This window comes from Canis lupus, chromosome 5, assembly GCF_011100685.1.
Source record: "Canis lupus familiaris isolate Mischka breed German Shepherd chromosome 5, alternate assembly UU_Cfam_GSD_1.0, whole genome shotgun sequence".
NCBI classification, from domain to species: Eukaryota; Metazoa; Chordata; class Mammalia; order Carnivora; family Canidae; genus Canis; species Canis lupus.
Window position 1 is genome coordinate 41021046 of NC_049226.1, and position 60948 is coordinate 41081993.

General features: G+C 52.5%; 3 protein-coding genes and 1 long non-coding RNA gene across 7 annotated transcripts; 3 read left to right on the forward strand and 1 right to left on the reverse strand.

Moving 5' to 3' along the window:
- Window positions 1-22341: 22341 nt before the first annotated feature.
- On the forward strand, window positions 22342-25525 carry MFAP4 (microfibril associated protein 4). Its single transcript, XM_038537058.1, has 6 exons — window positions 22342-22427; window positions 22730-22805; window positions 23074-23228; window positions 23700-23796; window positions 23900-24082; window positions 24444-25525. The coding sequence occupies exons 1-6, from the start codon at window positions 22422-22424 to the stop codon at window positions 24689-24691; spliced, it is 765 nt and encodes a 254-aa protein (XP_038392986.1). The 5' UTR covers window positions 22342-22421; the 3' UTR covers window positions 24692-25525.
- A 191-nt stretch (window positions 25526-25716) lies between these two features.
- Window positions 25717-30757, reverse strand: MAPK7 (mitogen-activated protein kinase 7). Of its 3 annotated transcripts, XM_038537055.1 has the most exons (7): window positions 30567-30757; window positions 30036-30272; window positions 29246-29411; window positions 27562-28640; window positions 26800-27455; window positions 26272-26405; window positions 25717-26124 (listed from the first exon to the last, which is right to left on the reverse strand). In XM_038537055.1, exons 2-7 carry the CDS (start codon window positions 30265-30267, stop codon window positions 25971-25973), a joined length of 2421 nt encoding a protein of 806 aa, XP_038392983.1. In that variant the 5' UTR covers window positions 30268-30272; window positions 30567-30757; the 3' UTR covers window positions 25717-25970. The 3 variants fall into 3 exon arrangements, with proteins under 3 accessions (XP_038392983.1, XP_038392984.1, XP_038392985.1); XM_038537056.1 differs by lacking the exons at window positions 29246-29411; window positions 30036-30272; XM_038537057.1 differs by lacking the exons at window positions 29246-29411; window positions 30567-30757 and having other exon boundaries at window positions 30036-30168.
- Window positions 30758-31017: 260 nt separating this feature from the next.
- On the forward strand, window positions 31018-39188 carry LOC111095906. 2 transcript variants are annotated; one of them, XR_005359587.1, is made up of 3 exons: window positions 31018-31701; window positions 33956-34030; window positions 37824-39188. It is a non-coding gene; the product is annotated as an uncharacterized LOC111095906 (long non-coding RNA). The 2 variants fall into 2 exon arrangements; XR_005359588.1 differs by lacking the exon at window positions 33956-34030 and having other exon boundaries at window positions 37824-37939; window positions 38547-39188.
- Window positions 39189-47878: 8690 nt separating this feature from the next.
- B9D1 (B9 domain containing 1) lies at window positions 47879-60598 on the forward strand. Its single transcript, XM_038537060.1, has 7 exons — window positions 47879-48073; window positions 49745-49813; window positions 51890-52001; window positions 56276-56372; window positions 57494-57556; window positions 59928-59995; window positions 60285-60598. Exons 1-7 carry the CDS (start codon window positions 48011-48013, stop codon window positions 60425-60427), a joined length of 615 nt encoding a protein of 204 aa, XP_038392988.1. The 5' UTR covers window positions 47879-48010; the 3' UTR covers window positions 60428-60598.
- Window positions 60599-60948: the final 350 nt, after the last annotated feature.

Here is a 60948-nt window from a genome sequence, read left to right on the forward strand (position 1 = left end):
ACATATTAACTAATGAAGTGATGTCAAAACAGGAAGTTGATGCATATTTTTAAAATTTAGAGTGGATGCTTTGAGCAACAAAAAATTTATTCGGTCTAAATGTGAGGCTCTCAGGAACTGGCCTGTGATAGGTCCTGTATGACTCTCTTGGGGCAGCCATAAAGCACCACAGAAAAGTGGTGGAGAGTAAGACACAGAAATTAATTTTCTGACAACTCTGCAGGCTGGAAGGCCAAGATCAAGTTATCAGCAGGGTTGGTTTTTTCTGAGGCCTCTCTCCTTGACCTGTAGACGGCCGCCTTCTCCTTGGGTCCTCATATGGCTTCTCCTTGTGAGTGTCTGTGTCTCAATTTCCTTTTCTTGTAAGGACACCAGTCATTGGATGATGGGTTACCCCAGTGACTTCATTTTACCTTAATTATCTATTTAAAGGCTCCATCTCTGGGGCACCTGGGTGGCTCAGTCAGAAAAGCATGCAACTCTTAGTCTCAGGGTGGTGAGTTCAAACCCCATGTTGGGTGTAGAGATAATTTAAATAAATAAACTTTAAAAAAATAAATAAAAAGGTCTATCGCCATTCAAAAAAGATAGAAAATTACATATATTTTTTAAACCCAGAAAAAATGAAAAAAAACCTCCACCTCCAAATGTCACATTCTGAGACACTGGAGATTAATACCCAACTATAAATTTTGAGGGAACACAGTTCAGCTCATAACAGGCCTCCAAGTGGATAACTAGCATGTGAAGGTGGAGAGGGTGAGGAAAGAAGCCTGGAGGGGCTGGCAAGAGCCAGAAAGGCCCTGGCTGCTATCAGGCTAAGGAAACTAGACTCTGTCCCCTAAAAATAAAACTGGGAACCAGAAGAGCGGAGTTTTCAGTAGAGCATTTGGAGCCTCATTCTGGCAGCTGGTGTGGAAAATCAGGAGAGAGAAGCAGGGAGCCAGTCTGTGGGGGTTGGCAGGAGGGGCAGGAGGCACCTAGAGACTAGAGCCACCTCTTGTTACTCCTCACAACCCCCTGACCATGAGGATTAACCCTTCCCCCATTTTACAGATGAAGAAACTGAGGCTTGGAGGGGTTAAATAACTTCCTCAACATTCATGTCAGTTCCTTCACTGAAGTTTCAGCAGCTGAAACAGACAGGACTGGGGTGGCCCAACAGACATTTACTGAGTGTAATGAAAAAGTAGAGAAGCCAAAATTAAAATATTAAGAAATAGAAAGGTGTGCTGCAAAGGCGGGGTCAAGCGGGATATAGTTGGGGAGCACTAATTGATGTGGGGGACAGCGGGAGAGGAAGAGGGAGGTGACAGTGGTGATGCCAGGAGCCCCACAAGCGCCTTTCTGGAGGTTTGCACTGGCTGGCAGGAGTCCTTGGTTGCTGGCAGCCAACCCACCCTCCTGCATCATCCCCCCAAAATCAGATTCTAGACTTGGCTCCAGACCCCTCCGCTCCCCTGCACCACCCCCTTTCCGACTCCCATGCCGCCTACCCAGGTCTGGAGCATCCAGGCGGTCAGCCAAGAAGCCGAGAGTTGTAGCCAGCTGGCCCCTGAGAAGCAAACTTCCCATCACAGACTCTGCCCAGCTGGCCCCAGATCCCCCAGCGCCTTGCAGCTGGACTTAGGCAGACAGCCAGGCTGGATAGAGCCGGGGGCCAGCTGTGGTCCAGACCTCTGTGTATAGACCTCACTGGCCAGCTGGCCTAAACCTTTCTTCAGCTGGACCAGACCAGCAGAGTTGTGGGGGACTCTGGGTAGCACCCAGGTTTTGGCATCAAACAGGCCTCAGTTCAGATCACGGTTCCACCCAGCATCCTGGGCCAAATCACTCCCCTCACTCAAGCTCAGTTTCCCAGCAGTAAAACTGAAGATAATAACTGCTCCTGTGCAGGGTTATTGCAGAGAGTGCAACATGCAGTTGGTGCTCAGTAAATGCTAGCTATTAATTAGCCTTGGAAGCAAGCCTGTTAGCTGACCTCACTGTGCCCACATCTCCCCCCACTAACTTGCTTTCTGACAATGAGTCTGGGGGCAAACGAGCAGGAGTTCCGCCTCTGCCTGCCTTCAAACCCTGATCAGACAACCTGGGCTTCTCCACCCGACCCGAGGTCCCAGTGCTAGAGAGGAGAAATGCTATCAGTTGAGAGGCCTGAACAGACTTGGGAGTGATCCACAGAGCCCAGGCCACAGGCCACCCCCCAACCCATCCACTCACAGTGGCCACGGGGAGCAGAGGACTGTCCTGAGAAGCCCACTCCCTCCCTGCCTCTCACCAATCCACCCTCCGCCCCAGTCAGCCCAGGGTTTTTAAGGAATGTAAGTAAAAATGAGCCCTTCCAGAGACCAGGGAGCCTGCGGAGCTGCTAGAAATGTTTCATCTAGGTGGTGGTGAGCGGGTGTACATGTCTGTGAAGATAGGTCTGCTGCACTGCATGGAAGTCACACCTCATTGTAATTTGTTTAAGGGACTTCTACTTGCAGGAAGATGGGTTAGATACCCGTCTTCTTATTCCTGTGCAAAATACAAGAAACTGTGGACATTAGCTACTGTTCAAGAACAAAAATTCAACTATGTAGATTGAAATATCTAAATGGCTCTATTCAACAATTTGCCCATAACCAATAGAAGGGTACTCCAAGTTGTTGCACAAAATGGAAGGCGGTAATGGGTGGGACAGGCTGTTACTAGCAAAGGAAAAGATTGTTTCAGGCAAAGTCACCTTCTCTTAAGGGAAGGCAGGGGGTCTTCTCAGGCAGATTACCTCCCTAGTGCTGACCAGAAAGTTCCAAACTGATTGGTTTAAAATTCTACTCCTGGGAGAGGCTGCAACTGCAATTAGGTTAGGTATTCTTGGTGGGGCTTAACATAGTGACTCCATTTTGGCTCTGTGGTTTCTTTTTAACAATACACAAAAGAGACTCTGAAAGGTAGAGAAAAGAAAGTAGACAGGCTGGGCACCTGAAAACCCAAGGAACAACACAAAGGTGCATGCCCTGGGTTTTCTTTTTGTCTTACTGTCACAGACTGGGAGTTGAGGAACAAGCAATCTGGAAATGGCAGTGGGTGCAAACAAACAAAAAAAGCCTCCCCAAACCCTGTCTCTCTAGCCAAAGCCCCAGGAAAGGGACAACTTGGCGAGACAGGGAACTTTTAGACAATAAATACTCCAGCCAGACAACACAGAAAAGATGGAGCCCCACCCCCACTCACACCAGCAACAGTTGGGTGGAGGGCCCAGACATCCTACCTCACCTGGTTAGTGTCAGAGAAGGCCAAGTAGGGAGGCTTGACTTTCCTCTCAGCCAGTAACAAGTGCGCTCCCCCACCACCACGAAGTGTTAGTAGAGACCACATGGGGAGCCGAAGCTCTGAACCACCCAGCAGTCACAGGGAGCCCCTGCTGGGGTATCAACGAGGCAGAAAGAGAAACCTGGACTTCTCCCTTTATGTGGCATACTGAGGCAGTGCCCCTCTTTCCCTGCCAGAGGGGTGTCTGAGAAAGCCAGCTGAGATAGGTTTAAATAGGACCCAGTGTTTCATAGCATAATCAGAAAATTTCCAGCTTTCATTTGAAAATCACTCCTCATACTGATGCAGGCTGGCTGGGTCCAAGGACCCAGAGGGGGTCTGCAGGACCAGCCAAGAGGGTCCTTGGCTTTGCACAGGCTAGAAATCAAACATGAACCAAGAGAAAATGAGAACAGAGTCTATTAAAGTTGTAAAGAGAGTGCAGATACAGACATAGCGTCTGGGAGACTCAGAAAGGAAAAAAGAGTGAGTCTTTTTATTGAGGATGGTGGTCTGGGGCACATGTCCTCTCAGTAATCCAGGAACAAAGATAAATGTTTAGGTGTTCTCCATAAGTCACTTCTAGATGAGTCAGTTGTCTTGGAAAACCATCATGACAACTTTGCCCGTCACTCCGTTGATGTTGTTTATTGTGTTGGAAGACTCCAAAGAAATCACTAACTCCTTGACCTTTACAAGGAGGATATACATTTTCTATTCTGTAAGGCCTGTATAAGGCAGGGGTGCAGATCCTAGTAAGAATAGGAGCTGGAAAAGGAGCAAAATAAAAATAAGCTTTTTTTTTTTTTTTTTTTTTTAATGAGGTCCTTTCAATTTCTCTGTCTCAATACCAAACACCAGGAAAACCTCACAGTGAATGAAAAGACCAATCAATCGAGGCCAGAGGCCAACAGCAAGTTGATAGAGATGTTAGAACAACCCAACAAAGATTTTAAAGCAGGCATGACAAAATGCTTCAACAAGCAATTACAAACACACTTGAAACAATGAAAACATAGAAAACCTCACCAGAGTAAATAAATAAGTAAGTAAGTAAATAAATGCTATAAAGAAGAATCAGGGGGACCTGGGTGGCTCAGTCAGTTAAGTGGTTGCCTTTGGCTCAAGTCATGATATCAGGGGATTCAGTTCTGCATCTGGCTTCATACTCAGTGGGGAGCCTGCTTCTGCCTCTCCCTCTGCCCCTCCTCCACCCACCACTTACATTCCCTGTCAAATAAATAAATAAAAATCTTAAGAAAAAAAAAGAATCAGATGGAAATCTTAGAACTGAAAAGTGCAGGATGCCTGGGTGGCTCAGCAATTGAGCATCTGCCTTCAGCTCAGGACGTGATCCCGGGATCCAGAATCTGGGATGGAGTCCCAAATCAGGTTCCCGGCAGGGAGCCTGCTTCTCCCTCTGCCTGTGTCTCTGCCTCTCTCTCTCTCTCTCTCTGTGTTTGTGTGTGTCTCTCTCATGAATAAATAAATAACTCTTTTTTAAAAACTGAAAAATACAACTGAAATATAAAGCTCAGTAGATGGTCTCCACAGCAGAATGGAGTGGACAGAGAGGAGAGAACCAGTGAACTGGAAGATAAAACAACAGAAATTACCCAAACTGACAACTTAAAGAAAAGAAGATGGGAAAAAAATGAACAGAGTCAGGGATCTGTGTAACTATAACCAAAGATCTAACATTTGTGTCACAAGAGTCCTAGGAGAGGAGAAGGAAGGAGTGGCAGCAGATACTCAAAGAAATAATGGCTAAAATCTTCCCAAATTGGGAAGACATAAGACAAGAGACATAAACCTACAGATTAAAGAAGAGGAGTGGGATCCCTGGGTGGTGCAGCGGTTTAGCACCTGCCTTTGGCCCAGGGCGCGGTCCTGGAGATCTGGGATCGAATCCCACGTCAGGCTCCCGGTGCATGGAGCCTGCTTCTCCCTCTGCCTATGTCTCTGCCTCTCTCTCTCTCTCTCTCTCTCTCTCTCTCTCTCTCTGTGTGTGTGACTATCATAAGTAAGTAAAAATTAAAAAAAAAAAAAAAAGAAGAAGAGGAGCAAACCCCAAACAAGGTAAACCCCCAAAATTCAGGGCAAGACACTTCATCATTAAACCTCTGAAAACTGAAGACAGAAAAATATTTAAAGCAGAGAAAAGCAACACACATACCTATAAGGGAAAAGAATTAATAGGACAGCAAATTTCTCTTCAAAACCCATGCAGACAGAAGGAAGTGGTACAATATTTTTTTCAGGAAGGAAAAGATCTCTAGGACCATGTGGTCTTACTAGAGAATTCTACCAAACTTTTAAAGGAGGATTAACATGAATTTTATACATCTCTCAGAAAAGTGGAAGGAGGAGGAACCATTTCTCAGTTTGTTTATAAAGCTAGTATTGCCCCATACCAAAACCAAAGACAGTTCTAAGAAAACAAATATCCAGGCCCATATACCTCATGAACAGATGCAAAGTTGTTAACAAAATATTAGCAAATAGAATTCAACAATATATAAAAAGAATTATTGACCATAACAAAGTAGAATTTATTCTAGGGATGAAAGATCAGTTCAATATTTGAAAATCAATCAGTACAATCCATCATACAAACAGACTAAAAATCATATTAATTGGTGCAGAAAAAGCATCTGACAAAATTCAACACCTGGTGAAACTCTGAGTTAAAAAGAAAAAAAAGCTCATGGTCCCTGGGTGGCAACCAAAGTAGTTGCTTTTGGTTCAGGTCGTGACCCTGGGGTCCTGGCATCAAGTCGCCCAGCTGGCTCCCAGCAGAGAGCCTGCTTCTCCCTCTGCCTATGTTTCTGCCTCTCTCTGTGTGTCTCTTGAATAAATAAATAAAATATTTAAAAAAGAAGAAAAAAGGTCTCAGAAAAATAGGCATGCAGGGAAAAAAATCCCTCCACTTCATAAAGAGTATCTATGAAAACCATACAGATAAAATTAAACATAATGGTGAAAGACTGAATGATTCCTTCCTAAGATCAAGAACTAGGCAAGAATGTCTGCTCTTACTACTCTCACTCAACATAGTGCTGGAAGTTCTAGCCAGTGCAATAAGGCAAGAAAAGGAAATTTAAAGGTGTATAGGTAGGAAAGGACAAAATGACAAAATAAACCTGTCCCTATTTGCAGATAATAGATGATATGACTGTATATGTAGAAAATCCCAAGGGGTCTATCAAAAAGAAAAAAAAAAAAAAAGCCAAAAACCTAGAAGGAATAAATGAGTTCAGCAAGGTCAAAGGATATAAGAAAAACATACAAAAATCAATTATATTTCTGTATATTAGCAATGAACATGTGGAAATTAAAAGTACAATATTTTTTAGAATATTAGAGTACTTACAATCACTTTAAAAAGTACTTAAGCGTGACTTCAACAAACCCCTGCAGGATTTGTATGCTGAAACCTATATAACTCCAGTAAAAGAAATCAAAGGTCTAAACAAATGGAGAGACACATCATGTTTGCTGATTGGAAGACTCACCATAGTAAAGCTGTTGATCAGTTCTCCCCAGATTAACATCTAATTTTAGTGCAATTGCTATAAAAATCCCAGCAAGACATTTTTGTACACACAAATAAGGTTATTTGAAAACGTATATGGAAAGGCAGAGGGATTAGAATAGTGAAAAGAATTTTTGAAAATATAAAAATAAAGTTAGTTTATCCAATTTCAAGACTTACTGTATGGCCCCAGTAATCAAGACTGTGTGGCAGAGGAACAGACATATAGATAAATAGGACACAAGAGATAGGACACTAGAAAGTCCAGAAAAAGACTCATACAAATATACCCAACTGATTTTTCATAAAGGTATAAAAACAATACAATGGAGGAAAGATAGACTTTTCAATAAATGATGCTGGTGTGACTGGATATCTATAGACAAAAAAGAAAAAAAAAAGGGCAACAAAACCCCTTTAACTTAAACATCACATCTTATACAAAAAGTAGCTCAAAATGTATCATCAACCTAAATGTAAAATTATAAAACTTCTAGGAAAAAAATAGGAAAAATCTTCAGGACCCAGAAGTAGGCAAAAGGTTACGAAACATGAAGACACCAAAAGCATTATCCATAAAAGGAAAATTTGATAAATTCAATTTAAGCACAATGTAAAGTGTTCGTTCTATGAAAGACTGACTCTGTTAAGAGGATGAAAAGACCAATGACTGAGTGGGAGAAGATATTTGCAAGTCATTTATCTGACAAAGGAATATTATCTAGAATAGATGAGGATTTCTCCAAACTTGGCAGTGAAAAGGAGAACCACCCAATTATAACAAGGGCAAAAGGCATGAACAGACATTTCACTGGAAAGGACAGACAGGTGGCAAATAAGCACATGAAAAGATAAACATTACTAACCATCAGGGAAATTCAAATTCAAATCCCAATGAGATATCGTTACAGGGACACCGGGGTGGCTCAGTGGTTGAGCACTCTGGCTCGGGTTGTGATCCCGGGGTCCTGGGATCAAGTCCCACATCGGGCTCTCTACAGGGAGCCTGCTTCTCCCTCTGCCTGTGTCTCTGCCTCTCTCTGTGTCTCTCATGAATAAATAAATAAAATCTTTTTTTTTTTTTTAAGATTTATTTATTTATTTATTCAGAGAGAGTGAGAGAGAGGCAGAGACACAGGCAGAGGGACAAGCAGGCTCCACGCAGGAAGCCTGAAGTGGGACTTGATCCTGGATCTCCAGGATCACACCCTGGGCTTCAGGCGGCACTAAACCACTGCGCCACCAGGGCTGTCCAATGAAATCTTTTTTAAAAGAGAGAGAGATCGTTACATATCTATCAGAATGGTTAAAATAAAAGATAATAGCGATACAAAATGCCGGCAAGGATGTGGAGAAACTGGATCACTCACATGTTGCTGTGCTATAGGAATGTAAACTGATACAGCCCTTCTGGAAACCAGTTTGGGTTTCTTAAAAAACTAAACATGTAACTCCCATATGACCCCAGCAACTGTGCTCCTGAGCATTTCTCCCAAAGAGATAAAGAATTATGTTCTGGGTGCTTGGCTGGCTCAGTCAGTTAGGCCTCCGACTCTTGATTTTGGTTCAAGTCATGATCTTGGGGTCGTGAGATTGAGCCCCGTGGTGGGCTCCACGCTCCTTGGGTGGGGAGGGGGGTCTTCTGGAGATTCTCTCTCTCCCTCTTCTCTCACTCTCCTCCTGCTTGTGCTGTCATTCTCTCTCTCTCAAATAAATAAATCTTAAAAAATAAAAAAGAATTATCTTCACACAAATACCTGTACACATATAGCAACTCTATTCATAATAGTCCCAAACTGGAAACAATTAAAATGGCCTTCAACAGGTAAATGATGACACAAAGTGGTGGACCCATGTCACAGAATACTACTAATCACTAAAAAAGAATGAAATATGGATACGGGGACGCCTGGGTGGCTTAGCAGTTGAGCGTCTGCCTTTGGCTCAGAGCTTGATCCTGGAGTCCCGGGATCAAGTCCCTCATCGGGCTTCCTACATGGAACCTGCTTCTCCCTCTGCCTGTGTCTCTGCCTCTCTCTGTGTCTCTCATGAATAAATAAATAAAATCTTAAAAAAAAAAAAAGAAATATTGTTACATGAAATGACCTGGATGAGTCTCTGAAGAATTACGTTGGATGAAAAAAGTCAATTCCAACAGGTGATATGATTCCATTTGATTGGAATTATTCCTTTTATATGACATCCTTGAAGTGACAAAATTACAGAAACAGAACAATTGGTGGTTGCCCTGGGGGGTTAAGGAGGTAGTGGGGTTCCGAGGAAGGAAGTCAGTGTCATTTTCAGAAGGCAGTGGGAGAGATCCTGCAGTGGTGGATATGCTGTACATCTTGACTGCATCGCTCTCAATATCCTGGTTGTGATATTGAACTATAATTTTACAAGACATTACCATGGTGGGGTGGGGGGAACTGGGTTCAAGATGCACAGGATTTCTCTGTAGTATTTCATATAACTGCATGTGAATCTACAATTATCTCAAAATAAAAAATCTAACTTAAAAATAAAAGTAAAAAGTAAGTAAAGATTTTTAAAAATATTATATTTATTTATTCATGATAGACATAGAAAGAGAGAGAGAGAGAGAGAGACACAGGCAGAGGGAGAAGCAGGCTCCATGTGGGGAGCCAGACAGGGGACTCCATCCCGGGTCTCCAGGATCGGGCCCTGGGCCAAAGGCAGGCGCCAAACCGCTGAGCCACCCAGGGATCCCAGTAAAAAAATTTTTTTTTAAAGATGTGCCTTCCTGCTTAAAATTCTCCAACAGCTTTATGCTGCCCTGGATGGTCTGAACTTCTTGCTGTCTGTGGCCGCTGCAGCCCTGCGGGGCCTGCCACCACCTCCTCCTCTCGCTCACTCTGTCCCAGGCCCCCAGGTGTCCTCCGCGCTTCTCACCCGAGAGGCTCCCTGGCCTGGAACAGGCTCCCCTCCTCGGTCTTGGCCACCTTTACTCATTCTTCAAGTCTCTGCACAGATTTCCCTTTACCCTCCCCAACTCTCCAGAAGGAGCAGGTCCCCCGTTTCTGTCCCAGCATGCAGTCCCTCTGAGGCCACAGGCCGGACTTCACCCCCTCCCCTCATGTCACTTGTGATGACTTGGAGCCCGCGTGTAAGGCCGGCCATGGCACGCGTGTTGGGGGGACACCAGGACAACGGCTCGGAGACAACCACTGCGAGTTGCGGTGCCATCATTCCGGCCAGAACACCTGCCGAGTTAGCAGCAGCGCTCAAGACTGCCCGGCTGCCTCTCCTGCGTCACCACGGGGGGTGTGAGCTGTGCGACCATCGTGTGGCAGCCCCTCCCAAAGCTAAACACCCACCCCCCCGTGGTCTAGCTTCCATACCTGGGCAAATACCCGAGGAGCAGGAGGGCTTATGTCCACGGAAGGCAGAAGCACAAAAATTCACAGCAGCATTATTCGTGGTAACCCTAACTGCAAACAACCCAAATGCCCACCGACGGGTAAATGGGTGAATCATGACATATTCATGCAGTGAAATACCGTAAAGCAGCAGATTCTCAAACATGTTGACCCCATGGCACTCAGTAATTATGGAGGACCACACAGAGCTTTCATATCTGTGGGCTATAGCCACTGACATTCACCAGGTTAGGAATTAACTCTAAAGTTTAAGAAATAGATGTTTCCACTGGTTGAAAATAACAATTACATATACATTATGTATTTATGTCAATAACCTATTTTTATAAAAATAACCGTATTTACCAACACACACATACATATACACACACTAATTAGTGACAAGAATGGCATTGGTTTTACATTTTTGCAAATCTGTTTGTTATCTGGCATAATCAAGAGCAGCTCGTTCTCTTGTCCACTTCTTCATTCAGTCCACTGAGATATATTGAGCAGCCTCTGGAAAACTCTAGCGTACACTCGTGAGAAAACCAGAGTGGAAAGGCAAATGGCATTTTAAGACTTATTTATTTGAGAGAGAGAGAGAAACAGAGAGAGAGAGAGAAAGACAGGCAGGAGGGGCAGGAGGAGGGAGGGGGCGATCCACACTGAGTGTGGAGACTGACGCAGGGCCCCATCTCAAGACCCTGAGGTCACCACCTGAGCTGAAACCAAGAGTTGCACACTTAACCAATTGAGCCACCCAGGTGCCCCACAAATGACATTTTAGTATTATTGTGAAAATCCTTTTGATCTCTCAGACACCCTTAAAGGGTGTTGGAGTCCCTCAGGGGCCCCCAGATGACACTTTGAGAACCACTACACAGAGCTGCAACAACAAATAGCTCCTGTGTTGGGGGCACTTGGGGGGGCTCAGTTGGCGAAGCTTCTGCCCTCGGCTCGGGTCATCGTGGGGTCCTGGGATAGAGCTCCGAGTCGGGCTCCCTGCCCAGCGGGGAGCCTGCTTTCCCCTCTCCCTGTCCCCCGTCCATCTGCCGCTTGTGCTCTCTCTCTTTCAAATAAATAAGTGAATAAAATCTTTTTTAAAAAAGCTTCTGTATTTAGCAAAAGAACCTAGACATCAAAAAATATATGCTGAATAATTCCCTCCAGAGGAAGTTGAAGAATGAGCAAATTAGTGTAAGATGAGAGCAGGTAGGACAGTGGCTACCTAGGTGGGCGCGTAGACTTGGAGGCGAGTGGGAACTTCCGGGGGGCCGGGAATATTCTCTCTCCGGACCTTGGGGTGCTGATCCAGCTGTTTTCCCGTGTAAGGCTTCCTCAAGCTGCACGCTTAAATTGGCACGTGCTGCCCCCTTTCCTGTACGATTGTTACACGTCAATAAGAAAGAAAAATGATGATCAGACTCTTACTCCCTGAACTTGGCTTCAGCTGTATTAGAAATGTCAGCGTGTGATGCCCTTGAGCGTGTAAGAGCCCAGATCACCCTCATCCAGCCAGGGCAAACCTGGGAGGTCTCAAGACCCCCACCTGGCAATGACACCACTGGATCAAGGAGACCCAGTCCCTGGGGGACGCACAGGTGGCCTGGATGACACACACCCCTTTGCCCAATGCCTGGCCCCAGGCAGGGGTGCCTGCGTGTCTGGAGGGCCGGAGAGGGCATTTGGTTTTATTCACCCTCGTGAGTCTCTTGGGGCCTAGGCCATGACCAAGTCTCTGCTGGAAAGAGAAGAACGTCTTCTTAGTCCTAACTCAGGCAGGAACTAGACATTTAGTCTTGGTGTATTCAGATGAAGACAGTTATGCACCGGCCCTGGAATCCTCTACAGCCCCTCCTTCCCACAGTTTATAATTACATGGGCCAAAGTTCCTTCGTGGACGAGGCCCTGGAGAATCTGCCCATCCTCTCTTGAATCTTTCTACTACGTTCCCACTTTTGTCCTCCCTGCTCCAGCCAGTCCAGCAGACTCAGTGTCCCTCAAACATGCTGGTGCACTCCCACCTCAGGGCCTTTGCACATGCTGCTGCCTTTGCTCTGACCTTTACTCAAATATCCTCATGGCTCCCTCCCTCGCCTCCTTTCTGTCATTATTCCAGGGCTTGGCACACTTTGGCCCAAATCAGCCCAATGCCATTGTTTGTCAATGAAGCTCTACTGGAACATGGTCTTACTCCTGAGTTTGTGGATTGTCTTTGGCTGCTTTTGTGCCACAATGGCAAAATTAAAGAGTTGTGACAGAGGCTGTATGGCTCACAAAGCTCAAAATATTTAGTATCTGACGCTTTACAAAAAAAGTTTGCTGAGCCTGGCTTTAATCCCATCTTACCTTCTCAATGAGCCCTCCCCAGTCCCACTTAAATCTAAAATTTTAGTCCCTTCGATCAATTCCACATTGATCAAAAACTGTTTGTTTCCTCTCTTTTATACTCCCCAGCACCTGTATATATAAGCCACCTATGTGTCATATTTGTTGTCTGTTCCCCCACTGGAGGTCAGGTGAGTCATCTGTTTTGTTCCTTGGTGTACCCCCATTGCTACAAGAGTGGCATTTTGGTCAGGGCTCCATCGAGTGAATGAAGGAAATTGTTGATGTGCAGAACCGTTTATTTCATTTCTGTCTCCCTAAACTTTCAGCATTGTAAGCACCAGGGTGGGGCCCACATCTTTCACTGCTATAAGGGCTGTCCAGCATGGTGACTGCCACTCAACCCATGCTCCATAAAGACCCAAGCATGGAAGGATCGAAGGGATGATCGTGCAAGAGGTTGTGTGTGTATGACAGGATGCTAACGAGAAAACTTGTTAGAAATAGAATTCAGTGGGGTACTTTTTAGATTTTATGTATTTATTCATGAGAGACACAGAAAGAGAGGCAGAGACACAGGCAGACGGAGAAGCAGGCTCCCGTGGGCAACCCTGTGTGGGACTCGATCCCAGGACCTCAGGATCATGACCTGAGCCAAAGGCAGACGCTCAACCGCTGAGCCACCCAGGTGTCCCATAGAATTCAGTGTTTGTCAGTCCTTTACATCAGTAGGAATGACACTTGGGACTTGAGTCCAGGATTCTCAAACCCATGCTCTTCCATTCTATTGTTTTTACAAAGAGATTTCCAGGAAGAGGCTCTCCAATGTGTAGGGCACTTCGGTTTACAAAGCAACATCACTTTGTCCCAGCCTTACAGCCTTCCTGTGCTATGAGCTGACCCCCAGCATCGACTCTCCTTCTTTCACCCTCCCTCTGCCAGGCCCCTAGACTCCCCATCCCCTCCCTGTTACCCCCTCCATGGCTCTGCTCCTTCCTTCTCCTGGGGAATCCCGGAACCTAGGCTTCTTTCCTTCATCAGATGCTGGCATCTGGACAGAGAGCAGCTTGCACCCCAGCCATCAGCACCTCAAGGTAGCTCACTGGTGTTTGCCAGGTACCAAGTGTCAGGGGATAGGCTTGGGCCAGCTCCTGTCTTTGAGGAGCTGACGGGCAGGCAGGTACAGGAAGCAAGGCAATAGAAGCCAGGTATCAGGGAGGGGCACCATAGGGCAGGACCTCAGAAAAATGATGTGTCGTGCCAGCCACTTGTACCCTAAAAAGCCTCCCTGATCCTCCATGGGCTGAGACCTTGTCCTCTCCCTACCTGGATCTCCCTCTGACCATGTCGCATGTGGCCTGCCCTGCTCCCACATGTGCCCCAAGAACCTGATGTTCTCCTGTCCTGTGGGGCCACAAGTCCCTTGGAGCTCCCAGGAACATGGGAAAATAATGAGCTTCAGGTTCTAACCCTGGTCCTGCCATCTCTCTGAGCCTCAATTTCTTCATTTATAAAAGGTAGAAAATTGGGCCTACAATAAGAAATTAAAATAAGATGAAGTGTGTAAGTAATCCAGGATGAAGTGTGTAAGTAATCCAGGAGGTTAAATCTTGTGGATTTATGTCTCACATTTGTGGAGGCCGAGAAAAATTAAGGCCATCCCACCTAAAGTTTAGCATTAGCACAAGTACAGCCATCTTAGGCCCCTGTGAATAAGAGCTGAACTTTACGGGAAAAACTGCAGAATGTCCCCAATGTCCTTGGCAGAGAATCCCATATCAGAAAGACAACAGAGCCCAGCCCATAGTAGAAAGTCCCATATTAGAATGAGAACAGAGCTCAATGCCCTTAAGCCCCATATCAGAATGTAAACAGAACTTGAGAAATTCCTCCACCCCTTCTGAAAATCTCCTAGACCAGCCTATAAAAAACCCAGCTGTAACCCACTTCGGGGCCCAAGTCCCTGCTCCGCTGTTTCGGGTACACTTGGACCCAAGCTCGAGCTTGCTAATAAACCCTCGTGCGCTTGCCTCGGTGTCAGCTCCTTGGTGGTTTCTTGGATTCACAATCTTGGGCACAACAACATTTATTTTCTCTTCCTTCAAAACCTGCTGAAAATACAGTAAGGAAATGAAAAAATTTACAATACTCAAGTAGCCCTGCTCTGCCCATTTTTGTATCTTGTTTGTTTGTTGTGTTAAAACAAACACAAATTATCTCCAACAAGTTGTGCCACTATAGTCGGGTTTTCTGTTCTGTGGAGCAGAGCACACTTCTGACCCATTGGCCACAGGCCCACCTGGTCCACAAAGCTCCGAAACAAGTTTCAGAGCCTTCTTCCAAATTGGAATAAATTAGTAGCAGGTGTTTGAAGAAAGCCTCAAACTCATGAGACAGTAACAAAAACAAATAAACAAACAAATGGAGAAAATAGAGATAATGCAGGAAACAGAAGAAAACATCACAATTCTAATCTGAGGCCTCAAAGAACTAAGAGAAGATATGCATTCACAAAGCAAAACAAAATGAAAACAGAAATACTGCGTGCTAGGGCGCCTGGGTCACTCAGTTGGTTAAGCATCTGCCTTTAGCTCAGGTCATGATCCCAGGGTCTTGGGATCAAGTCCTGTATTGGGCTCCCTGATCAGTGGGAAGTCTGCTTCTCCCTCTGCTTCTCCCTCTCCTTCTGTCCCCCAAACCACAGCTCATGTTCTCTCTCTCGCTCAAATAAATAAATAAATCTTAAAAAAATACTGCATGCTATTAAAAAGGAACAATTGACTCAACAATAAGAAAACAATAAGAAATAAACAATAAGAAAACAACCTGATTTAAAAATGGGCAAAAGATCTGAACAGACACTTCACCAAAGAAGGCGTGCAGACAGCAAATAAGCATATGAATATTCTTATTGAATATGCTCCTTGTCATATGTCATTTGGGAATTGCAAAAAATTTTTTGGGGGGGATTGTAAATTAAAACAACAAAAGCTACACACCTATTAAAGAGCAAAAATCCAAAACAGTGACACTACCAAATGCTGGCAAGGATGTGAAGCAACAGGAATTCTCATTCATTGCTGGTGGGAGTGCAAGATGATACAACTACTTGGGAGGACAGCTCAGCAATTTCTTACATAACTAAACATACTCTTATCACGTGACCCAGCAATCACACTCCTTGGTATTTGCCCAAATATAGCAGCTTCATTCACAATTGCCCAAACCTGGAAGCCGCCAAGATGTCCTTCCAGAAGTGAATGGATAAACTGTGGTATATCCAGACAATGGGATCTTACCAATGCTAAAAAGCAATGAGCGACCAAGCCATGAAAGACACGGAGGAACACTTAAATGCATATCGCTTAGTGGAAGAAGTTCCTCTGAGAAGATTACATCCTATATGATATCATGGAGAGGAAAAATTATGGAGACAATAGAAAGATCTGAGGTTGCCGGGGGTGGGGGGATGAATCAGTGGAGTGCAGAGGATTCTTAGGGCAGTAAACTATTCTATATGATATTTTAATGGTGGGATGCCATTATACATCCATCCAAACCCACAGAATGCACAACACCAATAGGGTGCCTGGGTGGCTCAGGAGGTTGGGCGGCCAACTCTTGGTTTCAGCTGATCTCAGGGTCCTGTGATCAAGCCTGGTGTTGGGCTCCATGCTCAGCGGGCAGTCTGCTTGACGGTTCTCTCTCCCTCTGCCCCTCCCTCCACTTCTCTAATTTTTCTATCGCTCTGTTGAGTGCTCTTTCTCAAATAAATAAAGTTTATTTATTTTATTTTTTAAAATACTTTTATGTATTTATTCATGAGAGATACAGCGAGAGAGAGAGGCAGAGACCTAGGCTGAGGGAGAAGCAGGCTCCCCACAAGAAGCCTGATGTGGACTCCATCCCAGATCCCGGGATCATGCCTTGGGCCAAAGGTAGATCCAGGCGTCCCACAAATAAACAAATTTTAAACGAAAAAAATGTGCAACACCGAGAATGAACCCTAATATAAACTATGGACTTTTGGTGATGATGATAAGTCAATGTAGGCCCATCCATTGTCATAAATGTCCCACTCTGCTAGGGGATGATTGTGAGGGCAGGGGGTATAGGGGAAACCTCTGTACCTTCCTCTCAGTTTTGCTGTGAACTTAAAAGTCCTCTAAAAAATACGGACTATTTTTTTTAAAGGAGCAATTTTTGAACTGTACACTTATGATGGGTAGATTTTACTATATGTAAATTATGCTTCCCAATAAACCCTTAAAACAAGAAGGAACTGGAAAATAAAAATAACGTGAAAGCTAATTCTTTAGTCAATAAGAATGGTGGACCGGAAGGGTGTGTTCCAGAAATCAGAATTAAAAACACAGAGATAGAAAATGTCAGGCAAAAGATAAGAACAAACAAGGATCAATCTGGGAGGTCCAGGGATACCTGGGTGGGTCAGCGGTTGAGTATCTGCCTTCAGCTCAGGGTGTGATCCCACGGTCCTGGGATTGAGTACCACATCAGGCTCCCTGCAAGGAGCCTGCTTCTCCCTCTGCCTGTGTCTCTGCCTGCCTCTCTCCCTGTGTCTCTCATGAATAAATAAATAAAATCCTAAAAAAAAAATTGGGGAGGTCCAGCATCCAACTAATAAAATTCTCAAAAAGAGAACAGAGGGTCACCTGGCTAGCTCAGTTGGTGGAGCATGAGACTCTTGATCTTGAGGCCGTAAGTTTGCGTCCCATGTTGGATGCAGAGATTACTTAAAAATAAGTAACCAGGCGCCCTAGCGCGCAGTATTTCTGTTTTTTAAAGATTAAAAAAGGGAGAGCAAGAACAAAGAACATGGAGAAGAAGAAAGCAGTTAAAGAAGAGGTAATAGAGCAACACATTCTCAGAATGAGGACACAGCCTCCAGTGTGGAAGGGCCCCCAAGTGGCCACATAATGAAATGGAAAAGACCCACCCCCAGGACTCAAACACCAGGGTGGGGACTGCTGTTTTGCAATAAAGGGCTTTTCAGCCTTTTTTCCCCCCAACTATGTGCATGCATTCATTTATTTAAAAAAACAAAACCAACCTTTTATCTGTGTGCTTCTTGCCTGGGATCCTGCATGCACGTCTCTCACACATCAAAATAAAATCAAGCACCCAAAGTTACACAAATCCCAGGCGGTAAACAAAAAATGGAAGAGAAGATTGTATCTGAACATATCCTGACTCCAAAGACCTCAGGGTCTCAAGGTCAGCTTCAAATGTCTTAGCCTGGCATTCAATACCCTCCTTTCATCTCCAACCTGCTGTTTCTCTTGGCCATGCTCTGAGCTCCATCCACTGAACTTGCCCTAAACTACCAAAAAAAGTGGGGACAGGCACAAATCCCTCTTAATTTTGCCCTTTACAAGGAAGGAAAATATGGGGAGTGAGGGAAGTGAGAGCTCATGATGGACCGTGGACCCCAAGCCAGCCATCACCCCTTCTCACTATGGCCTCCTTGCCCACCCCAGCCCCTGCCCCCACCCTTGCTTTCTTTCTTACTACTTGTCATCATTTCACTTATTGTCTTCCCTCTCTAGCTCCAAGAGGGCTGCGTCTGCTCCCTGCTGCCCATATAGGGATTAAACGGTGCCCGACGTATCCTACTAGGTGCTCAAGGGACACATCGTCCCTGGGCCAATGGCCCCACACACCCTGCCCTCTTCCCAACAGCCTCTCCCCCAGCACCTGCAGAGACTGTATGGGGGCCTTGTCTTTAGCTGTTGCCTCAGATACCCCACTGGCTGCTGGGCTTATAGAGCAAAACCAGATGAGTCCTTGGAGAAACCAGGGTCCTGGCAAGAAACAAAGGCAGACTCGGCTGTTTTGTCTCATTTTTAAGGGAATTTAATGAAGGGACTACTTACGTGGGTGTGGGCATTTAGGAAGCCAGCATGGGGTGCTGGAGCACCCTGGGACTAGTGATGGGTGGGTGGGGGGCTTACCATCCCAGGCTGCAGGGGTAAGGGGAGGAAACGGAGGTATTGGGCCAGTGAAGTGGGTTATGGCAGGAGCTGTCATTGTTGGTGGGGACAGCCTTTGCTGAAACTGTGGTCCTGGGAATGACAGGAGCGAGGGAGAAACACCCCAACCTCTCTCTTCTTCCACCTCCTCTTGATTCCGCCTGTTGGCCAAATCCAGCCAGAGGCCAGGGGCCATGGGAACACAGTGATGCCCGGGGCATCACCACTAGAGCAGGACAGAGAAAGGTGGGGTAGCAAGGCAAATGCCAAGTGGGTAGGCAAGTGACCCAAGCAAGGCCAGGGGGTCGGATGCTCCCCCTCCTGGAATCTGGCTCTCAAGCAAAGACACGGCCTGTCCAGTGAGTAACATCATCCTGACACACTGTCGCCATGACGAGACCACCACTGAGGACCACCTGCCTCCCAGAGCCTTGGCGCAGCCTCAGCTCCCACCCGCCCCCAGTCAAGCTAGTTCTCCTCAACTCACAGGCCCTGAAAGTCTCGACAAAGTTGGTCAGTTGGTGTCTGCTGGGGGGTCTTTTTCAAAGAGATCATGGGCAGAAAAAGGCCAAGAGTGAAGAACCAAGCTGAGGGCTTTGCAGCCCAAGCCAGAGCCACTATGACTCAGCACTGTGCTTGCTAAGTCACCACCAACCAGTCAGAGAACCTAGAAGCCAGAGGCCTCCGGGGTCACTACCATCCCAGGAGTGAATTCTTCATCCTCCTGCCTCTTAAATCAGTATCTCCCCAAATGAAGCCCAAGGTAATGCATTTGATTGGCTACTCCAAGGTCACGTGCCTACAACAGACCTGTAAGCAGGCCTGGAAGAGCGAGCACCTGCATTCCAGTTAGGGGGGACGCCCAAACATGGGAAGATTCCCACCACGGGCAGCCAACAAACATGCCTGCTAACTAAATATATGTTTGTTTGCTTTTTACTATATCAGAGTATCTCCTTCAGACAGCATCTTCACAGAGGTGTTGCTGACTCTTAGGCTGTGGCACCAAACCTTTTTCTCTGAAGAGTTAAACTAAGAGAAAACATTCAGCAAACAGAGTGCCTACTTTGCCACACCTACATACCTGCTTGTGGGGTCGGGAAAGAAGAAGAGGAAAAAAAAGTGCAACTAAGAGGCAAAATATGATTGAAACCTCATTGCTTATTTTTTTGTCCCTGCATTTGCTTATTAGTTGTATTTTACACATTTTATTATTTGTTTTGATGACTGATTTTTCATCATTTTCTTATTTGTAGCCAGTGCTAAAATTAGCTGGCATTTGCTGAAAGGAGAGATGTATTAGGATTAGATTCAGCTGTGCATAGCCGGGAACAAACAACAGAGGCTTAAGCTAGATGAAAGTTTCTCTTCTACGTAAGTGGGGCCTAGGGAAGGGCTGTTCAGAGCTTGGCCTTGGACCTGCTCCACGAAGTCCCGAGGCACCCAGCTCCTCCCTGATTACCCTCCACCACCTTTGTCTTTTTCTGAGTGACCTCTACTCCCAACATGGAGCTCGAACTCACAACCCTGAGCTTAAGACTCAGATGCTCTACCAACCGAGCCAGCCAGGGGCGTTCACCTTCTACTGTCTCTTGGTGGGGCCCTAACCCTCACTTTTCATGATGGCAGCTGGAACTCCAGCCATCGTGCCCGGCGACAGGACAAACAGCAGGAAGATGGAATAGCTCCCTGCCTTTACAAAACTTCTGTTTGCAGCTTCATGGCCAAAAATCGGACCTGTGGTCCCACCAATGGAGGCTGGACAATCAGCCTTATTACCACTTAGGACTGAGAGAGATTGGATATTGAGAGGCAGGCAACTAACTCTTCCACAGACAAGGATAAGAATCACATCGAAGACAATCCATTCATGTAAGGACGATCACGAGGCTCCTGACGATGAGATAGCTCCTATTTATTAGTTACTGATTGTAGGCATAGCTGTGTGTTGTTGCTTATGTAGGCACTCGTTAGGCAGTCCTGCATCCTCATCACAGCCTTTTGGAGGAGATGCTATTACCATCCTCATTTTACAGAGGAGGAAACTGAGGCACAGAGTGATAACTTGTCCGAGGCCCCTAGCTAACAGGTGGCACCGCCTGGACAGGGATGCTGGCAACCCAGCTCCAGCATCCTCAGGACGTGATGCGACGATGGAGGCAAACTCTTACCAGCGATTATAGAATCAAGCCAAGGAAGCTGCCTGGACTCATCCAAGGGGCTTGCTGACTTAGGACTGAGGAGAGGGAACCTAAGCCAGGGCCACTATTTGCTGGGCTCTGCAGTGGTGCATCCATTCCACAGAGGAGCTTGCACAATACACGTCACGTTTGCAATCCAGTAACACCTGCGTCTGCCGCTCCTTAGGGGCTGTATCCCCAGCAGCCAGCACAGAGTTGGTGCTCAGAAGACATCTGATCTGGGTATCAGTGCCCGTGACGGGCTCTGGGATGTGTGCGAAGCGTGCAGAAATGACACTGACCCTGCCCATCTGCACTCATGGCCAAGCAGAGTAGACCCGCAGGTGGGCCCTCAAGGAACAATTGAGCCAAGGGCAGTGGGGTGGGTGGGGGTGGGGGTAGTGGGGGCTCCATGGCAAGGAATTTGGTGTTTAGATTGTACTTCAAGTCACAAGCAGTCTGGGATCAGGTCCTTAAGGTAGGCCTAAGCCAGACCTAAAATTCCTCTCACATCCCAGGGTGAGAACCGGAGCCTCAGCCCTGAGGCCGAAGGGAGCCACCAGAGGCTGCGAGCAGGTGGTGACAGACGGCCTTCTAGAAAGACTGTCCTGGCAGCCTGTGCAGAGGATGGGGGGTAGAGGGGAGAGAACAGAAGCAAAGACATCCATGAAGGGGCTGGGGGCAGCGAGCACCCCGAGAAGGCTCGGAGGAGGCCTGGAACCCAGGTGGAGATAGGGACAGTGGGGCCTCAGGGCAGGCTGGGAGGCACCCCTGGCTCAATGGGGGCAGGAGGCAAGGGAGAGCTTTCTGGGCTAAGACAGGACACTACTTATGTGGATCTAGAAGGGAGTCTGAGGTGGGATGGAGGCCAAAGTGCAGAGGTTGAGGGAAGGAAGGGGGAGGGGAAGGTGGAGAGAAAGGAGAGGCCCCAAGCTCCGTGTGTGAGGCAGACACATCACCGGGGAACTCTGTGGGAGGGGGAAGGGGGCCTCGGCGGCCAGAGCCAGGGGGGCTGGAAGGGGGCTGGAGAAGGCCCTGGCTCGAGCTGGGGCAGACAGCACTTGGACGCCTGCAGGCTGCGCTCATGGCTCAGAAATGTCCCAGTCTTGCCAGGAGACTGCCTGGCCCCCGCTGCCCCTAACCCCCTCCAGCCCCAGACAGGCTCCCACATCAGGAGCTCTGAAGCTGCCTCCCCAGCCTTCTGAGCCCCCAGAACAGGCCTCCCCTCCCAAGAACCCTCCCCACCACTCCTTAGCCTTCCCCCAAAGACTGATGAAACACAGGCCAGGGAAGGAGAAAATAAACAGACATCTGTAGGGCGGGGGGTTGGGGGGTGGATCAGGAAGCAGGGGCTGGGTTGGGGGTGCCAGGGGTTCCACAGGTCCAGGTGGTGGGTGTAGAGGCACCCCAGGGAGCAGTGTGACTCAGCGGGGAGTGAGATCCCCACTGCCCTGCCCCCGACAAACCTAATGAGACGCAGGTGGCCCCCGGGCCCGGCCCCACCTCCCCCACCTCCCCGGGCCCCCTTGGCTCTCCTGACCCTGGAAGCAGATGCTGGTGCGGTGCCGGGAAGGGGAGAGGGGGGCTCTGCAGCTCCAGGGGGTGGGGCCGGGGCGCCTGGCCAGGGCCCAGCACATAACTGTGGGCGGGTGCAGTCTGGGGCGCAGTCTGGGGCAGCAGACACCCAGCCGCTCCGAGCTGAACTGGCAGCATGAAGGTACTGGGGCCGGGGACTCTGGGCACCGTGGGCCTGAGCCGCTGGGGGAAGAGGACCCGCACCAGATACGGCGCTGGGAAGCGATCCACTTGAAACTCTGAAGCCAGGAGGGCTCCAGCCTGTCCCAGAGACCGGTTTCTCAGGCGTGGGAAGAGGGGGGGAAAGAGGGGCCAAAGGACAGGCAAGGGGTTCCCGGCAGGGGGCGGTTCACATGAGGGCCAAGTGCAGAGTACGCCAGGGGCTCTGGGGCTGGAGGAGGCACGAGGAGGGCTGCAGTAGGTGACCCTGACGTCCTGTCCCAGGTTCTCCTGGCCCTGCCGCTGCTGTTTCTCTGCACGCCCCCCTGCGCCCCCCAGATCTCCGGGATCCGGGGAGACGGTAAGCGGCCCAGCCAGCAGGTTGGGGGAGGAGAGGTTCCTGGGAACCATCATTTCTGGGAGTCCGGCCTCAGGGCTGAGCCCTGCAGGAGGCCATCTCCTCTCCTCCACCCTGGGGCAGGTGGAGATGATCTAAGAGCATCCTCCCCCACACCCCAAAGGAGATCTTGATTTCTGGTGACCCTAGAGATGGAGGCAAACTGCAGGGTGCTGAGGGGCCGGCTGCACCTTGGTCCCCCTCCCCTCACCCTCCCTGCCCCTGCCCCCAGCTCTGGAGAAGCCTTGCCTTCCGCAGCCCCTGGACTGTGATGACGTCTACGCGCAGGGGTACCAGGTGGACGGTGTGTACCTCATCTACCCCTCGGGCCCCAGCGTGCCCGTGCCGGTCTTCTGTGACATGACCACTGCGGGCGGAAAGTGGACGGTGAGTGGGTCGGGGGAACAGAGGCCTGGTTCTGGTCCTCGCCGTGCACCTAGGCTTAACCTCCGTGCACTTCAGTTTTTCCATCTCTAAAATGGAGCTCATAATAGCCACAGCATAGCGTGTGAGCTGCTGCCAACACTGAATTCTAGGTGCCTGAGGCAGGTTAGTGCCTATATCCTTGCAATGGTTCTGGGAGACGGGGACCCTGTACAGAGGAACTGAAACCCAGAGAGGTGAATAACTTGCCCAAGGTCACACAGCCCCCGCCAGGACTGACTACCAGGAGCCTGACTCTAGAACAACTCCTCCCTTCACCTTTGCGCCTGGCGCCCAGGAGCTGCTCACTGAGGGGCGTGTGCCTTGTTTCGGGGCCCAGCTCAGTCTTTTACCAAAACGCCCTCAGCATCACCAGCCTGGGTGAGGCTCCCGCCCCTGGGACTCTTGATGGTCCAGGCCTGTCCTCTGCTCCAGGTTTTCCAGAAGAGATTCAATGGCTCAGTGAGTTTCTTCCGGGGCTGGAACGACTACAAGCTGGGCTTCGGCCGTGCCGACGGGGAGTACTGGCTGGGTAAGGAGGGGGCAGGGGACACCCATGGGCCGGGAGCTGCCCCGAGCCAGGAGCCAAGGCTCTGCTAACCAGGAGCCCCCTACCCACCCCCTTACCCCCCCAGGGCTGCAGAACCTGCACCTCCTGACGCTGAAGCAGAAGTACGAGCTGCGAGTGGACCTGGAGGACTTTGAGAACAACACGGCCTCCGCCAAGTATGCCGAATTCTCTATCTCGCCCAACGCGGTCAGTGCCGAGGAGGATGGCTACACCCTTTACGTGGCAGGCTTCGAGGACGGCGGGGCAGGTATCCCCTGCTGCCTGCCTCACCAGCGGCCATCGGGAGAGAAGGCAGGGCTGGCACTGCCCGCTGGGCCCCCGACCCCTTCCTTCCCTGTCGAGTCCCCGAAGGATCGTGCTGGCTCCCACCCAGGTTGGACCTGGGCCCTGGGAGAAGCCGTGTCCACTTACTCCAGGGAGCCCTATGAGGAGCAGCTGCTTCTCTTCATGCAAAAGCCAGCTTGGGGAGGGCGCCCCATCCTGCCAGGCTGCCACGTGATGCCTCTCACAGCATCACTCTTGTCACACTCCACCCGCCCCCCCCACCTGACGCCAGCTTGGGGCTGGCTCCCTGACTCAGCAGCCCCATCCCTCCACCCCTCTGCCAGGCGACTCCCTGTCCTACCACAGCGGCCAGAAGTTCTCCACCTTCGACCGGGACCAGGACCTCTTTGTGCAGAACTGCGCGGCCCTCTCCTCAGGAGCCTTCTGGTTCCGCAGCTGCCACTTTGCCAACCTCAACGGCTTCTACCTGGGTGGCTCCCACCTCTCCTATGCTAATGGCATCAACTGGGCCCAGTGGAAGGGCTTCTACTACTCCCTCAAGCGCACCGAGATGAAAATCCGCCGGGCCTGAGGGGCTGGCCCCCATCAGGCCCTGAGCCTCCCCTGGCTGCTCCTGGTCTCCACAAGGGCCCCCTCTGCACCCCACCCCACCCCTGCCCGCTGCTCTCTTAGCACCTGCTTCCCATGGTGGGGGCCTTGTGGTTCTAGCCCCAGCGGGTCCTGTCACACCCAGGGTGTCCATCTCAAAGCCAGGCCTTCCGCACCTCACCTATAGCTATGGGGCCAGCAGCTCTCCTGGGGCCCCTCGGAAAGGTACGGCCATTCCCCCCTGGACCTGACCGGGCTCCACGAGACTCTAGCTTGCCTCTGCCCTCCCCCAAAGGTGGAAAGCCGGGAGCTACACTCCAAGGCTGTGGCTTTTGTGTACCACCTTGGTGAGCTTCCTTGCTGTGGACTCCTCCAACTGGGGACCCCCCAGTATGCTAGACTGAGCTGGCGTCGTGGATGCCAGGCCACCCGTGCGTGGCCATCGCTGCCACACCCCAGCATGCCCCCCCACTGTCCTCAGAGCATCTCCCCATCCTTGGCCTCCCTCCCACAACTCATTCCCTAGTGGGGAGCACCATGGACCCCCACCCCCACCTCATGGCCCTACTCTGCTGCTCCCACCCGCCTGTCCCAGCCCCCCAAAGCTCAATGCTAAATCCGTATGTCACCACAGCTACTGCACGCCACTCTAAAAACAGCTACAGTCAAGGTAGGCATAGATACCAGGTCCCCCCACCGGCCCTAGAGTTGAGGTCTGAACATGGTGGGGGGGTAGGGGGTGGGCAGAGGACAACCTCTGAGGGGCTGTAAGCAGGTGGGGAGTGAAGATCTCAATAAAGCTCAGGATCTGAATGAACTGGCTTTGGCTGTCTGTCGTGCATGCAATCGTGTTTGCTTGGGTCTCAAATACAAGAACCTGGCTCCTCCTTGCTCCCCTACTGACAACACCCTGACCTCAACTCTAAAAAGACACCTAGAGTTAGGCCCTAAAGGGAATCTTATATTTCACAGGGCTCATTTTGATGGCAAAGAAATGGCGTCACAATATTAATATAATAATAATAATTATAATAAAAATACAATACTGAAAAGGATCGCTCAGGGAGTAGAGGTTTCCTGATCCTGCCGTGGCTTGGCGGTGGCTCAGGTGGCTGCTTAAGGCTGCAGTGTGTCTGAGATGAACCTGCAGAATAATCGAAGCTGAGTTTCCACTGCTGGGCCCAAGGCTCCAGCTCTTGGAAATGTTCCTGTGAGTCTTGTAGCTGGGTCCGCCCCGGGCAGCAAGGCACAGGCTGTGGACCTCAGGGCTCCTGGAGGTCCGGCAGGTCAGCCAGCAGCATCGGGGAATCCATCTGGATCTCACGCTGCAGGGACTCAATGTCGGCAGGGTTCATGCCGTGGCCCTCCAGCCAGTCAGCAAGCAGGGAAGCTGAGAGTGAGGCTGAGTCTGCCTGGCTGCAGGAAAAAGGGAAGCAGGGAGAGCGGAGGGGAGAGGCCCTGTTAGCCTAGGCTGGCTCCTTGCCCATCCCACAGGCAAGCTCCTCCTGCACCAGGAAACCCTACCCACAGGCCCATTCCAGAAGCTTGGTCCAGCCATCTTACCCATCCTGTGGCCCGTCAGCCACTCCCATGTCAAAAGACTGGTTTAGGAATTCCTCCAGGTCAAAGCCAACACCATAGCCGGCCCCACTGCCCTTTGGAGTGCCCGAGAAGACTGGGGGCAAGGGGTCCTCCACCTGCAACAGGCGACAGCAGGTTACAACACAGGCAGTATCAAGAGCAGACAGAGGTTATCCCGCAACTCTGTCCCGACCCTGTCAGTGACTCTGCCTGGACAGCCGTTGGGGACAGCACCAGCCTGGACAATTGCTGAGTGCCAGTCAAGGGCCTGTCTGCAGACCAGGCATAACTTAGGAAGCATCTTAGTCATCTCCCAACCGGTTCGTTGGCATTGAGCTCCTTCTAAGAGCAAGATGACAAGTTCAGAGATAAAACCCCATTTGCCACTCAGTTTTCATGGAATAAAGGTACACTGAAGCCTCTCCTGTCCCCCCGCCCCCACCAAACAGCAAGGACTTCTCAAACCCATTTTCCCTGGGCCCAGATCCAGGTTTCTCCACAGCCTCTCACCTGTGACTTGGACAGCTGCTGAGTGACCAGGTTGACGTCGGGGGATTCTGAGGTGGAGGGCTGAGGGGCCCCTCCGGGCTCTGGAGGGGGCGGGCCAGATGGGAAGTAAGGCAGCACAGCTACGGCACCGGGGCCAGGCAGCCCAGAGGGTGGCACAAGTGCAGGGGGAGCCAGGAGGCTAGGGGTGGCAGTCTGGAGTGGAGCTGGGCCAGGGACAGGCCCCGGAGGGCTGGCGGGGTGAGGAGCAGGCCCAGGGGCTGGGCAAGCAGGCTGCGGTACAGGACCAGTGGGGGAGCCTGCTGGTTTTGGTGGGGGGGCAGCAGGAGGACTGCTGGGCTGAGCTGGGGCGGGTGCTGGGACTGGGGCATGGGCTGGGGCTGGGGCTGCTGTGGGGGCTGCGGGCCGGGCCATGCGAGTCCAGCGCTCCAGCAGGCTGCGGTCATTGTCACTGAGCACCAGCCCAGCCAGGGGATCGGTGGACGGACCCCCAGAGGTCCCGGCCCCCCGCTCCTTGCGTTCCCGCTCCTGCCGCCGCTTCTCCCGCTCCTTGGCTCGCTCTTGCCGCCTCCGCCGCTTCTCCTCCCGCTCCCGCTGACGCTCCTGGGCAGTCACCGGCTTTCGAGGCTCAGGAGCTTCCAGAGGAGCACTGGGGCCATCTGCAGAGAAGTTGGCAGGGAGAAGATAAGAGTCTGCGGCCTGTCCAAACTGGGAGTACCCCTCTGCAACCCCGCTCCCTGGCCAGCTGCTGCCTCCGCAAGGCACCTCGGAGCCGGCTCCGCAAGGACTTGAGCAGGGCGGCTTTGAGGGCTGCCTTGGTGTTGTCTGAGATGGCACCCTCCTTCTTCGGAGGGGCTGGTTCACTAGCTGGCAGGGGTGGTTGCAGGGTCAGATCAATGGTGTCAGGTGCAGGGCCAGGACACGGCGGTGGAGCTGGTGGAGGTGACTCCATGGCACAGTCCCCGCTGGGAGCCCAGGGACTGGGCATCTCAACATCAGGGCAGCCAGGTTCACTGGCCACAGGCTGCAGGGAAGGCTGGAAGCGGATCTGTTGGCGGATGCCCTCACGTCGTGCATGGAAGTCCTCGATCTCCGCCACTATAGCCTCTTTAATGCGCTCCCGAGTGAGGGCTTCACGGTCAAAAGCAAAATCAAAAGGTGGGGCACAGTCAGGCTCATCATCAGGGTCATGGTACTTGGCCAGGAAGGGGTGGCGAAGGGCAGCAGCTGCAGAGATGCGGGCGCTAGGCTCGAAACGCAACATGCGTCCCAGCAGTGACAGGGCCTGGCGGTCGGCGCCTGGATACACTGTCTCCCAGGGCACAGCCTGACGTGGTGGCAGGCTCTGGATGTAGGCCCGCACTCTCTCAGCCCCCACAGCCTGGATTACAGCTGGCGACGGGGTACCCAGCACCATCATGATCAGCTGCAGCTGGTGTACATAATTTTTGCCTGGGAAGAGCTGGCGCCGGGCTAGCATCTCACCAAAGATGCAGCCCACAGACCACAGGTCGATAGCCTGTGTGTACTCGTGCAGTGAGAGCATGAGCTCAGGAGCACGGTACCAGCGTGTGGCCACATACTCAGTCATGAAGTACTGGTGTTCAGCAGGCGAGGTGCACAGGCCACGGGCCATGCCAAAGTCGCCAATCTTGAGCTCACAATTCTCATTCACCAACAGGTTGGAGGGCTTGAGGTCGCGGTGGATGACCTGAGCCGAGTGCATGTACTTGAGGCCCCGAAGCAGCTGATACAGGAAGTAGCGCACGTGCTCCAGAGTGAGTGGCTGGGAGGAGTGGATGATCTGGTGCAGGTCACTCTCCATCAGGTCCAGGACCACATAGCTAGAGGGGACAAGAAAGATAAGCATGGCTACCTCGCCCACACTCCAGCCTCACTCCAGCCTCCCGGCTCGACAGGTAATAGCCTCATCTTCACGTGCCGCAGGGGCCAATGGGATGGTATGAAGATTCTAGATTTTCTCTAATGTTTCCATGAAGTTAGGTCACTCTTCTCTCTAGATCTAGTTTCCCCATCAAAGAAAAGATGGGGTTGGACTAAACCAGGGCTGGCCAATAAGTTTAGTTTGGAGGCCATCTCCATTGTTTGGTATAGCTGCCTGAAAGACTCTGAAAACTGTGAAGGCTTACCCATTTTTTTGAAGAAAATGCTCTATGATTGACTAGCAATATCTGCTATGAGAGTAGAAGAGTGCAGTTACTATATGAACATCTTATATTGGTTCTACCTACCAAGATTCTATAAAACAGTAACCACCGGTAACCACCTGCACTCTTCTTGAGCAACTGCAGCTGTCCCCAGCAAAGCCCTAAGGGACACTGGTCCTGGAATAATGGGAACTTTCCCAGCCTGCCTTACATTAGGTTCAGTTGCCCTTTGAAAACTTCAGATCCCACCTCTGCCTTCCTCTTCCGTCCCTGCTCCTTACACAGATTTGAACTCCCCATAGGGCACAGTGGGCCTCAAGATGTCCTTGATGGCGATGATGTTGTCGTGCTTGAAGTGTTTGAGAATCTTCAGCTCCCTGAGGGTCCGCTTGGCATTGGTGACCACGTCAAAAGCATTAGGGATCTTCTTAATGGCCACCTGCTGGCCTGGGGAGCAGGGAAAAGGCAGATACCATGAGGTACCTTAGAGTAGCTGCAGATTGGCAAAAGGCCCCTTTCAACATCTTCCTTCTAGAAGGCTGTTACCATATACTGAATAGCAAGAACCTACTACATGCCAAGGCCTGCACTAAGCACCTTACGGATGTTATCAGATTTTCCCTTCACATCTATCCTGAGATGGATACCAACGGCTCAAAGCTGAAAATGATGAAAACCTGGCTCAGCAACTTGTTGGAGTTAGTGGTAGGCTCGATTCTAATGCCTGTGCTCAACTACCTCCCTACACTCTGTCCATCTCAGACCTTACCCATCCCACCACCAATTCCTTACACCAGTCTCTGGCTCCAAAGACTTTTAGAAACCAAAGACAGGATCTGCATTCTGGTCTGAGATTGCCACTCTTCTAAAGAAATAGGCAAAACCACCATAGCAGTTTCAGAGAACCGAGCCCAACACAGACCCCGGCATCCAGGAGGCACCTAACCGGTATCTGCTGACTTGATCCAGAATTTGGATCCCAGCTTTCCTTCCGGGCTGAGACGGGGCAGGTTTCTCACTCTCTGGGGCCCGCTTCCACATCTGTAAGCGGTGCACAACGGGGAAGCTCACCGGTGAGACGGCGGCGCGCGGAGGACACCACCCCATAGGCCCCGTTGCCTATGGTCTCGATGATCTCGTACTCGTCCCCCACGTCGAAGGTCACATCGAAGGAGCGGGCTTTGAGCAGGGCCAGGTTCTTGGCCGCTACACAGGCAGCGTTGTTGGTGGGTTCCGCCTTCACCGGCCCGGGGGGCTCCCCAGAACCGTCGTCGCCCTCTTCCTCCTTCAGGGGTTCAGCCATGGCGTCTGTGTGGAGACGCTGGTGAGGAGGGGCCCGCCGCCCGCTCCCTGGCCTCAGTTTCCCATCTGGGAGGCTGGGGAGCAGGACCAGGGAATTTCCAAGTTCCCTCAGCCAGCGGGGGCCAGGTAGGGAGCGAAAGAGAGCGGCTGGCACGTAGTAGTCGTCCCACACCCGGACTTGGAACCCAGAGCTCAGGTCCAGGGTGGAATGCAGGGTGGGAGGTGGGGGAGGCGCCGCCAGGCGCGGTCCAGGAAGAAAGGGAGGGGCGGGGCACTTCGCTTTTCTCGGTCAACACTCACCGAATGGCACCTCACTCCGACGCGTCCTCCCGGCCTTCGGAGGTCGCCGGCGCTCCCTGCGTCCCCGGGCTCCCGTTCCCCGTGGAGGGATACTCCGAGAGTCGCTCGCTCACTTGTTCAAGGCCGCCGCCACCACCTCAGCGCCGCGCTCTGCCCCGCCGGTCCCCCCGCCCCGCCTCCCAAGATCACGCTCCCTCCAGCCCCTGGCCAATCGCTGGGCGCTCTCTGCGGAGGTTCCCACCCCTCCGACTTGCTGCGTCCAATCCGAGGCCACCTGCAGAGGAAACCACGCCCCCGCGCGCGCCCGCCCGCGCGCGCGCCCGCCGCTGTCCAGCTTGCCCGCAGGAGCCGCCCAAAGGGCGCTCGGCGCTTCGCAGGCTCCCCGCCCGGCTCAGTCTTCTGACGCATGCGCGCTAGCAGCCCCGGGCGCCGCGCTAATGGAAGGCAACGCCCCCGTGCGTGCGTGCGCACCGCCATCCGCGGGGTTGACTGCGGCAGGTCCCGGGGCTGCGGCGGCGCTCCGGCGCGTGGGTCTGTTACCTCGTCGGCCGGCTCAAGAAATCCCCCTCGTTGAGGCCCCTGCTCCCCTGTCAGTCCTCATCGCCCGAGGAATTATGCACCACCTCCTCATTTTCCCCATCGGTCCCGGGAGCTCCGGGAAGGCGCCACCCAGAGTAGAGAGTGATCGGACGCATCCAACCACAGAGACCCTGGGCCTCCGGGATTCTAGAGCGCCCGGCCTGAAGCCGCCACTGACTTCCGGCGGCTGAGCTTCCGGCGGCCGGGGCCTCTGCTCGGGTTTTCCCGGCCTCCGCCGTGGTCCCTCCGCTGGGTGGCTCCGTCGCAGGGCTCCCGCGCCGCGGGCTGCTGCCGAGCTCAGGGGGACAGCGGGCGGGGCGTCCGGCCTCTACCCCTGCGCGGGGTCCAGGTGCCCGCCCCGCTCCACGGCCCGGTGGCTGATTGGTAGAGCCTTCCCTGAGAAGGCAGCGGCGACTTCGGGGCGGGGCCGTCCGAACCTTTGCGCGGAGGCAAGGTTTGCAGCGGGGAGCTCCAGGTGGTGCAGTGAGGAGCAGCCTTTTGGAGCAAAGGGGGTGGTGCCGCCACGTGAGAAGAAAGCTGGGGAGTCGAGGCGAAGGTACGGAGACTGCGAAGCAGAGGAACGGGGGCTCGGGGCTCTTCCTTGGCCCCGAGTAGTGCTCGGTGGGTAGAGACTCTGAGTGCCAGGTCCAGGGTCTGTTCCTTAACATCACGGACTAGAGGCTGAAAAGTGGGTCCAGACCAGAAATGAATTTTGGCAAGCCTAGAGACTTTTAAAAAATCTTTGTTTTGGGGACGCCTGGATGGCTCAGTGGTTGAGCGTCTGCCTTCCGCTCAGGTCGTGACCCCGAGGTCCTGGGATCGAGTCCCGCATCGTGCTCCCTGCATGGAGCCTGCTTCACCCTCTGCCTGTGTCTCTGCCTCTCTCTTCTCTATGTCTCTCACGAATAAATAAATAAAATCCTTAAAAAAACAAACAAGAAACAAATGTTCCATCGGCTCTGGTCGTGATCCCGGGTCTTAGGATCGAGCCCCGCATGGGGCTCTCTGCTTGGAGGGAAGCCTGCTTTCCCCTCTCCTCTGCTGGTCCCGCTGCTTTTGCTTTCTGTCAAATAAATAAAATCTTTAAAAAAAAATTTTTTTTATTATTCCGCACTGTTGTGTTTTCCTTTTCACATGCTAAGTTTATAGTTCAATCAGTTTCCCAAATTTAACACCAGTTGTATTGAATTGAGATAAGTTAACTGCTCAGAAGTTCCTCCTCTTCTAATGGTGACAGTTTCTTTTTGGTAACCCTTTGCTGTACATTTTGGGGGTGGGATACTGAATTTTCAGAAGTTTATTGGGATTATACATTAAAATACATTAAGTATTAGGTCAGCCTCTGGAAAACCAGCTAATATTTAGACTTTAAAGGATCATCTGGGTCTCCTCAGTTAAGGCCGAATTATGAATTTGTGTCTGATTTTTCTCGCAACAGAGCAAAAAGCCAAAGTATCTTGTTATGTGGTTTGCATTGGATATTAATCAAGAAAGCATACTTGGGGAAAGAACATTTTCTGTCACTGAGGTCTGAAAATATTTCTTTGATGGCCTTTGTTTAGGGGACACAGTAGACAGACTTCCCTAACTCTGAAATCCGTGCAGTTTAAGGCCTGCGGTGACCCTCAGTGTAAGTAGAGGGCCTACAGAAGCAAGACACACAAACACATCTTTTCAGGGGACCGAGTGGGCAGCTGCGTGATGATCCCGTCCCATCCGGGAATAAAACAAAATCTCACAAGAGACTAAAAAACTATGTTTAATTACTTCTCTATGAATATTTCAGCGAGGCTGAGTATACAAGCTATAGGCCATTCAACATTTTCTGGCAAAAACTGATTCTCATCTACTTTTCTCTTTTTTTTTTTTTTTTTTTTTTCTCATCTACTTTTCAATCCACTGTGAGCTGCCTTGTCTCTACTGCCACTTGGCCTTGACTCTGTCCCGGAAAAGTCCTTAATCGACTATAGTCAAATCCAACAGACGTTCCTCAGTCCTTGCCTTACAGAGCTCTGCTGCAGCTAACACAACTGACCATTTCTTTAAGAAAAAAATCATTTTTGCATGGCTCAAAATTTATAAGGTGTAAGTGGAGTGCCTGGGTGGCTGCCTTCAGCTGTAGTCGTGGTCCCAGGGTCCTGGGATTGAGCCCTGCATTAGGCTCCCTGCTCAGGGAGGAATCTGCTTCTCCCTCTCCCTCTGCCTCTTCCCCTTCTTGTGTTCATTTCTCTCTCTCTCTCAAATAAGTACATCTTGAAAAAAAAAAAAAAGCTTAAGTGAAAAATCTTGGTCCTAACTCCAGGTGGTTGCTTTTATTGTCTCTACAAAGTCAACACAAGCAAACACAAATACACATTCTTATCCAATGCCTCCTTAATATATACAAGGTAGCAAACTAAATAATTTTCTTAAAGATCATTAAGTATCAGTAAGCAGAGAGGTGCCTCTTTTCTTATAACAGCCTTTTTGAGGTAAAATTCATGTGCTAAAGGGGCGCCTGGGTGGCTCAGATGGTTAAGCGTCTGCCTTCAGCTCAGGTCATGATCCTGGGATGAGCCCCACATCGGGCTTCCAGCTCAACAGGGAGTCTGCTTCTCCCTCTGCCTCTCCCCTTGTTTGTTCTCTCTCTCTCAAATGAATAAATAAAAAATCTTTTAAAAAATACATGTGTTATAAAACTTCAAAGTGTACAATTTAGTGGTTTTTAGTATGCCCGTAAAAGTTGTGCAAGCACAGCCTAGTTTTGTAATGTTTTCCTCACCCCCCAGAAAAGGCCACATTAGTAGTCACTCCTCATTTCCCCTCCCCAGCCCCTGGCAACTGCTAATCAACTTTCTGACTCTGGACTTGCCATTCTGGACCTTCCTTACAAATGGAATCTTACGGTATGTGACCTTTTGTGGCTGATTTTTTTCACGTAGCACGTTTTCTAGGTTCATCCTTTTGCATGTATCAGAACTTCATTCCTTTCTAACACTGAAAATATTCCGTTTTATGGATAGACTGCATCTGGTTCATTCATCAGTTGATGGACATTTGGTTTGTTTCCACTTTTTGGTAGTTGTCAACAATGATGCTGTGAAATTCATCTACAAGTTTTTTTGTGGATATGTTTTCATTTCTCTTGGGTATAGAGCTAGTCTGACCAGCAATATTTGAGGGTTCCAATTTTCCACATCCTCACCCTCACCACCACTTGTTACTTTCCTTTTCTTTTCTTTTTTTTTTTTTTAGAGTCATCCTAGGGGTCCTGAAGTAATATGTCACTATGGTTGTGATTTGCATTTCCCTAATGATAAATGATGTTGAGCATTTTTCATATGCTTATTGGCCATTTGTCTTTTAGGAGAGAAATATCTATTCAAATCCTTCATTTTTATTTTATTTTTAAAGATTAAAAAAATTTTTTTTATTTATTCATGAGAGACAGAGAGAGAGGCAGAAACGTGGACAGAGGGAGAAGCAGGCTCCCTGCAGGGAGCGTGATGCAGGACTTGATCCCAGGACCCCAGGATCATGACCTGAGCCAAAGGCAGATGCTCAACCACTGAACCACCCAGGCGTCCCATGTTATTTCCCCTTTTATTGTTGAGTTACAGGAGTTCTTTATATATTCTGGATATAAGTCCTTTATCAGAGATATAATTTACAAATATTCTCATTCTGTGGGTTGCCTTTTCACTTTCTTTCTTTTTTTTTTTTTTTTTTTTTTTTTTTTTTTTTTGCCTTTTCACTTTCTTGATGGTATCATATGAAGCACAAAAGTTTTCAAAATTTGGAAATTTTTAAAGGCAATGAATTCCAATTTACCTATTTTGGTCTTTTGTCACTTGTGCTTTTGAAGTCTCTCTCTCTCTCTCTCTCTCTCTCTCTTTAAGATTTCATGTTTTGGGATCCCTGGGATGGTTCAGTGGTTTAGCGCCTGCCTTCAGCCCAGGACTCCCCTGGAGTCCCGGGATCGAGTCCCACATCGGGCTCCCTGCATGGAGCCTGCTTCTCCCTCTGCCTGTGTCTCTGCCTCTTTCTCTCTCTCTTTCTCTCTCTTTCTCTGTCTCTCATGAATAAATAAAATCTTTAAAAATTTTTTTTCATTTATTTCAGAGAGAGAGTGCGTGCATAAGCATGAGCAGAGTGAGGGGTGGGGGGAGAAGCAGACTCCTCGTTGATCAGGAAGCCCGATGTGGAGCTCAATCCCAGGACCCTGTGATCATAACCCAAGCCAAAGGCAGACACTTAACGACTGAGCCTCCTAGGTGCCCTCATTTGACTCCTTTTGTCATGATGTTTGCTCTATGGTAGTGGTCTGGAGTGGAACCCACAATCTCTCTGAGGTGTGCCTGCATGCTGTTTGGCCAGACTGTTGTCTCCTCTTCCCCCTCTGGAAGGGGAGGGGACTGCAGCCCCAGCCAAAAGCCTCAGACTGTGAGCGGCAGAGGCCCATTTTCCCAAAGTAAACCTGTGACTTCAGGAAGATGGGATGGACACTGGGCCAGCAGAAATCGCAGATGTTCCCATGCACACCCCTCTGCCACCAGAAGTATAGGGAGCCAGTTTAATGGATGAGCCTGCAAAGGACACTGCCTGGTCTCAACAGGGGGGGATTTCAGGCACCCAGGAGACAGGTGGGTGGGGGGCAGTCGGGGACAATCAATCCCTCTGTGAGCCCATGGAACTCATCAGAAGTAAGGACCGAGTTGTGATGCCCTCAGCTGGTGACTTTAGGCCAACCCCAGCCCTCTCTGAAGCTGTCTCCCCTTCTTTGTAATGAGGGTAGCAGTCTATTTTCCCATCATGCAGGGAGGAGTCTCTCCAAAACCAAAAATGTGGAGTTGGTCTAAATTATAACTGATCCCAGGCCTGATTTGAGCATGGGCCCTGGTGTTAGTGGCAGCAGCTGGAGGTGGGAAGGATTCTGAGCTAGGGCGTGGGGAGGACAGGCGGGCCCATTCTCCCAGAGCTGGAACCGTCAGTTAAGATTGCACCAGGCTGCAGGTAACAGAAAAGCACCAACCATGGCATAAACATGTGAAGATGTATTTCTCTTTCATCATGAGAAACTCAAAGTACTTTGCATCTTTTTATAAAAAGATTTATTTATTTGAGAGTGTGAGAGAGTGTGTGCACCCACACACATGCCCCCACAGGAGTAGGGGGAGGGACAGAGGGAGTGAGTCTTCAAGCAGACTCCTCACTGAACACGGAGCCTGACGTAGGGCTCAATCCCATGACCATGAGATCATGACCTGAGCCAAAAGCAAAAGTTGGACCCTGAACCAACTGAGCCACCAGGGGCCCTGAAATCCAAAGAATGTTGTTGACCTTGGTTTAGCTTGTCAGGGACGAAGGCTCTATCCACTTTGCCATCGTCCTTATGATGTTTTCCCTCTTAACTCATGACTACAAGACAGCTGCTGCAATCCAGCCATCACATTTATGTTCCGGACAGAATGAAGGAGGGAGAAGGACGTGGTGCTACACCTGTCCCCCATCATCAGAGAGCAAACACCTTCCTGGTAGCCCGCAGCAGATGTGCACCACTTATGTCTTAGAACCACGTCATAGGCCATCCCCAGGTGCAAGGGAGGCTCAGAAATCCAGTGCTTCCATAGGCACATTGCTGCCCCACAGATGGGGGTTTGTCAGAAAGGAAGAAGTGGAGAGCAGATACTGAGTGGGTAGCTCGTAGGTAAAAGGGGAAAAGCCAGATCTACTGGTCATGAGGGCAGGTGGGAGGTGCCCTCGTGCCCAAGACCAAGATGGGCCTCTGCTAGGGACCCCTGAAGGCTGGCAGCCCTGGCAGGGAACTAGATCCCCCTACTTGGGGTCCACAGTCTCCCCAGTGCAACTGCCCTCCTCATCCCTCCCAGCCTTTGGGACCCCCAGGCTCTTTCCCAGAGGCAGCAGGTGCCAAGGCGGCACAAGGCCCAGAGCCTGTGTCTCCCGGGTGACGAGCAGGGCCGGGTGTGAGGCAGGTGCTGGCTGGCAGCTTCGGCCTGAGCCTCGGATCTCCACTCAGCATCGCCAAGCCCCACGGCCAGGCTCAGTCACACCGTGACACATGCCTGTCTACTTAGGCTCACGGAAACACAGACATGCTCGTACCCACACAGGGAGGGACACGCCCTGGCAGGCACACTGCCAGTCACATGCACAGGGGTTGCAGAGACACACGCAGAGACACAGGAGCAATACGCACGCAGGGATATGCAAGCTGTTGGGACAGACGCTCTGGGAACACACGTGGGGGCTTGCACACACATGCAGACAGACAGACACACACACACACCCCTTCCTTCTGCCAGTGCTTGTATTGGTCTATTTTTTGCCTCAGCACATGGTGGCCAGGACACACTGTCTCCACTCCATAGGTCAGGAGGAAAATAGGAAGGGATGATTTCTTCTTTTTTAAAATTTAATTTAATCTTATTTAAATTCAATTAATTAAGATGTAGTATATTATTAGTTTTGGAGGTAGAGTGCAGTGATGCATCAGTTGTGTGTAACACCAAGGGCTGATTAGAAGAGGTGCCCTCCTTCATACCCGTCACTCAGTTACCCCATACCCCCCATCCCGCCCGCCGCCCTCAGTGACCCTCAGTTCATTTCCTATAGTTAAGAGTCTCTTATGGTTTGTCTCTCTCTCTCTCTGATTTCATCTTGATTTATTTTTCCTTCCAGAAGGGATGATCTCTGCCTGGAAGTGCCTTACACACAGGAGACCGGAGTGGCCAATGTTTAATCCATGCAGCGCAGGCTTGTCAACTCCCAGACTTGGGGATGGGGGATCAGGAGGGGTATGAGGGGGCTGCTGCCAGGGGCCCAGCACCAGGCCACAGGATGTGACAGAGCTGAGCTCAGTGTGGCCGTGGGCACTCCCACAGGGGAGGGACGACCCCCATGCCGGCCTGCACGCCAACTGTGGTTTTGGTGGAGGGGAGAGCGGGAGGCCTGCGGGAAGAGGCTGTCCCTGGCCTCAAAGGCCTGGGTGGGTGGGCTGACCTCACAGCCAGAGGGCTCCATTGTGGTTTCTTGGCACCCCTCCTCACCCCTGCTTTCACCACTCAACCCACCCAGGCTGCCCGGGGACCTAGGTGGGGACAGTGGGGTGAGGGGAGATGTCATCAGCACTGTCACAGGCTCTGGGGTCCAACCGTGGGGGCTGCGATCCTCTGTGGCCTCCGGGGAACCCAGCAGCTGGGCAAACACACTGGGGCTGACCTTGCCTATTCTGGAACATTCCCAAGGCCTGCCTGTGATCACCCTGGGTGTGGGATAGAGAATTGTACCCGCCCTGTCCTCAGAAAGATCCCAGACCTGGGAGGGAGACTGACCCAGGGACCAACCTCATGGGAACTCGCCCCTCCTGACTCCCCCTCCCGCTGCTCTTCTGTTCTTCTCCAGAATGTTGGCATCTCAGGGTTCGGCACCTGTCCCCTCCTCACTCTGCTCCTCCCGATCTCTGCGCTGACCGCTTTCAACCCTGCTCCAGCCGGGGTCTGTCTCCAAGCTCCAGATCTAACAGCCAGTGCTCTGCAGATGTCCCCCTGCCGATGCCCCGCAAACCCTCCAATTCCTGGGACTCATACCATGCTCACCAGCTCCCTATCCTGATGCTCCTCAGCTCACAGCCACCTCCATCCAGGGCAGGCACCTGGGTGTCATGTGACCCCCGCCCTCTCCCTCACACTTCTCCCCTCTCACCTATTCCCCCACCAATCTACCTCATCCAACAGGTTACCCAAATCCAAACTTTACTCATTGACGCCATGACACGGAGCACCTACTGTGTGCCAGATACCATTCCCAGTTCTGGGGCTTTGGCCATGAGACAGACATAAATCTCTTCCTTTGAGGAGAGAGGAACTCTGAGGAACTCAGATTTTAGCAGGATAAATTGACTCAATTATACAGTGTCTTAGAAGGTCATAAGCAGGGCAGCCCGGGTGACTCAGGGGTTTAGCGCCACCTTCCGCTCAGGGCCTGATCCTGGAGACCTGGGACAGAGTCCCATGTCAGGCTCCCTGCATGGAGCCTGCTTCTCCCTCTGCCTGTCTCTGTCTCTGTCTCTCTCTGTGTCTCAAATAAATAAATAAATAAATAAATAAATAAATAAAACCTTTAAAAAAAAAATTTGAGGGCCAGACAGAGATGGTGACAGTTGAGCAAGGATTTGAAGGAGGAGAGGAAATGAGCCCTGTGGAGATTGGATGGAAGAGCAGTCCTGGCAGAGGGAACAGCAAGTGCAAAGGCCCTGAGGCAGGAGCATCACTAGTGTGGTGGAGAAAGAGTGAGGGAGCTGCAGCTGGAGCTGAGTGAGTAGGGGAGCTGGAGGAGCAGACACACAGCCTTCCCTGCTCACAGCCTAGTGCCAGCGACCCTGGTCTGTCACCAGGGCTACTGCAGTGGCCACCCATGATCCTCTCGGCTTCCCTCGCCTGCTCAGCTGTCTGTGCACAGCAGCCAGAGAGATCTTTTGGAGAACACAGATCAGATCATGTCCCTGCAGAAGCTTCCTCCTCCCAGACGACAAGTCCATCACCCAGCCCTGGCTGCCCCACTGGTAAGAAGGGAAGAGAGGTAGAGGGACCAGCTTCCCTGAGGTCTGAGGCCAAGTCCAGTGTGTGGACGACAGCTCACCTGGTTTCCTGTTGGATCAGCCCCGCCCCCCATCTGGGATCTGCTTCCTGCCTTGTCAGGTCTGCTGGGAAAAGCTGGAGGAAATGGGCACGGGGTGGGTGTGGGCTGGGACAGGGGGAGCTTGGTGGGATCCTGCTCTGCACACCCTGGGAGGGGGGAATGGCCACAGCGACGCTCCCGCCCAGGGACTAAGCAGCAAGCCTTCCAGAACCTTCTCTTGCCTGGCACCTACAGGTAGGGCTGCCAGATAAAACACAGGATGCTCAGTTATGCTGGACTTTCAGATAAGCAATGAATCGTTGTTTGGTTAATGGATTTCCGAAATACTGCACACATTGTGTGCTTTAGTTGGCTGAATCTGGCAACCCTACCTTGATGGCCACACCTGCCTCCTCCCTGGTGACCCAGGTCCCCCCACACCCCACATGCCCATGGTCTCTCCCCTGCATGGTGGCCGGAGACTCTGTTAAAACCCAAGTCACCTCACATCCTTCCTCGCCTCAAAACCATCCACCACTCTGAGGCCCTGGTGAGTTCTCTAAACCCATCTCCTACCCAGCCCCCCCCCCCATGCTGGTAAAGTGGCTCTTGGAGAAAATACAATGAAAATGAAATACAAAAGATTAAAAGCCCTAGGGGGCTTCGTCAGTCAAGCGTACTACTTCTGATCTCAGCTCAGGCCTTTTTTTTTTTAATTTTATTTATTTATTCATGAGAGACACAGAGAGAGGCAGAGACACAGGCAGAGGGAGAAGCAGGCTCCCTGCGGGGAGCCCGATGTAGGACTCGATCCCCAGGACCCCAGGATCACGATCTGAGCCACCCAGGTGTCCCTCAGGTCAGGCCTTGATCTCAGGGTTGTGAGTTCAAGCCCTATGTTGGGCTCCCTAATGGTTGTAGAGCCTTAAAAAAAATTTTTTTTTTAATCTAAAGCCCTGATTTTACCATTTAGCAATTTACATTGTGGTGTAAACACTCCGCCTATGACTGATTTCAAGCTACCCACATGACATCCCTTAAGGCAGAGTTGTGCACAGTTGTCTCTTGTGATTCAATGCAAGTCAGTGTGAGCAGCCTCCAGGCTGCCTCTCTGTTCCTCAAACGTATTCCACCTCAGGGCCTTTGCACAGACTGTGCTTTGTCTGGAAGCGCTCATTCCCAGGTCCTTGCATGACTCACCCCTTCCCTTCTCTGGGGGGCTTTGCTCCAACTTTCCTCCTCTGAGAGGCCTTCCCTATGCACCTGTCTACAATAACCCTCTCACTCTCCAGCCCTTTACACTGTTTGATTTTTTCCCTCCTTGCACTGTTCCTGTCTGGTGAATAGCTGTTTTGTTGTCTCCCCTCCCCGCCCCCACCAGGAAGTCCATCCATGAGGGCAGCAGATGTGTCTGTCTTGTCTTCACCTTCATCCCCAGCACCCAGCACAGTGCCTGGCACACAGGAACTGCTCAGTAAATACCTACTGAGTGAGACATAACTCTTGGCTCTCATGACCTTGGCATTTGGTTTTTTGTATTTTGGTTTTATTTATTCATTTGATAGAGAGAGAGAGAGAAAAAAAAAGAGAGAACGAGAGAGAGCACCTGAGCACAGGCAGAGGGAGGGGCAGAGGGAGAGAGAGAAATAGACCCCCCCTCCCTTCGATGAGCAGGAAGCCCGATGTGGAGCTTGATCCCAGGACCCTGAGGTCATGACCTGAGCCAAAAAGACGCCCAACCGACAGAGCCACCCAGGTTCCCCTACCAGCATTTTTAAAAATCCCAAATTTTCATCAAGTAGAGGAAGGCTCTGCTTAGATTCTTCTCAGGCACTGGATGGAGACACTTGCATGGCTTTGTCATCTGGGACACTTTAATTAAAAAACAAAAAAATCATCCATCTGTTGTCCCCTTTCCCAGCCTTGGTGACTTTGGTTTATTTAAAAGTGATGTCATCCTAGAGTCTCTTCATTCTCAGCAGTCTCTCTTGCCAGGGAGCCTCTCCCACATTTCCTGGCTCCTCTCCCTCTCCTTCCTCCCCCTCCCTCCTGGGCTGATGCTGGGGGGTGAGGGCGCAGGGAAAGAGTGGTGCCCGGGACCACAAAGGGCAACCAGCACCTGCTGCCCCTCCCACAAGCTAGTGGGGGAACATATGCCACAGCACCACCCAAAGACGAGGCACTAAATGTCAACAGCCACAAATGGGCTTTCTTTGACCTACATAGTGTCACCTGAAAAGTCACCTGAGGTGACAAAGTTGTCCAGCTGTCTTTAAAGCAGCAGAAAGGGGCGCCTGGGTGGCTCAGTGGTTGAGCAGCTGCCTTTGGCTCAGGTTGTGATCCTGGGGTCCAGGGATCAAGTCCCGCATCAGGCTCCCTGCAGGGGACTGCTTCTCTCACTGCCTATGTCTCTGCCTCTCTGTGTGTCTCTCATGAATAAATAAATAAAATCTTTTTTTTAATTAAAAAAAAAAACAAAGCAGTAGAAAATCAGATAACTATGGATCCAGACACCTACAACCCAGGCTGGCATTCTGCTGGCACGAAGCAGTCCGGCCCATCAGCAGGTGTCCAGGCAGGTTGGCTGGGTATGTTTTGATCAACTGAGCATCAGATTGCATGGGGTGGTGCACCCACGAGAGTTTCAGTATTCTAAATGCCACCCTCATCCTCAACAATTGCCTGAGGCAAAGCAGGCTCCATTATTTCCTTATTTCCATGCTTGTTGTGTTTTCCTAAAGCCGTTCTGGCTAATGGGGTGTGTATGAGAGCCATCATCCAATCAGTGGTTTGTAGAAGGTATCCCGTCCTACATAAAATCTTTCTGGGGCCCCCTTGTCTTTCCCCCCTTCTTTGGCCCAGAACACAGCACTGTCCTGGGAGCCGAGTCAGCCATCTGTGGTTATGAGAACAAAAGCCATATACTGAGAAGGTACAGCAGGAGGACAGAAGGAACCTGGGTTCCTGATGACATAGCCGAGCCATGCTGTCGATTTTGGACTGTCTGGATTACAGAGAGTCTAGTAGAGGCTGGATTAGAACCCAGGACTGCCTGACTCACTTCTCTCCAGCTCCTCCTACTGGTTAACTCCTGAAAGAAGCTATTCCAGATGCTTCCAACCTTGAACTTGAGAGGTTAGGAGAGCATGCCCGGTCCCTGAGCCAGGTTTGGAGAGGCCAGGGATTCCCCACTGCCACCCACAATCCCAGCCTTCAGATGACTCAACAGGAGAATGAGATAGTCCAGGCATTGCCCTGCTCTTACTAATGCAGACACTGAGGTCCAGAGTAGGGCAATGACTTGCCTAGGGTCACACTGAAAATTGGAGATAGGCTGGAGAAGGAAACTGAGGCCCCATACTCTATGTTGGGCTCTGGCCCAGACCCAGACCCGATTATTCTGTCGTGAGTCTTCTCCCTACACCCCCGCTCCCCTGGACTTGAACCTACATCCTCTCTCTGGCTGGAACCTGAAAGTTCAGCTCTGGCCCTTAAGGCTCCAGCTCCCCACAAAGGGTCCCCCAAAGACCTGCACTCATTCACTCGCTCATGCAGTCATTCAAAAATCAGTGAGTGTTCCAATGTGCCCTCTGTCCATGGGTGCTCACGCAGTTCTCAGTGTGGTCCAGCAGACCCAGCTGGACCACAGCCTCTTCATGGCAGGGCTGTGGCTGAGGGGCTGAGGGCTCCAGAGAAAGCCCCTGGAGCAGCATGGGGCAGAGCACAGAAGAAAGGCAGGCTGAAGGAGGGGACCTATATCTGGACCTTGAAGTTATTCAGTAAGACGCTTTCAGGCAGCAAAGGTGGGAGGGATACTCCAGGCATGAAGGTATAGCGTGGCAGCCCGGGTGGCTCAGAGGTTTAGCACCGCCTTCAGCCCAGGGCGTGATCTGGGGGACCCGGGATCGAGTCCCACGTCGGGCTCCCTGAAGGGAGCCTGCTTCTCCCTCTGCCTGTGTCTCTGCCTCTCTCTCTCTCTGTGTCTCTCATGAATAAATAAATAAAATCTTTAAAAAAAAATGAAGGAACAGCATGTGGAAAGAAAACTGGGATGCACTGAGTTATAGCTTAAAACTGGTTACTTTAGGGGCACCTGGGGGGCTTAGCCTGTTATGTGTCTGAACTTGATTTCGGCTCCAGTCATGATCTGAGTTTTGGCATCGAGCCCCTCATCGGGCTCAGCATGGAGTCTGCGTGTCTCTCCCGCTGCTCTTCCCCACCTGTCGTTTGCATGTGCGTGCACACTCTCTCCCTCAAATAAATAAAAAATTTTAAAAGATGGTTACTTTATGTGAATTTCACCTCAATGAAACATAAATACATACAATTTGTAAGGCGGTGTGTGGGGACGCCTGGGTGGCTCAGTGGTTGAGCGGCTGCCTTGGGCTCAGGGCGTGATCCTGGTCCAGGGATCAAATCCCGCATGGGGCTCCCTGCATGGAGCCTGCTTCTCCCTCTGCCTGTGTCTCTGCCTTCCTCTCTCTCTGTCTCTCATGAATAAATAAATACAATCTTAAAAAAAAAAAAAAAGATGAAGAAGAAGAAAAAGAGGCGGTGTGTGTGCGGGGGTGCGTTCCCGCGAGGCTGGGGGGCAGGGGATAGCGCCGGTCTGGCCTCTGCCCCACGTGGCGGGGAGCCCACAGCGTTCCCGGGGTGGCCGCCCACTGAGGAGCCAGAGCTGGGCCCAGGAAGGAGCACCTGTCAGGGCGAGGAGAGGAAGGACGTGGCGGTCGGAGTCATGGGGACCGTAGTTTGAATTCAGCTTGTCTTCCGATACACCCCTCTCATCAAGTCACTTCACTCCTCTGAACCTCAACTGTTCGAAATGGGGTTCCAGTGCCCCGCTCCTGCGGAGTGGCCGTGGAGGCCCTCAGTGTGGGTGCCTCAGAGCTCCATGGGGTGTCAAGAGAGGGAGGGAGTATCACTGCTGCTGTGAAGTCTGGCCAGCTGCCTTCTGGGTCACCAGAGACTGGAGGTGGGGTAGGGTCTGAGTCCCTGGGTCACCTGGCCGGGCCTAGGTCTGTAAGAGGACATCTGCCCCCTGCCAGCCCTGCCATGGCAGCTCCCTCTTCCCCAGGCCAGTTCCCCTTTGCCAGGTGACGTGGGCCCTGTTTGGGTGGTGAGGTAGGGGCGCTGGAGAGGCTAAATGGCCTGGGGTGACAGGAAGGAGGTCAGACCAGGAGTAGGGATGCGGGGATGAGATCCAGGGGCCCCTGGACAAACGCTGCCTCTGCTGGGGCTGCTTCCCGCTGGTAAGGGGCTGCGGGCAGGGGCTGGGAACAGAAAGGGAGGGAAAGAGCTGGGGCCACCGATCCCTTGAAGGCTGAGAGTCTAAGTTCTTAAAACTGGCAACCCAGACTTCGAGTCACAGGAATGTGGGTGCAGGATACAGATGGTGATGGGCACTGGGGTGTCTGGCCTGCAGGGAGGAGCTCCATGTGGATGGAGCCTTACCCCTAAAGATCCTGAAGGTGGAGCCAGATTGACAGGGTGGGGCACCTAACAGAGACCCAGCTGCCTTAGTAAAGAGTGAGTTCCCTGTCTTGAAAGAAAGGAAGCAAAGCTGGATACCCTGACTACAATGGGCTTCTGGGCAGGAAGGTGAGGATATCTCCCCGAGGGGGAACATGGTAAGGCGATGGGGAGAGGAGTTCAGAGAAGACTTCACACAGGTGGGCTTTGAAGGTTGAATAGGAGTTCTCTAGGCGGGCAGGGAGATGGTGTGCTGGACAGAGGAAAAAGCATGAAAACACGTAAGTATTCAAAGAACTGCTTTTTTTTTTTTAAACTGATTTTATTTATTTATTTGAAAGAGTGAGAGAGAGAGAGAACACACAAGCAGGCAGAGCTGCAGACAGAGTGAGAGGGAGAAGCAGGCTCCCTGTAGGGAACCTGACAGGACTCAATCCCAGGACCTCAAGATCACAACCTGAGCCAAAGGCAGATGCTTAACCACTGAGCCACCCAGGTGCCCCCAGAGAGGGAAATTCTGCAGCATGCCAACAACTGGCAGGGCAGGAAATGGTGCCAACCTGCTGGATGTTGGTCCTGGCTGAGGGTCTGCCCATCCGTGACCCCCCTCCCCAACCTCCCCGAGCAGATCTCTACATTCCCGCTGAGCCACCGCACACCCACACCTGCAAAGACACCTTTCACCTCCACCCTGACTGTCCTGACCTGAAGGTCAGCCTGCCTGAGGGCTCCCAGTGCACCAAGCCCCCCCAGCAGGCCCACCTGAACTGGTGGTAAGGATTCCAGCTGGGTCCTGACCAAGCCCCACTGAGGCGCCCCCTCCCCTGCAGTCCTTCCTGAGGCCACCAGACTCTGTAGAGCTAGGCCTGTCCATCCTCCCATCCTACCCGGGGTCTCCCATTCCACATTGTCTGGCTGGATGGCTAATGTGCATGCCTGATTAGGAGCTTCCCACCCCTTGGGGAGACTCCCCCTTTAGGTCCTGCTTGAATGTAGGGTAGGCTTTGACATAGCTGGTTTTTCTTAAACATTATTTATTTATTAGAGAAAGAAAAAGAGCATGAGTGGGTAAGGGGGAGGGAGCACTGAGCAGGGAGACCGACACCAGGCTCGGTCCCATGACCCCATGACCTGAGCTGAAGGCAGATGCTTAACTGACTGAGCCACCCAGGCGCCCCTGACATAGCTGGGTTTTAAACCACTAGGAGCCCCTGGTTACTTGATAACCACAAGCATTCTGCTGAAAAGTGACTTTTGTATAATACTGAGCTTCAAAAGTGACAAGGAGTAAAGACAGGTAGAATTTGTGGGAGAAAGCATTTTAAGTGGAAAGAGGGTGTGAGGAGTGGGGGAAGGGAGTATGACCAAGTCCCTGGAGAGCAGACCTACACTCTGAGCTGTGTTGTTGCGGTGGGGACCCCACCCATCTGGCCTCCTCAGCCGCAGCATCTCCCATCAGACTACCCACAGCCCCCTCCCCTAATCAGTTATCCTTGCTCAGCATTCCGGAAGAGGTCAGTGGTCCAGGCTGGCCTTGACTCTTCCCTCCCTCTCCTGCACAGGTGTCTGAAGGGAGCCCCCCTGGTCTGCTTCCAAGCTAGCAGCTGGCTACGGTGGGACCACCCCCTGGGGTCCCTGCTGGGGGCATGGCCTCCTGGAAGTCTACACACCTGTGCATCCCTTCCTGGATCAGAGATAAGGTCTCTAATGCCACTTTGACAACCTGGCCTGGGACCAGACAGAGGAGGCAGTGAGGCTCTTTAGCCTGTTTAGTCCTGGATGTGAATGCTGATTCGGCGACTTACCTGCTGCTGTGACTGTGGCCCAGCCACCTCCCCTGGGAATCTGCTTCCTCTCTGAGTAGTGGCCATGTATTCAAGTATTCATTCATGCAGCACTGTTACCAGGGCTTCTATGTGCCAGGGAACTAGAACTCAAGATCCGCGTGGCCGCTGGGCTCATGGAACAGCGGGCTGCCTAGAGAGGGGAGTCAGGATAGTGATCAACGTGCAAATACAAACCACAGTGTGTGCTAAGACGAACCGGATCGATGTGTTAACCGAAGCTATGACCACTCGGGGCGGCCAGGGGGTTAACCGGGCAGTGCCGTGGGTTCTGGCTCAGTCTTCCTCCGACGGCTGGAAGACTGGGATGCCAGGTGCTGCTCCTCCGTGGGCCTCCGTTTCCCCCTTTCACACCGAGGAGCCGTAACTCGGTTGTTTGAGGCCCTCCCCAGTTTGTTTAATACACTTTTGGTGGGGGGCAGGGGCCTCAAAGCCCCAGGGGACCCGCCGCAGTCCCCAACCGGGGACTCCGCAGAACCCGGGCGGCCCAGCCCCGGCCCGACTCGCGGCCTTCGCGCGCGTCACCTCCACTCGCGGCGGCGATCCAGCTGCACCGCGCAGGCTCCCCTCCGCGCGTCCCCGCCGCCGTCCCCCCGGTAGCGCCACAGCGCCACCTCGCGGCGGAGGGCATCGGCCCCACTTGGCTTCCGGCCGGCGGGAGGCAGGGCGCGCCTCCGCCCTGCGGGTGTGACCCGAGCAGCGGCGCGGCTAGCTTCTACACCGCGGGCGGACCGTTCCAGCTCCGCCCCCCGCCCCGCCCCGCCCCCAACCGCCGGCTGCGCTTGCGCACTGCCGCACCCGTGCTTTCTTTCGCGAAGGTGCCTTCCCACGAAATGTGTCCCACGCGCCACGCCGTCGGTTTCCAGGGCAACCCGGCACCTCTTAGCAGCCCCGCGCGCCGCGGGGGTCGTTTCCTGCGCCCCCAGCCCTGCCATGGCGGCCGCGGGCCCCAGCGTCTTCCTACTCATGGTCAACGGGCAGGTGGAGAGCGCCCAGGTGAGCGGCCGGGGACCCCCGCCCGCCCTCCCCCCAGCCACCCGCGGGGGCCCGTCCCGCCACCTCCCGGGCTGCTGCGTGGCCCCGGAGAGGCGCGTCTGTCGGGTCAGGCGGGGGACGGGAACCAGCGTCTGAGAGACCAGGCCTGTGAGCCCTGGTTCTGCTCGTGTCCGCTCCGTGGAGTCCCGGGCAGGAGCCTAGCGGGTGTAAGGGGAGGAGCGGAGACTCGCCCGGGTTGCTGGGCCCCGGCCCCCCAGCGCTCTGCACTCTGAACCCTGAGGTCCTTGCATTTGGGTTAGGATGGAGGCGACCTGGTGAATGTGCGCCAACGACGGGGGTGGTGGAGAGGTCCGGGGAGGGTCTGTCGGGTCTGACCGACGCGGACGCTGCTCCCCATCGCCTACACTTGGGGAGACCCATTTGTCGTATTCACATGCATATAAGTGCACCACGAATTCGCCACGTGCCGGACTCGGTGCCCAGCACTGCGCATTCGGCCCTCACCACAACCCTGGGAAGTGGGTGTTACTAGCATCCCCATTCTACAGATGGGGACACTTGCCCAAAGGGAGTGGCAAAGCTGAAATTTGAACCCAGGTTGCCTGACACCAAAACTTTGGTTCGTTACCCTTCCAGGCTGTTGGAAGATGGTATTTATTGTATTGTGGGGATTAAGTGAGATGGTTTGGGCAGAGCTCTGCCAGGACCTCTTACTAGGTCTCTCTTGCCTCCCTGTTTCATCGGGATAATGCTCCCGTGTTCCCACCCTGTCCACCTGCCCCTGGCCTAGCGTCCAAGACTGCCTTCCCTTCTTCTGTTCTGTCCCATTAGGGGCCCTTGGCTGGGCTGGATCATGCCTCTCTGCTCTGTCAGCACCCATGCCACTCCCACTGTGCCTCCTGCTCAGTTCTGGGTTCCTCCCTCTCTCCAGGCCTTGAGCTCCAGCCCTGTGTATACTTCATGTCCTGATAGCATCCTTTCACTTCGGCAATGTTCCCTAGATCTCTTCTGTGCCCCCTTGTGCCAGGCTCTGGGGGACACAGAAAGGTCATTGCACTTGTTCCCTCTTCACAGTCAAACAGGGTTGACAGAAATAAAGGAGGTATCAAAGCTTTGGTGGAGGGAAGGACCAGGGCCTGACAGAGCTGGGGGTGGGGTGGACCTTAGAACGTTTTGAAGGATGAAAGGGAGTTTGCCAGATGGAGGAATGGGACGGGCAGGGCAGCCCCGGTGGCTCAGCGGTTTAGCGCTGCCTTCGGCCCAGGGCATGATCCTGGAGACCTGGGATTGAGTCCCACGTTGGGCTCCCTGCATGGAGCCTGCCTCTCCCTCTGCCTGTGTCTTTGCCTCTCTCTCTCTCTGTGTCTGTCATGAATAAATAAGTAAAATCTTAAAAAAAAAAAAAAAAAAGGAATGGGAAGGGCATGTCAGACAAGGTGGAGCCTGGGCAAAGGCTCAAGGGTGGTTGCAGCCTGGGACTGTCCCTTGGACTCCCACATCTCAGGCCCCAACCCTTCCACTGAACTCCGTGTCCCCATCCCCGGCTGTCTCTTAGACTCTACCCCAGGCACCCAGTGTCAGCATCCCTATTGGCTGCCCTTAGCTAGCCACCGCGGTGCCTCCCCCTCCACAATCCCTGTAAACAGAACCTGTGTGTGCTTCTTCCTACAGTTTCCTGAGTATGATGATCTCTACTGCAAGTACTGCTTTGTGTACGGCCAGGACTGGGCCCCCACGGCGGTAAGCTGGGCTCTTGGGCCTCCCTCCCTCACAGCCTCCATGCTTAATGGGGTTTCTGAAGGTGTCGATGTCCACCATACCCCTTCGTCTTCCAGTTCAGAAACTGTTGAGAGGTAGACACCGAGCTCAGGGGGTTCCAAACATGACTTTGTTCCTGGTAAAGCTGGAGCAGAGAAGGTGGAGCAGCCACCTTCAGGCTCCTGATCAAAGCTGCGGTCGCTCACACACCCTGTCCTGGGAACTTGCACTTGGCAGCAAAGAGGAACGTGTGGGCGGCACAGACCCCTGAGGGCCAGCCTGGAAGTATCTGGGCGGTAGGTCCTCTGTCCCTCTCCTAGCCCATGAGGAGGACTCTGGGAAGTCAAGAGGCCGAATAGAAGCTCTGCTTGCAAGACCGGCCTCAGAGCAATCTGTCTCCACAGACAGCCAGGCCAGAGTCCCAGTTTCGTGGGGCGAGGTAGACAATAAGTACTGATGTTCTAATATGTTCTAGGAAAAAGTGCCGGGGACAGAGTAAAGTCAGGAAGGGAGGAATGGAGGGTAGAGAGAAGCTGGAGTCTAGGTAAGGTGGCCAGGGAAGGCCTCCCTGAGATGGTAACTTTGGGTAAAGGGTGAAGGCAGGAAGGGAACAAGCCACACGGAGGTCCGTAGGGAGAACTGTGCAGGCAGAAAGGGCAGAGGTAAAAAACAACAACAACAACAACAACAAGAAAGGGCAGAGGTGCACAGGCCCTGAGGTGGGAACGTGCCTGGCGTGCCCAGCATGCCCAAGGCACAGGGAGGAGGCCTGTGTAGCCAGTGAAGAGCATGAGCAGGGATGAGAGTGGCTGGAGATGGAGCAGGGGGGTTGAGGATGGGACAGGCCTTGTAGGACACAGTGAGTCAGTAAAAGAACCACGGCCTCACTCAGACATGGGACCCCCTCAGAGAGTCTGGGACAGAGACAAAGTGACCCCCCTTGTGTGTTCCATAGCATCCTGGCTTCTGTGTTCAGAGTAGATGGGAAGCAAGGGCCAAAGCAGAGAGACCAAGGATTGATACCAGAAACAGAGGAGTGAAGACAGTGTGCAGACAAGGCGCAGCCATGGGTGGGGTGGGGGTGACAGGCAGTTGAATTTCCAGTATATTTTGAAGATGGAAACAACAGGGTTCCCTCCTGGACAGATGTGGGGTGTGAGAGAAAAGAGTTCAGAATAACACCAAGCTTTTTAGCCTGGGCACTTGGGATCGGAGCTGCCATTCGGTGAGAAGACTGGGTAGAGCAGTTATGGGAGAACTTTCCAGAGCTCAGCCTGGCATGTGTTGAGGTTGAGGTTTCCCCCCAGATACCCGGGGGGAGGTGCAGGGTCAGCAGTGGAGGTGGGGCCATGCTGCCCTGGAGGCCCGAGATGGGGACCAGACTGGGGATGCAGGTTTGGGAATCAGCCCCACGACGCTTCCACATGAAGGAGGAAGTGGTGACAGCAACATTGAGAGCCCCCACCCTCACCGCTGTGAGGAGGAAAGACCCAAAGTCAGACATATGGTGTCCCAGAATCCACCCAGGGGGAGTGCGTCAGAAAGCCACCAGCTGTGTCCAGTGCTGCTGTAGAGTCAGGTAAACTGAGGACAGAGAACTGTCCACAGAGAGAGCAACGTTGGGGTCACTGGTGCTGCTGGAGCCAGTGAGTATGGACGGCTTGATCAAGGAGTTTGCTCAGCAGGGGAGCTCCAACTGGGTTGGCGGGTGGAGGAAGAAGCCAAGTTGGCACAGTTTCTTGATAGAATCATAGGCACACAGGCTCCGATGTGAAGGGCTGGGGCTGGAAGAGGGAACAACCTGCCAGGGCCAGTTCCTCAGCTGAGGGGACGCCCAGTGAACTCGCGCCCAGGCAGCTCTCCAGGTTGTCTGGCTCCAAATAAAAGCTGGAGACACCTAGGAGCTGCTCCATTAGCTCTGAGTCCCCGTCATGCGGAAGACAGTGTGTTGCCAGAAGACAGGGAGAAAACCAGCCCTCCCACCTGGCCACCAAGGTAAGGGCAGGGGTGTGGCAGCTGGAGCGTCAGCAGCAGATGTCACAGTCACTGTCCTCACAGGGTCTGGAGGAGGGCATCTCACAGATCACATCCAAGAGCCAAGATGTGCGGCGAGCGCTGGTGTGGAACTTCCCCATCGATGTCACCTTTAAAAGCACCAACCCTTATGGCTGTGAGTCTGCAGGGCCTGCCCCCACCTCCCCCACCACCCCAGCAGGGACCGGGTCGGGGAGGTGCCCCCAGGGCCAGCTGGGCCTTATCCTGCCGCCACTGTCCGCTCTCAGCTCTTCTCTGCCCAATTCCTGGGCCCTTGTGTACCAGCATCATCATGTGCTCTCTTGCCACCTGGCCATTTCCTTCCATGTGTCCCCCCCCCACCCCAGCTCATGGACTGGTGGTGGAGCTGACCTTTAGGAAGCTCAGGGGGTGTCAGGTGAGGCTCCAGCCTCTGTGCTGGGGGAAGGCAGAGCCTGGGTTTGGGATGTTGTAGTCCAGCCGGCAGGCCTGACCCTGGTGGCCCTCAACCTGCCATTACGTGTTGTGCTCCAGCCAAACCAAAGCCACGTGCACCTCCTGTGCACACCCCTGAGCCGCCTCTCTGAGCTTTGGTTTGTGCTGTTCCCTCTGCCATCTCTGACCTCCTCCCCAGAACCCTCCTTGCTTGCAGTGTTTACTGTGTGTCTTGCCTGGTAGTTATTCACTCTTACTTAATAAGCGCCTACTGCATGTAAAGGCCTGGGTTAGCTCCAGAGGGGCTGTGAATACTCACCCCATGTGCTCTTATCCTAGCTTCCTAATCCTATGTGGTGGATAGATTGCTCTTGGTTTCTTTTTCCACATCAGGAAACTGATGCAAAAAAAGTGACATCACTTGCCTTTGGCCATCTATCTAGTAGCTGAGCATGGATTGGATTTCAGGTCCATCTGATTTCATAGTCTGGACCTTTCTGCGGCATGTAGTTTGGGGCCTAGGCTTACTGGGCGTGGGGGGTCTGGAACGGGCTGCCTGGAGGTCCTCCTGGGCTGAGACTGCCATCTTGTCATTATCCACAAGTCAGAATGCTTCCGTAGGTTTCCTGGAGCAGGACTAGATTATGGCCCAGTCTCCTGCTGCTGAGGAAGCCTAGGAGAGGCGAATATAGTATTAAAAAGTAAAAACACAGGCACCTGGATGGCTCAGTCAGTTAAGCATTTGCCTCCAGCTCAGGTCACGATCTCAGGATTCTGGGATTGAGCCCCACATTGGGCTCTCTGCTCAGCGGTGAGTCTGTTGCTTCCTCCTCCCCACCCTCTGTGATCTCTCTGGCTCTCACTCTTTCTCAAATAAATAAATAAAATATTCAAAAATAAAAAGTGAAAACAAACACAACTATTTGAAGGCATCAGAGAGCCAGCAAAGTATTGGAGATTTACCCAGCCAAGATCTAGGAGAAAACAGAAATCTAGAGATGTGATCTCACTCACATTGCCCCTTGGAGAATTAGCTGACTCCACCAGAGGTGATCCAGAGGTTGATCGAGGCTTTTGACAGCTGCTCTGGGCTCGAGGCACAAGAATCAGGAAAATGGTTCAAGACCTCGAAGTGCTTGCTGCACCCTGGGAGGAAGGGAGAAGTGGGAGCAGCCCAGCTCTGGATCATTCCAGACCTTGGAACATGGTTGCAAAACCCCCCAAACTAAATAATCATAAGCCACATCTAGCAGGGTGTAAAAGGGATGGAACAAGAATGGTTTATTCCAGAGGTACAAAGCTTATATAATATCTGAAATCAACCAACGTGATTCAGTGCTTTAAAAGAAGGCAAGTCATAATCATCCCCATAATGAAGCAACCATGATAAAACTCAACATCTATCCATGATAAACACTTAGAAAACTAGGAATAGAGGAAACTTTTTTATTTTTTAACTCAGGGCCTTATCTCATGACCCCAAGATCAAGACCTAAGCTGAGATTAAGAGTTGGACCCCAACCAACTGAGCCACCCAAGCACTCGTAGAAAGAGACTTTCTTAATTGGATAAAGACTGTCTACAAAAAACTTAGAGCAAACATCACCTTTTCTAAGTGAAATGGTGAAAGATTTCCTTGTTGCCACCACCACAAACAAAAGCATAGGAATTAGGAAGAATAAAACTGTTGCTTTTCATAGGTGGCATTATGTGTGTCGAATTTGCAGAATAACCTACAGATAAGTTACTAGAAATAATAAATTGGCATGAATGCCCGATATGAAATAGTAAAAAACCAGTGGCTTTTTGTATAAAAATGAATAGGATATGTATTCTCTTGTCCATAAAAAGTGATTCAAAATGGTATTTTATTTTTAAGATTTCATTTATTTGAGAGAGAGCACGAGTAGGGTGAGGGGCAGAGGGAGAAGCAGGCTCCCTGCTGAGCAGGGACTGCCCCCAGGTGCCCCTAAAAGTGATATTTTAAAAAGAAATTCTTCACAATAATATCAAAATGTAACATGTACTACATATTGAACTTCAGATGAGTTATAAAGCAGAATAACGAAGACAATGTAGTTTAGGCCCAAGGATAGGCAAATGATCCAAAGAGAGCTCTGAGCCAGACCTAAGCCTGTGTAGACAGGTGATTCCTGAGAAAGGGCACTGGGAGGCATGAAGGGAAAGCGGATCCTGTTGATAAACGGTGCTGGGACCACGGGATATGCACAGGACGTGAAACCCTGTGCCCTGCTTTGTACCATACATCCACCAAAGTCAGTTCCAGGTGGATGGCAGGAAAACTTTAGGAAGAGAGCATAGAACACTAGAGCCATGATATCAAGTAAGGGATGACTTTTTTTTTTTTTTTTTGTTGAGAGAGCAGAAGAGCAGAGGGAGAGGGACAAGCAGAGTCAGTGCTAAGTGCAGAGCCAGATATGGGGCTCAATCCCAGGACCCTGAGATCATGACCTGAGCCAAAGGCAGACACTTAACTGACTGAGCCCACCCAGGCGCCCCCTGAGCCCTTTGGGAGACAGCTCCATGTTCTGTTTTCAGACCGAATGTATGCATACCCTGTGTGGATAGGCATGCCCAGCAGAAACGTGCACACATGGGGCAAGAGCTTCAGCAGAGTGGCAGAGAGCTCATAGTCTCACCATCCGGGGGCCCCCCAAGGAGAAACTACCCACATGTCCATCGGCACAGGAGTGAACCATGTCCTCGTGGTCTGTCCATAGCTAGCATGTTCTCTAGCACTGAAAAAAAAGTGACATCTCATACACAACACAATTCGAATGAATCTCCCAAACATTGAACTAAAGAAGCTGGATACCAGTACACAGACTGTATGATTCCATCTGTATAAAGTTTTTTTTTTTTTTTCAATAGGTAAAACCAGAGCACCTAGGTGGCTCATTAGCTTAAGTGTCTGCTGTCATGATCTCAGGGTCCTGAGACCAAGCCCCGCATTGGGCTCCACAATCAGTGTGGGGTCTGCTTGGGATTCTCTCCCTCTGCCCTTCCCCCTGCTAGCTCACTTGCTCTTTCTCACTCTCAAAATTAAATACATAAAATCTTTCCTTTAAAAAGGATAAAACCAAATCTGTGTTTGGGATGCATTCTTTGGCAGGGAAGCGTTAAAAGCAGTGCTTTCATCAAGTCAAAACAGTGGCTGCCTCTGGGGGAGGGGGAGTGATGGGAAGGACACACACCTGTTGTCCCTGACACTTGCTGAGCACCCCCTCTGCAGCAGTCGCTAATCTCCAAGTCTTAGGGGGGAGGGAACCAGGAGGCTAGGAGGGGAGGGGATTGCCTGAGGCATGTCCTAGACCGCAGGGTCAGCCTGGCAGGATGGCTTCCTGGGCCTCCCCCGCCTCACCTGTCACCTGGGAAGTGGTTTCTCCCCTATGCTCAGAGGACTGACCCAGAGGAAAGGACCTGATGTACCTCAGTGTTTACAGGGAACGCGTGTGATTGGTGTGATAACTTAAGGGAAAGTGCATGGGAGGTCTGTTTTCCCCTCTGACCTCTCCCACAGAACCCCGAAGTCAGCCGCTCTGGCCCACAAGCCCATGCAGTAGGCGCTGGAAACTGACCCCCTCCCCACCCCATCAGAAAGGAGGCTCCCAAGAGGTGGCCCTTTGCTCACTTCCCAGCTGGGTCCCTGTGCCTTGAATAGAGGAGCAGAGTGCCCTCGGGGGTGGGTACTCCCTGCATTTGTCAAGGTACAGGATCAGCACAGCATCCTGGCCCTGTGACTCCCTGGGCATCCGGGCTGAGCAGGGGGCCTAGCTGGCAGGATGTGCCCCCAACTGCTATCCCCACCCACCTCCCCAGATTCTGGATCAGCAGAAGCCCTCCAGGGAGAAGGGGGGTGTCCCTGTCCCACGTCCACCCCTTGTGCAGCCCATCGCCCCTAGGCCATCCCTGTTCTGTACCCTGCCTTCCCCCGAGTTTCCCTACCTGCTGACCCCCTGTCTTGTTTTTCCCAAGGGCCACAGATTGTGCTCAGTGTGTATGGACCAGATGTGTTTGGGAATGATGTGGTCCGAGGCTACGGGGCAGTGCACGTGCCTTTCTCACCTGGCAGGTAGGTGGTGGCTCTGACCTGGCCCCTGAGCCACAGTCCAGCCCTTGCTGGGCCATCTGGCTTAGGACCAGGGCACCCCCAGCGGGGCTGGGAGTGCACTGTGGTCCCCAGGGGCCTGGGCAGCTCAGCTTGGGGGGCAGGCTGGGTGGGGGGGTGTCAGAGGCCCCAGGAGGGAGCACTGGGTCCAGCTGCAGAGTGCATAGGTGGTCTGCGATTATGGTTCAGATGCTCAGTCTGCTCCTCTTGTGTCTCCCCGGCTCTGTCCCACGAACGAGCCCCCCGCCCCCCAAGTGCCCCTGTGTGCCCGGCCCTGCTGGCATCCTGTGTGACCACCTGGGCCCTTCCTTGGGAGCCCCCACAGATGGAGAGATGCGGCTGTTTTGTGCGAAGCACAGTGACCAGTGTAGACACAGGGTATCTGGGGCACAGAGGTCAGGAGTTTGTCTGGAGAAGGTGGAGGGAGATGGAGGAACAGCCAGATGCCCTGAGTATTGTTGCTGAGATGGAAAGTGCAAGATGTGAGGGAAGGCGAGTGGAGAGGAGGGCTCGGGCGGAGAGGGGCGGGACTCCAGGCTCTGAGGGCAGATGGGAGGGATCCCTAGGTGGCGCAGCAATTTAGCTTAGCGCCTGCCTTTGGCCCAGGGCACGATCCTGGAGACCCGGGATCGAATCCCACGTCGGGCTCCCGGTGCATGGAGCCTGCTTCTCCCTCTGCCTGTGTCTCTGCCTCTCTCTCTCTCTGTGTGACTATCATAAATAAATAAATAAATTTTTAAAAAAATGAGGGCAGATGGGGGCAGGTGGCCGCACTTGGGGGAGGAGGGGAAGTAGTCCAGGGAATGGTCAGGGACTTTGCCCACATCACAGATGGTAGAGGATTTGGACACCTCAGCATCCTCCAGACCCTTTAAAAGCCACTAGACTCCCCCGAACTCTGGGCTGTGCGAGGTGGGCCCGGTTTCCTCCACCTCACCCCCTGCACACAGCACTCCTGCCTGGGAGGCTGTCCTTGGCTCGGACTTGGCCCTGCCTGATTGAGTGCTCCTGCTAGCTGGAGTCTCGGGAAGTTCCATCTCTCTCCTGCTACTCAGCACATCTGTCCATGAGAACATTTGTTTCAGGCACAAAAGGACCATCCCCATGTTTGTCCCAGAATCCACATCTAAGCTGCAAAAGTTTACGAGGTGAGTTTTCTGCACGTCACCATTGCAGAGCAATGGCATATTCGCCAGGTCACCCTATGGGATCTTCCAGCCACTGTCTTTGGGGACACGTGGACACGGGTGCTATGGGGCTTCTCAGGGCCACAGGGCTCCCTTCAGCCGCTGTTGGAGCTGCCTGAGGCTGCACACCTTTACCCTAGGTCCTGTTACCAACCTTGGTGTCAGAGCCAATAGTCTTGTCAGATGGGGATAAGCCTGTCACATAATAGGATATTAAAGAGGTGGGACACAGGAGGATACAGCAATAAGAGCCAAACAGAACTGTAATAATAATCCTGACGGGCAATTTCCATCTGTTTGAAAATGCTTCACATCTGAGCAGAAAGTCGAGCAGAAGTGAGGGCCAGTGTGGGCAATCTGGGGAAGGAACATTCCAGGCTTTGCAAGCATCACAAGCAAGGCCCAAGGGGTGGCAAGCAAGGCTAAGGTGGGGAGACCCCAGGGAGGCAGGGAGCCTCTTGCCCCTTACTACATCCGAGTCTGAGCTTAAAGGGCCCGCCAGCCCGGCCCTGGCTGGCTGGCTGTCCCAAGGTTGGGTACAGAAGCTCCTGTCAGCTTGGCTCGGCTACAAGCCACCACTGCTCCTCATGTGGTCAGCCAGGAATGGGCCCTCTGCTCACAGCTAGATGTGGGCAAGTGGAGGACCACCCAAGGTGTTGGAGTGAGGCTCAGCCAGGGGTCTGCTGGGCACAGGGACTGCATTGGGCCTGGGCCCAGGAAGCCTGAGTTCGGAGGCCTGGAAGGGGGGGGAATCCCACCACCCCCAAAAGCCCCTCCAGAGGCCAGCGTAATGGGAAGGTGCCTTGAGCCAGTGTCAGCTTGAGGGGACAACACCCACCCCGCTGGGCTGTTAGGAAAACAGGGCTGTGCCCATCAGTGGGTATGGGAGGGTTTGGGGCTTTAGCCCACCCCGCTGTGCTGGCCGGGGCACCACTGTGGGGTGCCTGGCTCACAGTGACTGCTTCCTATGCCCGTGACTTGGAGAGCTCCACTCCTTGGATGGAGAAACTGAGGCAGAGAGGTGGTGGCCCGCCACCCCGACCTGGCTGGAACCCTAACTTCCAATCCCCCTCTGTCTCTGGAGGTGAGCCTCCTTAGTGGCTGTCCATGCAGCCTGCAGACAGCAGGGGACAGTCACTGCTTTGTCCAGTACAGACCGGGGCCAGAACCCCACCCCTGGGCAGCACCAGTGGGCACTGGTACCCTCGTTGGAGGGCTCAGCTAGGGACCAGGGGCAGCTCAGGGTGGCCTGAGCCAAGGGGAGATTGCAGCGTGGAGCCAAGGACCTCCTGGTTAGGGAGGGTGCCAGGCACTCATTGGGAGGGTGGCCTTGCCCTGCCAGCTCTCCCAGGTCAGCCACTTTAGAAGAAGACAGGGCAGAGCCTGCTCTTGGACTGCGGGGACCTCCACAGACCACAGAGGGGCCTCTGTGCCCGCGGGGAGCCCCCTGCCCGCAGCTGCCTTCCCGGCCTCCCCTGGACGGGTGCACACCCGAGTCTGCCGGGCCCACCCAGCCAGGAATGTGCACCTAGATTGTTTCCGGCTCGAGTGGGTGCGCTGGAGGCGAGGCTGCTGCTCTAGAAGGAGCTGCCCTGGCTCTGGCTGCCTGTGGCCTCAGGCAAGTGCCTGCACTGCCCTTAGCCTCTGAAAGGGGGGTGGTTACAGAGTGGGGCCCCTGGGAGGGGCAGGTTGACAGCGGGCCTGTTGGGGGCCCCCAGTGCCACAGCCCTCCCCTGTGACTGTGGGTCAGAGGATCGTGAATCTCAGAGTGAGAACTGTAAATGGTAGGATTGATGTTTCACCTGGTAGTTGACCAAGTGCCTTCACCGGGAGCCCCGTGAGCTCAGTACCGTTGGGTACACATGAGAGGAACTGGGGTTCAGGGATTCGGAGGTGGCAAGTGACTTGTCCTGGATTCCACACTATGGAGAGGGAAGTGGAGAGCACAGAGCTGACCTCTCTACCCACCCCAAGGATGCCAATGCTGAACTCCGGGACAGGGCCCTCCTTCCCTGGGAGGACGGAGGGGGTCACGCTGCCCGCACCCAGCCGCTGTCCCCTCTGTGCCCCCAGCCCCACATCTCCCTCAAAGCTGTAGGTGATTGTGATGGGGGGGCCAAGAACAGCACAGGCCTAGTAGAAGCCTGCCGGGCCTCCGTGATGCCACACACGGCAGGGGGAGCTGGCGTGGGAAGGTTCGGCCCAGGACCCAGCCCTGGGGCAGGGGTGGAGGAGGGCTGCTGGTTTCTAAAGCCAGGAGGGAGCCTAGGTCTCGGGTGTGAGGGACAGCCAGGTCGAGGATCTGCTCACCCAGGTTCTCCTGTCTAACCAGCTGGTTCATGGGACGGCGGCCCGAGTACACAGACCCCAAGGTGGTGGCTCAGGGGGAAGGCCGGGAAGGTAAGGCTTGGTCTCCTCACCATCACCCTCCCCAACCCCCGTCCCTGCCATGGGAGGGACAGGATGCAAGCCAAGGAACAGCCAGGCACTTGGGCGGACTGTGGGAGCAGCCCCAGGCCTCTCGGTGGAACAGCACTCACCCTCCTACCCCCCACACCCCCTCACCCCACTGTCTGTCCAGGTGCGGCCCCTGTACCTCCTGGTGGGGGGTGTGGGCCAGGCAGGAGAGACCATGGAGGCTGAGCCATCCCCATAGCAACCTGGCTGATGGCTGGCGTCCTCTCCCTAGTGACCCGCGTCCACTCCCAGGGCTTTGTCACTCTCCTCTTCAACGTGGTGACCAAGGACATGAGGAAGCTGGGCTACGACACTGGGCCTCCCGACACGCAGGGCACCCCAGGGCCCAGCCCACCACAGGGCCTCCCCCGGTGAAGGCACACACCGGCCACGGCCACCACCACCACCACTGCATCCGGCCCCGTGGCTCTCAGGTGACACAGGGCTGTCCTTCCGGAGAGCCGGCCACAGATCCATGTGCTTGACGTGCAGCCTCGGGGGGTGCTGGGGCGGATTTTGATAATAAAGCATCACCTTTTCCCAGAACCCAGGCCTGGAGCTGCCGCCTCTCCATCTGGCACTGCCCCCATCCTTGCATTGCTCAGGGGACACGGCTGCCCCGAGACCCACACGATGGCCCAACTGGGATGTGAGTCTGGTTCAGGCCTGGCTCCGCCACTGTCGGCCATGTGGCCTTTCTTCCAGCCACACACGCTCCTCCTTGGCGACAGGAGCTGCAGGGGGGCCCAGCCAGTCCCCTGCTGGCCCCCAGGCCTGCAGCCCCGAGGACAGGGCAGAAGTCCTCCCAGAGGCCCGAAGCTGCTGGCACCCAAGCCTTCTGGCCTCACAGCAGGAGTCCTGCTGAGCTGAGTCCTCCCCACGCAGATCCCCACGGC

What these genes read in the sequence shown, in the direction of transcription:
- MFAP4 (XM_038537058.1), top strand. An exon ending in CTGCGGGCGGAAAGTGGACG is followed by an intron (nt 23,229 to 23,699) that starts GTGAGTGGGTCG and finishes CCTCTGCTCCAG; the next exon opens with GTTTTCCAGAAGAGATTCAA. An exon ending in CGACGGGGAGTACTGGCTGG is followed by an intron (nt 23,797 to 23,899) that starts GTAAGGAGGGGG and finishes TTACCCCCCCAG; the next exon opens with GGCTGCAGAACCTGCACCTC.
- MAPK7 (XM_038537055.1), bottom strand. Translation starts at nt 30,267, where the DNA reads ATGGCTGAACCCCTGAAGGAGGAAGAGGGCGACGACGGTTCTGGGGAG. An exon ending in TATGGGGAGTTCAAATCTGT is followed by an intron (nt 28,641 to 29,245) that starts GTAAGGAGCAGG and finishes TGTCCCCTCTAG; the next exon opens with CTATGTGGTCCTGGACCTGA. An exon ending in CTTGCGGAGCCGGCTCCGAG is followed by an intron (nt 27,456 to 27,561) that starts GTGCCTTGCGGA and finishes ACTTCTCTGCAG; the next exon opens with ATGGCCCCAGTGCTCCTCTG.
- B9D1 (XM_038537060.1), top strand. Translation starts at nt 48,011, where the DNA reads ATGGCGGCCGCGGGCCCCAGCGTCTTCCTACTCATGGTCAACGGGCAG. An exon ending in GGCAGGTGGAGAGCGCCCAG is followed by an intron (nt 48,074 to 49,744) that starts GTGAGCGGCCGG and finishes TTCTTCCTACAG; the next exon opens with TTTCCTGAGTATGATGATCT. An exon ending in TCAGGGGGAAGGCCGGGAAG is followed by an intron (nt 59,996 to 60,284) that starts GTAAGGCTTGGT and finishes TCCTCTCCCTAG; the next exon opens with TGACCCGCGTCCACTCCCAG.